The 63350-nt window shown below is 46.2% G+C and overlaps 2 protein-coding genes across 2 annotated transcripts; both read right to left on the reverse strand.

The window, feature by feature from the left end:
- Positions 1 to 21850: 21850 nt before the first annotated feature.
- On the reverse strand, positions 21851 to 24207 carry IER5 (immediate early response 5). The gene has a single exon (XM_082613241.1). The coding sequence runs from the start codon at positions 23972 to 23974 to the stop codon at positions 22997 to 22999; it is 978 nt and encodes a 325-aa protein (XP_082469367.1). The 5' UTR covers positions 23975 to 24207; the 3' UTR covers positions 21851 to 22996.
- Positions 24158 to 60743, reverse strand: LOC309799306 (major histocompatibility complex class I-related gene protein; the record flags this gene model as incomplete). The annotated part of the gene is given in 10 exon segments (XM_082612261.1): positions 24158 to 24431; positions 50828 to 50912; positions 51530 to 51698; positions 51700 to 51773; positions 51776 to 51805; positions 53325 to 53556; positions 53560 to 53601; positions 54285 to 54340; positions 54343 to 54540; positions 60689 to 60743. Coding segments are annotated over 10 exon segments (1215 nt in total).
- Positions 60744 to 63350: the final 2607 nt, after the last annotated feature.

Below are 63350 nucleotides of genomic sequence, written 5' to 3' on the forward strand. Positions count from 1 at the left end.
GCAGACTTCCGGTTTCCCAAACTGACTCCCATCACCTATGGTAGGGCCAGAAATGAGTCTTCATTGCTTTGGGACTCAAGCTCTTTTGGAGGGAAAACATGGGATGGGGGGCAGAGAGGAAGGATGAAAAAGACTGGGATTCTTCTCTGCAGCAGAAGGATGTCATCCGGGAGAGGGTGAGGGGGTCGATAGGAAGGCAAATGGGGAACAGAAAGAGAACTTGCGAAGTCACTACCCCGCACATGGGGCCTCCCGCTGGGGCCGGAGGAGCATCTCAGACGCACCACCTCTGGCCCTGTGAGCGACACGCTAGGCCCCTCCCTGCCTCCACACCCTGGTCTCTTCCCACCTTGCACCTGTCAGGAATGTTGCAAGACTCCATTGACCAATGTTTACAGAATGCTCCAGAGAAGAATGATCCCGTTGCCAAATGCCTGAGTCATCCGGTCTCATCACCCTTTGCTCCAACTGGAGCAGGGATCACGCTTAGCCACATTTCTTCACAAAGAGGCCTTTTTACAAACACAGGCAGGAGGACAAGAAAGGGACCTGTAGTGAGTGCCTAATATATGCAGGGACTGAAAGAGACACTCTCGCATATATTACATTATCCAATATTACAAACCTTGGGTGACATCACGACACTCATTTTTCAGCTGAGGCAACAGAAGCAGAGAGGTTAAGTGGTTTGACCCAAAGACAAAGTAAGTAGCAGAGCCAGGAGCGGAACCTGTCTTCACCTGGGTTCCCCAAAAGCAGAGCCTGATTATACGTGAGTAGTATATTTGAAAATGTGATCCAAGGAGGCAGAAACAGGGCAGGAGAGAGAGCCAATACAGACAGCACACTGTGAAGCCCTCCATAAGGGTCAACTGGTTGACCAGTCCTATGGGACCATCTAAGGACACTTTGAAATGTATCTCAAAATCATCCACCAGTGTAGAGAACAGACTTATGGTTGCCAGAGGGAAAGGGGGGAGGGATAAATTGGGAGATTGGGATTGATATATACACACTACTATACATAAACTAGGTAACTAATAAGGACCTACTGTATAGCACAGGGAACTCTACTCAATACTCTGTAATGACCTATATGGGAAAAGAATCTAAAAAAGAGTGGAGATATATATATATATATATATCTGTATACCTGATTCACTTTGCTGTACACCTGAAACTAACACAACATTGTAAATCAGCTATACGCCAACAAAAATTGTTAAAAAAAAAATCATCCACCGGAAGAAAGGGGGAACTCATTTATCCACTGGTTATGGTTCCCCACTGGCCAAGAGTTGTCCCACAGAGTATTAATTCCCGTGTATTTCTGAGCTGCATATGCACAAGGCTGGGAATTCTGCACAGAACTGGCCACAGCAGCAAAGGCTGGAATAAGGTCCCAGGCACTGAAGGCTTGAAGTGGTGCCTAAGGGCAGTGCTCTAGTCCACCGCACATCCCACCACACCACCCTAGATACACTGAGTAACTTACACGTGATCTCCAGGGTGCTCAGGGGAAGAGCCAAAATGTGAATCACAGTCTCTGACTCCAACCCATTCATTCAACAAATATTTATCTCAGGCTTACTGTGTGCTAGACACAGGGGCTTAACAGTGAACAAGGAAAGCAAGATCCTTGCTCTTATGGAGCTTAAATTCTAGTGGGGGAAGGGAGGGGGCACAGGGGACACAGGCAATTAGCCACTGAACAAATACCCAAGTGCTGACTGTATATCAGACACTGTGTTGAGCACTGGGAAACCCCAGAAGAAATTGTTTTCTTGTCACTGAGACACAGGAGCCAAGCACCACAATCTAATATGGTAACTGCTATGATTAGGGTTAGGGTTATGCACACCCTCTGGAGCACACAGAAGGGGCATCTTACTCCAGACTGAGAAGGGGTGGGGGGCATCAGGAAAGGCTCTCTGGAAAAAGATTGAGATGCACGTTCTCTGGAAGGCCAGGCATCTCTGGAGTTGGGGAAGGGAAGGGTGTGCTCCAGGGGGAGGGAACAGCATGGGCAAAGACAGAGAGGAATGAGAGGATGCCATGCTCTGCAAATAATTCAGTGTGACTAGATGGTGCTATATATGCAGGATAGTGTCAAAAGATGAGGCAGAAAAGATAGGCAGGGGGTGAACCACAAAGACCTGAGTATCTAATACTGAAGCATTTGGATTTAATTCTGAAAGTGAAGGCAAAGTTCTTTTAGTCCTCTAAGCCCAATTAGCTCTTGAACATCTCAGCCAGAAAGGGAGATAAAACCAATCAGTCAACACAGAAATAGACCCCAGTGATCTTGGAGCACCCGAGGATGGCTGATCTGCATTGCCTGGGTTACATGTCAACAACTCAGCTCTCAACACCTGAAGAGGCATGGTGGCAGAGGGCTCTCTCGTGGTCACTCTGTCCGGTGCACCAGCCTCAAGGTCAGTTCCTCTGGGGCTGAAGGGTCCATCCTCCCATCTCTTTCAGCTGCCAGCTCAGCCCCTCCCCTCCTCAGCCTTGCCCATTGCAGGCAGAAATCCAAGGTCTGCCGTCCAGAGGTCTGTGACAGTGAGGACTTGGAGCTCAGGCATGGTGCCTCTGGCCCTCCTTTGGTTTGCATGAAATACTTACCAGGGCTTTCCAGCAGAACCCCACCACCAAAGGCTAAAACCAGAAAAGCAACCAGCATCTGGCTGCCTCCTTTGCAGAGGCCCATCATATCCATCATCTGGGCAGGAGAAGAGCTTCCTGCAGCCCACAACGGCATCCAGCAATTTCCCTGCACAGTCCTTGTCAAACTGAGCCCCTGGTTTCCGTTCATTCTTCAAAGCAAAGAACACTGTGATGATCTGCATGCAGACAAGAGCAAAACTCCGAGTAGCACCCTTCCTGTTCTCAAATTCAGAGCAGAATGAAATTCCATGCCAGCATCCTCCTATCCAGAGAGGTTCTGAGATGACCTGGGCCACAGTCGAGGGTCCACCTGGAGTTCAGAGGTGGTTGAACACCTTGAGCCTGCAGCCAGGACCTGGGGTCAGCTTCAGAGTCCTTCCACTCACAGGGATGGAGTAAAAACCTCAAAAACAGCTCCTAACCCTAGTGCTGGTATTTGGGATTTTTTTTTTTTTTTTCTCCCTTGACTTGTCCCTACCACCAGCAAAATTCCCTGGTCCTAGATCACATTCCTGCAAGCTCCTGGTCCGTGCTCGGTGGCCCTCCCGTGCTTGCCAGTCTGCTCTTTACAGCAGATGGTGATCCAGGGCGACATCATTCCCACAGAGGCAGCCCTGGCATTTCAGTGAGAACTGAAGCTTGTGCTTCAAAGTAGACCAATATTCCAACAGAAGCTGCAGGCTAGTAGGAGTCGTGGTTAAGGGCATGAGACTGCCCCCTTCCCCCAGGAAAGGCCCTTGTAATCACACACCCAGGTGCTTCTGGAGCTATAAGACATGACCCCCTAAAGGACATTCTGGGCATAAGATTCTGAGAGTATCCAGGGCAGTGGTGGAGGGAGGCTACTTAGGACACACACAAATGTAAACCAACAAAGCAGAGGTTTCCATCCCCAAGGACTCTAATTAAACTGACTCCCAGTTGCTCCCCTGAATAGAAAAGCAAATCAGAATCTTTGCGAGGGACGCTTCCCTTTCCCCAGACATTCACCATCTTGCAGTGATCCCCTCCACCGCCACCCCACCACTCTCCCTGGCTTACAGGTACCTGGACTCCTCCTGAGGAGGCTGCCTAGGGAGAGGGAGGATGGGGTGCTGAGCACCGGCCAGGGAAGGAGTTCTTGGGGCTTAGCAGGACTCCTCTTGCCAAGGAAGGGAAAAGAGAGATGGACCCCAGAGCTGATTTCAGGCTGCCCAAGTGCTGGGATATCATCGTCTTTCTCAGCAGCCATAGCAAGCCCCCACCTGCTCCATCCCCAGGCTCCTAGTAGGAGCCAACAAAACAGATGTCTTCATAAATCCAGGCCCTCTCACTGACACATCTCATCTTTTAAAAAGACCGAGAGAGATGAAACCTCCCAGTCTCTTCTTGGATCTCAGTGACAGATTTTTCTGATTCACCTCATTACCTCCTCCTACGGGGGCCCATTCGTTTCCACCTCATTTTCCTCCCAGTTCTCATTCCTGTCCCCATCCCAGCATATCCTGATTGGGGGGCAGGGGGTGTTGTCTATCTTCACCCAGCTTTCACCCTTCCAGACATGGCCTCACTCCCTTGGCACTTCTCTCTGGATTAAGATGGGTTCTCTTTTCTGCCCCTCTCCTCCAGATTAAAAGCCCTGGAAATCTTTCAATCCAGCATCTCAGGAAGAAACAAATCACAAGGCAATGGTGTAAGAGGATGCTGTCCTCTGGGCTTTGATTAAAAAGTAATGGGGGGGCTTCCCTGGTGGCGCAGCGGTTGAGAGTCCGCCTGCCGATGCAGGGGACACGGGTTCGTGCCCCGGTCCGGGAAGATCCCACATGCCGCGGAGCGGCTGGGCCCGTGAGCCGTGGCCGCCGAGCCTGCGCGTCCGGAGCCTGTGCACTGCAACGGGAGAGGCCGCAACAGTGAGAGGTCCGCGTACCGCAAAAAAAAAAAAAAAAAAAAAAAAAAAGAAGTAAAGGGGGACAGGACCTCTCACTCTGGCCTGGAACCCTTCCTGCCTCAGTTTGCTCTGAGTGTTAGTGGCCTTTGCAAAGATCTTAAACCCCACCATTCACATCACTGAATCTCCCTCGGCATCTAGCAGAGCAGCAGCACAAAGTACACACTCAATAAATAATCGATGAATGGAATCCCTATAAAGTTCGAGTCATTCATTGAACGCTGCCTAGGATCATTAATCTATTTCAAAATGGCAGGCTCTTGGAGTTAGAAGGGACCCATAGGGGTCATCCGTTGACCCTCCACCCAGCACAGGAATATGTACTGCAGGATTTCTGACAGGTGGACATCTAGCCTAGACTCCTTGACCATCTCCATGACCATGAATACCTAAGGCAGCCCAGCGCCTGTCATACTTGAGATCTCTAGTTATGAGAAAAATCTTTTCTACTATTTACCAGACATCTCCCCTCCCCACTGCTGAGTCCCACACCCCTCCACACATGAACTGTTTGCAGAGCTTGTGTTTTCTGCAAGAGTAAGTTCCCTGAGGGAGTACCCAGGGCAGATTGGCTTGCAGATTGGTTTGCTAATTGAAGGCGGTAGCAAATTCTCTCTAGAGCACGGTAAGTAAGACAGAAGAAAAGGAAGCCAAGACCCATGGCTCTGCCCATACGTGTGCCAACTCCATAGAGCCAGGCCGCCACCCCTCTTCATAGCTTCCTCCACCAAGGAGACAGCAACTTAAAACCAGAAGAAACACAAACGGATCCTAGGTTGTTGGGCTCTGTTCCTGACCCTCAGCCCCAACCCAGGCCATCGAAATGTTATTGATAACACTTTCCCCTCAGAAGGATATGCTTAACAGAGAGAGCAAGGATGGGCTTTCTCAGACTGAGAAGAACAAAACCCTACTCCCTCTGCCTTCTGCTCAGGACAGGACACTGTTAAGTAATCCAGAAGATGGGAAGAAAACAGCAGGATAATTTTGGATTAGGTTTCAGACAAGCTCTTCCAAAACAGAAACCAATTGTTTTCACTCTGAGGCTTTCAAAGAACAAGATGCCCGTAGAGCCAAAAAACTGGCTGGCAGTTTTCTAGGCATCTGGATGTTAAGTGAATGGAGATGCAAAGATACACTATGCAAATAATAGTCACATGACAAACCTCTTTTAGTTTATAACTGTTACTGGACCATGGGCCTAAAATGGACCAAGGCTCTTCCTTACCTGTGTTCCTGGGGCCTGCAATTTGGGCCTTGGCCAGATACAGAGAGGAGGGGATATTAGGGGGCAATACTGATGAATATTTATTCCCTGAAAGGCTGAGTTATAAAGTTAGTGGGTGAAAGGGACCAAGTAGGGGTCATAACAATGGTTGAGATAAGGCAGAGTTAAGTGGCAGACCTTTATAAACTATAAAGCCCCAGGTATAGTAAATGTGAAGTATTACAGACTATAAGAGCAGATTCACAGGTAGAAGATCCTCAGAAAATGTTAGATACATTTTTCTCACCTGAGGCATAGCTCTAACCCGGGACTTTTTATGGGACAAAAAGCAAAATAAAAGCTGACTTTGTTGGACAGAAAAGAAACAAAAGGAGATGGATACACAAAAAATGTAAGTGCTTAGAATCTGCAGCATACATTGAACTCTGCCCACCTCCCTTTAATATGTTCCCCAAAGCTTCTGATGGTCCCCTTCAGGTTCAGGCAGGCAGTCCCAGCTAGGGTTCTGGGAGATGGCAGCAGAACCTTGATTCTGGGATGACCTTGGGCTTGACTTTGCAGAGCTAAAAAGGAAAGGAGTTAAAACAATGCAAAGCCCTCCCACCGGATTCCACCTTCTTCTGTTGGCCAGTTCCTTCCTTCCCTCCTTTTTCCTTCCCTTCCTGCAGGAGCTACTCTGCCCCACCTTCCTTCCTGGGGAGGAGGACCTGCCCTTTCCTCTTCTAGGGCTGGTGCCAAAAGGATGAACAATGCTATGTTGAGGGGGGCGGGGGCGTGGACGGGGTGAAGGGAGTCTAGAGGTGGGAAGAGGCAGTTGATGTATGACCTGAAGCAAAGAGTGACCAAGCAGAGACGTTTACCCCTCAAGTTGCATTTCAAGGGTCTTTGGCCAGTTCCCAGAAGGTTTCTTTACTTAAGCTTACAATCAAAGAGACAGGTAATTGCAGCGGCAGCAGTAGAACTCCCACACTCCCACCAGAGCGTCACACATGGTACCCAAGCAATGCGATTTCAGGTCGCAGAAAAAAGGGTGGTGTCAGCGAGATACAAAGGGGGCTCAATCTAGGTAGCCATTTGCAATCTCCCTTCCGCTGTCCACAGTCCTCTTGAGAGAAAGAGGCAGAAAGGAAACTGGGAAAGAAGCAGAGATGTCAAGAGGGTTTCTGGAAGTCTTGAAAAGGCTGAGGACAGAAAGTAGGCTGTGTTAGGTAGGGGAGCCAGCGGACAACAGAAAAGGTAAGACAGAGCAGTCGCCCTCATAACAAAAGCATTAAGTTCGCAAAGGAGATGACAGAGTGCGGGAGGGGCAAGGTCAAATGGAGTCTTTTTTAAGGCAAAGCTCTGGAGTGAGGGCCAAACTTGAGCTGGCGAGCACAAAAGAGAAGGCACTCCAGGAGGCAGCTGTGAGGGGTGGGACGAGTGAGGGATGAAGACGAGAGTGGGAGGAAATCAAAGGGTCCATCGAGTGAAGGGGGGCGCCAAAGAAATTCTCCTGGGAGGGTCCCGCTTTGTCTGGCAAGGGCGGCGGCGGGGTCAACACGTGCAGCCGGGAGCGCCGGGGCCGGGCTCCCCGCCGAGGAGCGCCGGGGAGGAGGCGCGACGCGTGAGGGGCGGGCCCCGCGCTACAGAAGAGGCGCATTGTCAAGTCCCAGGCCGCAGCAGATTGCCGCTGTCCTGCAATACCCTCGCACCCTGGCACCGCGCCACTGGCACCACCCGCGGGTTGGAAATAGCTGCGCCGTTCCCATGGCGACCAGGCAGCGACTCCCGCCCTCGCCGCCCGCCCCAAGCCCGCCCCGCCCCGTCCCGCCCGCTGCGCAGGTCCGCCGGCCAGCGACCAGGCAGACTCCCTCCCACCTGGGCGCCCCTCCCGTAACCTTGGCAACAGCGGCGGCGGCGCACGGTGGGAGGGAAGGGGGGAGGGAGGGGAGGAGGGGGAGGGGAGCGGAGGGGGAGGGGAGCGGAGGGAGGAGGGAGGAGGGGGAGGGGAGGGGAGCGGGGGGAGGGGAGGGGAGGGAGGGGAGCGGAGGGAGGGGGAGGGAGGGGAGGGAGGGGGAGGGAGGGAGCGGAGGGAGGGGGAGGGAGGGAGCGGAGGGAGGGGGAGGGAGGGAGCGGAGGGAGGGGGCGGGGCGCAACGCCTAACGCCGCTAGGCCGGCCCCTTCTCTTCTGCTTGCGGCGCCGCGCGCTAGGCCCGGGCTCCCGCAGACGCGCCGTCTCCGGCCCAGGCCCCGGCCCAGGCCCGGCCAGCTCTCGGGCGGGGCCGCCGAGGGGCCCGGCCTCAGGCGCCACGGGAGCCGGCGCAGGAAACCTCCTCTCCCCGCCGCCTGCCCTCCTGGAAAGGGGGGAGCAGGGGAGGAAGCTCCGCGGCGACTGAGCCTGCGGGAGCACCGCGCTGACCGCGTTGTCTCCTCGGAGCCTCCTCCGGCCCCGCCTGACCTCCCGCCCCTCGAAATCCTCCCCGAATCTCCCCACTCTTCCTCCGGCAATGGGTGGAGGCTTTGGCGGAGGGTCTCCGGCCTGCGCAACCCCGTGGAAGGGGGGCCGGAAAAATAAAGCTCTCTCCAGCCCGACGGCCAGGGGGCCGGGAAAAACCGGGAAGTGTGGGCCGAGGGGGCACTGGGCTGGAGGGGGAGTCGCCCTCGGGCGCCGGGGTCGTGCGTTCCAGGGAGCCCCTCCCCAAGTGTACTGCACCCTGTGAAAGTCCTTGTAGCTCCTCGGTGGGATTGACGCCCCCACCCCTCCCCTCCCAGAGGAAGATTTCCACCGTGCGTGACCCTCGCGCTTTGGTTTGCTGGTGTGGTGTGCAGGGAGTGTTGGGGATCCCCAAAAGAGTGTCTCAGCTTCCAGGGTGATTGGGTCAGAACTGAGACTTTGACCGACCAAATGGGGGGAGGGAGGGGTGTAGGAAAGAAAGGGGCAGACCAGAGAGTTTCACTTCCACCATCCCTCTTCAGGGGCAGAGTCTACCCCTGATTTCTTGGAAGGTGAGTTCCTGCAGGGCAGAGCCCCTGGCATATAAAAGGTTCTGAACTAAATTAAAATTCAGGGTCCCTTGAAATTTGGCGCCAAATCAAAGGAACCCAATAAAATAATTAAAACTCTGCATTTGTAAAGTCTTTTCCTCTAAGAATGTTACCTCATTCCAAACATATTTTTTACTTCAAGTTGGATAAAATTCCAAAGCAGAAGAAAGGATTCATATGGGGCAAATAAGTTTCCAGCTATCCATGGTCAGAGCGGAGGAGCATAAAGAGTTAGCTTCGCTGATTCTTAAAGCCCTGTGATTTCTTTGAAGTGGTATGGTGGAGTTACTTTGGTATGATCGAAAGAGTTAGGGGATGTACAGTCGGAGGACCTAGGCATGAGACTTGCTGGGCCATTTAGGCCTAAATTTCCTCGTCTGAGAAATGATTACTGTGACAATGAGATAATATGAAGTATTCTTCGTAAGCCATAGGATATGCCACATAAATGCTTTAGTTACTGGGACTGGTATACAAGTCATGATTCATATACTGTAGCTGCAAAATACTTTCCCAAGACCTTACTGGTTATTTCTCCAGATATACTAGTAAGACACAGACAACCTCTTTCCAGTCACCTCTGAATCAGGGAAGAAATTCAGTTGTTTTTCCAGGGCCACTCCTGTATCCTTGGCTCAGTTTGGCATCAAAACGCCTGATGACTTCCTTTTTACACCTTAGGCTATAAGATAGCTTCAACTACTACACACTCCAAGCGTAGGCACCAAAACCCAAGCCCAGAAGACAAAGGAGTTATAAAAGAATAAATGTTGACCCAGGACCAGAAAGACAATCTGTTGTCCAGAGAACAAGACAAGAGGGTGCATGGGCTCAGAGAGGTGCCAGATGTGCAAGGAGGGGTGGGGATGGGGGCAGGACTGAAGGGCTCTATGTGCTGTTGAATCTCCTTTAATATTACTATGGACTGAATTGCGCTCCCAGCCCCTGCATTCATATGTTGAAGCCCTAACTCCCAATGTGCATCTGGAGATAGGGTCTTTAGGAGGTAATTAAAATTGAGTTCATAAGGATTGTAGCCTTATATGAAGAAGGAAAAGAGAGATCTCCCCATCACCATCACCAGAGTGTGTATATAATGAGAAGGCAGCTGTCTGCAAGCCAGGAAGAGAGCCCTCACTGGAACCCAACCATGCTGGCACACTGATCTCAGACTTCCATCCTCCAAAACTATGAGAAAATAAATTTCTGTTGTTTAATCCACCCAGTCCGCAGCATTTTGTTATGGCAGCATGAGCAGACTAAGACAAATATGTCTTTGCTTGGAGCTGAACACCCTTCCTACCACCTCTGCCACCTGGCATTTTGTTCAGCACTTCCACAGTTGTCTCATTTTTAATTCCTAACTGTGTGAGTTGGAATTGGCAGGATTTATTTTTAAATGAAAGAGCTAAAACTCAGAATGATTAAGTGACTTGCTGAAAGTCACACAGATTGTGAATGGGCCAAACCAACACTTGAGTCTCCCCAGACAACATCTAGTCAACTAATGCTCAGAACCCATGTGCTAGGTTCTGATCTGGATTATGGGACTAAAAAGATGAATGTGATTTAGAGATGGGAAGGGCACAGTCTGGTCAGGAAGAGGAACATGTAAACAAATCATTACAGCAAGGAAAAGTGTCTACAAGGATAATTGGCCCAGCAGGTTTTGGGGGAAAGTGTTGCAGGCAGAGGAATCCTGGGAAAACATGGCTTTTCAGGGAGTCACAAGTACAGCTTAGAGCAGAGTATAGTGGAGGGAAGGAAGAGGCAGAGATGCTCCACAGGCCATTGAAGATACTGTTCTTCTTCCTCCTGCCCAAGGACTCTGATTGCCTCCCCAGGGCCCTGGCCAAAAGAGAGAACTGAACTTGAACAGAGATCAAGGCAGTCCTTAAGGGACCTAATATCCCTAAGGAGATGCAGCAGTCAACTCTTCAATTAGGTTCATATTGACATTCTATAGTAAATTATCTTTGTTTGATTGTTTGAGCTGGGGAGTCTCCTAAGGGTTAGTTTATTACAGCCCTAACCACTTGTAAATAAGTGATAATGTGCTTTAATTAAGAGAAGATATGAAGTGCATACCTATGCCTTTTACTAGCAAGTGTCAATGTTTATATAGAATGGCTGGTTTCCAGAGGCACAGAGTCTTACTTAAACTAATACAGGATCATCCCTCACAATAGAAATGCAGAAAAGGACTGTAGTTAATGATGGGACTAACATCTGTCTGCTCTGTTTTGGGAGCATTAGTCCAAGTTCTTACCAGTTGGATACGAGGATTCACTTACCTTCTACTGTTTTCTTTACAAGTTGCATACTTGTGTTTATCACAAGTATGACTTGTGATATCTGACTTTCAGGGACTTATTAAATCGCAGCACACAAATGCCCTCTCTGGGGGAGAGACTGTAGGTTGGGGAAGAAATGAACCCAGAAGGGCTATATGCACTCCCAGCCCCTCTCCCAGAAACTGGGTTCCGCAGGTCTGCCCACCTCCCCAGGGTGCTCATTCCGCACACCAGGCCAACAGCCAATTTAAGGGCTGGTTCTGGGATTTCAACATCTCTCTGCCTGGGACGAAATGAAGACTATCACCTCTGCCTCACTGGAGATCTCATTAGAACTTGAACTCTGGTCTTTGTTCTTTCCCAGCGGGTTCAGTACAGTGGAGAAGGTGAGGGGAGAAGGGGGGTCGGTAATACCACAACTCCCAGAGCATCAAGGGTCCAACGGGCCTCTGAGATCTGGATGTGAGTTAGCAAGCAATTACCTACAAGACAGCCTGGTAACCAGAGAAGCGGCCGAAAGAATTTGATTCTACTCGCTCTGTGAGAGGATGTCTGCCTTCCCTCAAGCACCCCACCCCTCCCCAGCTTCTCAAGGCTAATTTCACCACCCTCTGCCTACTTTCCAAGTGATAGTCCACCCTCAGTGGAAGCAAGGTCCCAGGGCTCAGAGGCAGAGGGCTCTGTTCCGGCTACATTCTTCTTGGTTTGGCCATTGTCAACATCACTGCTCTTTGTCTATATTGGGAAAAGGGGGAAGAATCAGAGTGTGCTGCTACCGTCTCTACTCCGATACCTCTCCAGCCTTCAAACCCTTTGGGGGAAGAGAATTTAGGAAGAAAGAGGTGACTCAGAATTTTCGTCTCAGAAACCAGAGTGGGAGCCCAGCTGGGCTGCAGGAAGTGTGGGGTCTGAGTGAAAGAAACCTCACATTCCTTTCTCTGTTTGGCTGTGAGCTTCCCCCTGCCTACTGCTGCTGGGCTAGTCCCCCCCACCCTTTTTTTTTTCACTTTCTCTGGTTCAGCTGATATCAGTTCAGATCCTGGTACTGAAAGGCCTCTACATAGATAAGATTAAGGTCCCGCACTTATCTTCAAAGAATTTATGAGAAGGAAAGAATTTCAGGAGGTTGAAAAAAACATGTACCTAAATATCAGTACAAGGCAATAATAGGTGCCTAGGAGAAGGGCCACTGCAGCTAATAGTCCCGTCATTTCTCACCTGAATTATTGAACGGCCCTGTAACTGGTCCTGCCTCACCCTGCCTCCAGGCTTTCCTCTTCTTCCACTCCCCATCTAGTCTCCACACTATAGCCGGTGATGGATCTAAACGCAAATCCGATTGGGTCCCACCCCTACTGAAAAGCTGTCCTTGTTGGCTCCCCCACCTCTTCCAAGATGAAACCAAAGCTCCTAACATGTCACCCTAGCCTTTTGTAGTCTGACCTCTTGTAATCCACGAAGCCATTCCCACTCCACACTCACACTCCAACAGGAATGAAGCATTTGTGATGTCCAGATACTACCGGCCCTCTGGCCTCAGGGTCTTTGCACAGGCAGATCTATCTGCCTGGAATGCTTTTCCTCTTACTCGCCACTTGGCTAACTCCAATTTGCCTTTGGGGACTCAGCACTGAAATAACTTCCACCTCCCAGGAACCCTTCCCTGATACTCTGAGTTAGCACCCCTCATCAATATCCCCTTAACACCACAGTATGAAGTCTGAATTATAATGAGTGTTCCATCCCTCTCCCCTGTAAACATCAAGTTCCTCACTCATCTTTGTACCTAGAGCTCGGCACAGAGTAGACACTAAATGACAGTTGGATGAAAGGCTGCCCAGCAGGCAGAGGAGCTCATAGAGAATATGGGAAGTCATTAGAGGCTTTTGAGTCAGAAGCTGATAATATCCGAAAACTGTATTGTAAGCTGAGTAATCCATTAGTTATTCAGTAGTGCTGGGGGGAGGGAGGTTGAGGGAGAGGGGAGAACGACTGAAGTAGTTAGGGCTGGAAGTCGAGAATGACGAAGGCTACAGTGGGGACTGGAAAGGGGATGGAAATGAGCTTCACGGTGGAGGTAGGGCTAGAAGCTTGAGCAAGACGTTTGGATGTGTTTAAGAGGGGGAGGCGGGATGAGGTGAGGCCAAGGTCTGCAGCCCTGGTGCCAGAGTTCCCGAATAGAGGAAGCAGACCAAAGTCATGAGAAGGCACTGGATGCAGGTAGCAGTGGGAAGAGGGCTGCCTGGGAATCTGATAGAGGAGATGATCTGTTTGGTTTTAGAAATAGCTTCAGCTAATTAGAACAGAAAGCAAACCGACTGGAGGACTTTTGAGCTCTGCGTTGCTTTTGTCTCTTGGTGGTCTAGGCATGGAAAGCCTAACAAGCTAGGGCCTTATCTTGTCCTTTTTTTTTTTTTTTTGGCGGGGGGGGGGCATGCTGCACAGCTTGTGGGATCTTAGTTCCCTAACCTGGGATTGAACCCTGGGCCCTCAGCAGTGATAACGCGGAGTCCTAACCACTGGACTGCCAGGGAATTACATTTTTTTTTTCTTTTTGTCGTTTCAAAAATTGTGATGAAGGCTCAGGAATGGTGTTGCTCGGTAAATCTCTCCTCCAGCTTCAGAACAAAATGATCCCACACCAAGTGGAGCTATTAATTCTTTTGCATTTCCCCCATGTTCCAGAGGACTTTGCTGGGGGATAATGCTGTTTCTCCATCTGGAGGGCACTATGTTTTATCAAATACACTGTTCTCAGTTCATTACCTTTTTTCTCCTTCTCACATTCTTCCTGTTTTCTGACTCTGAGTTTATTTTAGTCTTGTGTTTTTCTTGAAATCATCACAGACATCTGTCGCTCCTGCCTTCACCATCCGTCCACCCCTCTCTCCTCTCCCACTCCTACTCTTGTCTCCTTAACCTCTCATCAGTTGCTTTAAGAGACCTAAAACTGCTCAGCTTCCCTCCCTCTTCTCAGCATCCAGGGCCTCTTTGTTGGGCATGTCTCAACCTGGTCTCAGTCTCAGACTAACCCTCCATAACACCGAGAATGACAGATGAGGTCAGACTTGCTTGGGAGGGAAGGAAAGGCGAATTTCTTACCCAGGAAACCAAGCTCATTCATAACTGGCTTTCCAAATGAGAACAGACTACGTGTGTGTGTGTGTGCGTGTGTGTGTGCGTGTGTGTGTGTTTTCTGCTGACAAAACCCCCAATCCTGCTTTCCTCAGAGCACATGGCTGCATTCTGATGTTTTAAACTCCTAAAATATAAAGAGGGCGAAGCATTAGAAATATACATCTTTAGATTAGTAGCTGGCAAGTGCTAGGGTTTGGGGGAGTGATCCTTTATCCTCCGGGATCCTCTTGCACTCTGTTACCTTGCCATCTGGTAGGCTGGGGTTGAAGCTGCAAGAGTCTTCTTGGGCTGAGAATGAGGAAGAAAATGCAGGCGACTGATACTAACAAGGTCCCTGGAGTGATTTATTAGCATCTCCAGTCTCCTTTTATTTGACAGGAGAAGGAAAAGAAAGTTGTTTATTCCTTCTGATAAGAGACACTTACTTAGTGGTTTATATATTCAAACCCCGTTCACCTCAACAGGCCCTTTCAATTGACGCCATATCCTCTCTAGCTATCATCCTGGTGCTCTTTTGCCTCTTACGTCAAATTTCTTGGGTACAAAGCTACAGCCGGAGCCTCCACATGCTTCCTCCCACTCCCTTTATGATCAAGTTTTCTCTCCCATCTTCTACCTGAATCTCTCTCAAAATTCACCAATGACCATGTTTAGTTCAATGTTCCTGTTTTCCGTGACTTTTATGTTGCCCATCTCCCTGTGTAGAAGTCTGATCTCCACCCACCCTTCCACAAACTGTGATTCTGCTGACAAAGCCTTCTTCCTACTCCAGCCCCTAACTTCATGCTTCCCCTTCACTAGGTCCTTAGCTTCTGCCCCTCTCTCTTGCCTGCAGAGTTTCTTTATGCTGTCAGCTTTAAGGATCATCCCTAAACTCAGCCTTGCTCCCCCTGGAGAGCAGCATATGAAAAGGCGCAGAAGCCTGCAGCTAGTCCCACGTGGCAGGAGGCAGTGTATGAGGAAAGGAATGGCCAGAGGGAGCCAGGCTTGAGTGACCTCAAGGTGAGAAGGTCAAGCTAGACACCACCTGACCCCCTGCCACCACCACCCCCATCAGAGGAAATAACTGCTTTTTACTTAATGTGCATGCAGATCACCTGGGGATCTTGTCAAATGCAGATTCAGTAGGTCTGGGGTGGGGCCTGAGATTTTGCATTTCTTGGTAGACTCCCAAATGACCCATGCTGCTGGTCCAAGGACCATACTTTGAGGGGCCAGGGGCTAGATCACACTTACCTATGGTCAGATTTTCTGGGGGGTTTCTGTGTTGTTTTTGCATCTCATCTGGAATGTAACCCAACTTGAGGGCCAGGATCCTGTTGTTTGCATCTTTGTATTCCCTACTGATGAGTTCCTTCTGGGTGTTCCTGTAAATACTTAATTGATGGAACCCAGAGCTGAGTTGTTTATATCTTCGGGCTTTGCTTTACAAACACTAATTTATCTTCAGATCACAATCGTGAGGCAAGTGGATACTTTTTTTTTTTTTTTTACTACAGATAGAAACCAAGAAAGATGAATGACTCTCCAAGTAGTGAGTCACATTTTCAGATTCTGGCCTACAAGTCCCTGGCTCAGAGGGATCCCAGTCCAGGGTGAATTCCAACACGGCCTCTGCTTGGGTTCTCACCTGCCCAGGCAAGATGTCCCACTCACTCTCTGGACCTTGTTTCCTCTTTCCTGACTGATCCGTAGGAGACCCTCCCCTCTCTGTCTCCCCCTCTCACAGGGGAGCTCAGGAGCCTTAAGGAGCGGCAAACTCCATGTTAGGAGGCCAGATACCTCATGCTGAGGTGACTAAAAGGTTAAGAAGCAGACAGCTGCGCCGGCCCACGCGCTGGAATCGTCCACACACTGCATCTTTACAGCTGTTCTCAGCAGTGCAGACTAGGAGCGCCTTTTAAAAGACATTTTGAAGAGGGAGTGAGTGAAGTGAGGGGAGAAAACCACAGAAATCACAGAGTAATAACGACCTCAGCGTAGCGTCCCATGTACTCTAAGTTCAGCTTCTGAAACTGAATCTTTGGGTTCAGGGATTTCTCCCATGGCCATAAAAATAAAAGCAACTCCAGTCTGTAAAGTAGGTCACGCAGTTAGAGAGAGAGAGAGAGAGAAAGAGAGAGAAGGCTCGTGCTGATAAATGCAGATGTCAAGGTACTTTCACCCTTTTCCAAACCAAAAATAAAAACTTGGAAATTGTCTGAAGAAAACAGGAGGCTGTGGTGCAGCTTGAGAAAAGTCAGGGGGAAGAAAGTGGGAGGGCCCTGGAGAACGTGACTCCCCGGCGATTCCCCCCCATCCATGACTGTTCCCACCCCACAGTCTCTCTTCACGATCTCCAGCTCACTTGCTGCCCATCACCTCTGTTGCATGATTCCAACGGGTTGTAACTATTTCCCACTCCCACTTCTGTTAACTCACTGTAGAAAGTTTCTATTAATCAATCAAAGCCTAGAGAGGAAAGAAGCACTTTGGGACTTCTCCATTAGAGGAGGCCTGGGGATCCATTTTCTGTTCTAGAAAGCAGCACTGGGAGTTCCGGCAAAGGCAAGGGGGATCTGTGTAGCCCACATGTGGGCTACGCTGATTTTGCCTCTCCTTTCCCCCATCTGGTCCAAGCCAAGCCGGTTTTCAGTGGCTGCTCCTGTTTCTAAGATGGATACTCCATACCCACCCCCTGCTATTATGCTGGAATCTGGGGTCTGGTGAGGCACCAGGATTGGACCACCAGCAATCACAGCTGTGGCTTGATCCCTGGGGGGCAGAGTCTCTGGAAACTGCAAGTCTCAAGGTCAAGAAATCCAACTCTGCTCCTGCTTAGCTGGTGGTAGCATTCCCAATCCCAGCTCTTCCCTTCCCCAGGCAAACAATAAATGTGAGTGTCCTCGGAAGAGGATGGAGGGAGGGGAATCTTAGAAAGACCCAGCAGAGACAGAAAGACAAAACAACTACAGCAGTGAAGAAAGTATCTGTGCCACAAAGGGCAGGATGATGCTGTGACTGGCTAGAAGGAAAGAGCCATGCACTTGTGGATCAATTTGAAGAAAGACTCTTAATGGGTGGTGTCCTGGATTCAGGAAAGGCATCAAGTGTGGGGAGTAGCCTAAGGAAATCCTGCCCTCAGAGACAACTTCAGTGCTTTGAGCAGAGGGAACAGAATGGTTTTCTTTTCCCTCAGAGAAAGCAAGTTGCCAGCAGCTGCCCTGCCCCAAGACTTGAGAGGTCAAATGAGTTGAAGAACAACCAGGTGGAAGCACATAGCTTTGGCACAGCTCTAAGTTCTAGAAACACTGAAAGGAGTCTTGCCTTGGCATCTAGGGGAATGATTGGGCTGGAGCAGCCTGACAGAAGCCCAGTCCTGAAAGCCCAGGGAGAAAGCAGAGGGCTGGAATCAGGGCTGACTTGGTGCCTAGAAGGGGCGAAAAGGGGACGCTGCATCTCACCTTCATCCTGTAAGTTAGGGATGTGGCTTATCACACAGAGACTTCGTGTGACCAGGTCCCAGAAAACTTGATTATATAAAATAAGTAGATCTACCAACAAATATCAACAGGCCTATTTTATACCAGTCTCCTAAGAGAATTGCTACTGTAGAGGCTCGGTGGTGATGACCGGGACCAGCCCTTCTTTCTGCAGCTCCCCAAAGCTGACAGCCAAGACTCCTTCTCACCTGCCCCGACGCGGGCAGCACCCAGCAGTGGAGACTGGTGCTGATCAGCAGAGTGGGGAGAGGGAGAGGCCCTGTCAGGAATCCAGTCCCTGGAGGCTTCTCCCTCCCTGCTTGTAGAATTCCAAAGGTCTGAGATAAACCCCAGGATACAGTCCAGCAACATCCCAATCGGGCTATATTCCTCTGGGAGAGAGCAACAGCTAGACAGAGATTTTATTTTTAAAACCCTCATTCCCACTTGGGGCAGGGGATGGTGGTAGGCATTGGGGAAAACCGTGCTTGGATCATGAAGGGAGCATTCTGCTAGATGTGCGTATCCTTTTACACTTTTTGTTCTTACATTTTCTCTTCTCTAGTGTACCCTCAAGAATTGTTACTGAAAAACTCCTAAGGCCGTGAGTTAAGATCACAATGATTCCTAACATCAACTCTGCTTCTACTCTATTTTTCCTCCCAAGGCTTTCCACTGGGTAGAATTTTAAATGTGAACAATGGTTCAAAGGCTGAGAGACAAACTGCTCATTACTGGAAAGAGTGCCAGGAATCCTGGGAAGCAGACCTCACTCCCCACCAGAGTTCTGTACCTAATCGGAAAGGCTTCTTTCATAGTCACGGGAGGGTTAGATCAGTGTTTCTTTTCATTCTCGTCTTCTTTCAGGAACTGCTGGGATAAAAGCAAGACTAGGAGAATAAAAAATTCACAAATAGGACAAGAATAAAATATTTAGGGCAAGAGATCAGAAGTTCTTTGGTTATTCAGTGAACTGAACTAACTCTACTTTAAAAAAGTATAAGGAAGTAAACGTCCATCAGACTGCATGTCACAGTGGGTATTAGCCTTTCGACCTCATCTCACAGGCTCTAAGCTGAGTTGTTATGCCTAGCAAGTTGAAGAGGCTCAGACCAATCCAGTGATAAAATAGAGTTTTGTCATCATGAAGTCTGTTCCCGATATTTACTCTATCTTTATTCTGAGATGCATTCTACCAAAGTTGTTAGATGGCCCGTTCCCTTCCACTTCTCATCCCAAAATCTAATCAGTGGTGAATGGTAGGAACGCAAGAGTTATTATTCCTCCGGTAGGTGCCTTAAAGCAAAGCCAGTCACTCTGAAGGGGCAGTTCAAGCTTTCCAGCTTTCTATCATTAGCTCCTTTCCCCAAATACAATCAGTGGTTTCTGAGAAGGAAGACAGGCTTAAAGAGACACAGTTGAGAAGTATTGTACTAAGACTTACCACCTTTATTCACTATTGATGTGATCTTCCTGTAGTACTTGTCAAAAAGCACTTTAAACATCTGGAAAAAAATTTCTTCCCGGACCAGACCTAAGGTTAAATTGATCAAAAAACTCCCTCCCAGAGTTGTCAAGAAGTGGTTAGGTACTAAAACTATGGTTCGTTTCTAGTCACACTGAATCTGATAACCCCATCCTGGCACCAGGAAGGCTCTTTTCCAGGACCTATCAATTAACGGGCTTAAGAAACATTCAATGCTCAAGTAATTCAGGCTAAAAATAACTCTGTGGGCTATTTTTTTCTTTACTCATCCACAGAAAGCATTTGTGTGTCAACAAGATCTTTGTTCCTTGAGTGTTTTCACTCCAGCTTACTCCTCCCTGAAAATAGAGTTGTTTGAGACAATCAGGAAAGTCACAGGGTTGGTGTGAGACATAGAGAACAGCAAAACTATTCTAAGCTTTGTGGACTGCCAAGTGTCCAGAGAAAAACAAGAATACAAGAACCCAGAATTCACAGATAGGATTAATTTAAAGACAGACTCTCCTTTCCCCTCCTTTCTTACAAATATACACAGTTCTTTGACCATAATAGACCTGAGTTATACATAGAACTTCTACATTAACAACTAACAATTGTAATGCTTACTATACTATGTATGAGGTACTTTTCTAAAAACTTTAGGGGCATTAACATTAATTTTCACAACTCTGTGAGGTAGGCACAATTATCTCAATTTCATATCCGAAAAAACTGAGGCACAGAGAGATGAAGTTAAGTTGTCCAGGGTCCCTCAGCTAATAAGGGGCAGAGCCAAGATACGAACCCAGGAAGTCTGGCTCCAGGTCCCAGCTCTAAGCATGACACATACTGCTTCTACAATAAAACAGATAATGGGGCTTCCCTGGTGGCGCAGTGGTTGAGAGTCCGCCTGCCGATGCAGGGGACACGGGTTCGTGCCCCAATCCGGGAGGCTCCCACATGCCGCAGAGCGGCTGGGCCCGTGAGCCATGGCCGCTGAGCCTGCGTGTCCGGAGCCTGTGCTCCGCGACGGGAGAGGCCATAACAGTGAGAGGCCTGCGTACCGCAAAAAAAAAAAAAAAAACCACAAAAAAACAAAAAACAAAAAAACAGATAATGATCTTTACTGATTTCCTTCAAAGCTGTATTTCCCTATCAAAAATGTCCATTTACCTTCTCTAAATTAAGCAGACACATGGTCCCATGGTTCATCTAAATGTGAAAACAAGGATCAATGGGGATTTTCATCTCAACCAAAACACATCAACTTAAACACACCGAATGTTACCCTCTTTCAAATGTAAAAATGCACTGAGACAGCTGTTCAAGCATAATCATTACTTTCTAGCAACAGGAAATGTTTGCAGCATTAAGGCCCTGGACAACTTCAGTTTAAGCAGCCAGCACTCAACAGATCTCTTGTGGCTATAACAGAACTTAACTAATCTCTGAAAGAAAAACAAACTAATTTTAACAAGACCCTGATTAGGGAATGTTTAATTCTATGAATATATTATTTATGGTGATGAAGCATAAAGTAGAAAGTTCCTTAGGCTTAATGAATCACTAATAAATTTGCAAAAATATCAAAACACGGGCCTACTTGGCTATGACATCAGGACTTTAGGGAGGGCAAGGCACCATTCATATGCTCCTTCTGCCCAAAGGAAATTACCCTTTCTTAAAGCTTTGTCTAATGTTTCCTCAATTTCTCCCATCTCATAAACACCCAATTTATTCATAAGATGTTTTAGAACAATTCCATCTTTTAAAGTGCTATCAACCGTGTTTTAAGACACCATTCTCTGATTTGCTTCTGAAATAGACTATTGAAATGCCTTTCAAATACTGAACATTTTGCCTTAGACAAAAAGCTCTTGAATGCAGTAATTGTATTAAAAGAAAAATCAATAGATGAGTTGGCTGTCATCAAAGTGTTTACCATGGCCCAAACACTGATGTCACCATTTGGGTGACAAAAGCCAATCAAGAGGTTTTGCTAAATAAATTTGTCTCGCCCTCCTTGGCCTACTGTCCTTATCTAGTTTGACACAAGCCACTTCCTTTCACTGATGCATTTACTTTCTACAGATATAATTAAAAAAAAATTTTTTTAAAAGCACTGAAAATTCCATCCTGACATCCACTGGAATGCAGAGGTAGACCTGATCCAGCTGGGCATGTCAGTCTCATCAGCTTCCTTCATATGTCAGGTTTTTTTCAGTAACAAAGTTGAAAGATGACCCATGTTACCTAACAGGAAACTAAAAATTTTAGTGAAAAACACTTCCATGGATGAGAAGGGCTTCAGAAGTTGGCACTTAAGTTATTTAATATTAGACACTGTAAGACTGGGCTGTAAAAAAATCAAATTGCCTAGACTTTAGAAAAGGCAATTGCAGTGGCAGGTTTCAAGAAACTGGCATACCACTGATATTAGCATCTAAGGGCACTCCTCTTGATGTGGAGAACGCGTAAACGTGTCTCTCTAGATACTTAGTGAAGCCAGCAAACAATGTCCCCAGTCTGTGAACAACTGATATTAAGAACCACACCTTCAATTTTCCACGCGGACCATAGTTCCCCTCCTCCCACTTTCCTCCCTCCCAACCCAGACAGGTGATTACAGACAAGGAGGCGGTGAAGTTGCTTCAAAATATTTAATACGTGTTAGACACGTAAACTTACATTTTTATACAAAAATCAAAACGAAGGAGAAAATACTGTACAAAAACCTTGTCAGCTCCCCCAACCTTTATACAACAAAGACTGGAGTCACTATCTACAAACCCATAAGGTCTCTCCACTTAGGGCTGCTGTCTGTAAACTTTGTTTCCTTAAACAGTTTTTTTTTTTTTTCTGTACGCGGGCCTCTCACTGCTGTGGCCTCTCCCGTTGCGGAGCACAGGCTCCGGACGCGCAGGCTCAGCGGCCATGGCTCACGGGCTCAGCCGCTCCGCGGCACGTGGGATCCTCCCAGACCGGGGCACGAACTCGTGCCCCCTGCATCGGCAGGCGGACTCTCAACCACTGTGCCACCAGGGAAGCCCCCTTAAACAGTTTTTAAAAGCACTGTGTAGTAGGTCTGATCTAGAGCTTTTAAAAAATAAATCTTTTCTCTATAAACTCCGTATTTCCAAGCTTGAACTCTGCCGTGAAGTTCATCAAGCTTTTTCCCTGTGGGGAAGACAAGGGCCGCTAACGCTCCCCTTTCCCAGAGTGATCACAGGGTATAAACGTTTCTTCAGGGAGAGAGAAAGGTGGGGAGGGAGAGAAATACCACAAGCCCCTAGTCCAGACGAAATCCCTCTAGTCTGAGGAAATCCTGTGAGGAAACGCCGCTCCTGGCCCCGGTGCGGTTCTAGCTTCACGCGAGGGGCCTGTGTAAAGTCCCTTCCTCCCCCGACAGCGAACGGGGAACTCCCCGGCCCCGGCCTTTCTCGCCGCTTCCTTGTCGGCGCTGCCGGCGGCGGAAAGTCCCCGTCTGCCCCCAACCTCCCAAGCCCAGGGGAAGGGGCGATGCACTCCAGACAGACAAAACAGTCTTAATTCAACGAGACAAACTGACAGACACAAACACAAAAGTCCACGATCGTGCTCCTCCGACACGCCTCGCACTGCCCAGTCCCAAGAGGAGACCCGAGAGGCTCCGCACAGCCGGCCGCCAAGCCCGAGGGCAGGGGCGGCACCCGGTCTCCTCCTCGCGCTCGGCGCCGACTGCGCCGGAGAGGCCCAGCCCTCACGTCGGGACGCCCGCTGCTCAATCTCCTTCCCGCTCGGGGACCTGAGGGCTCAGAAGGCCACGATGGCAGTGCTCCAAGGGTTGATGTCTCTCAGCACCGGCTTATCGCAGCAGTTCTGCCCGGGCTCGGCGGCTTCCGGACCGCTCTCCTCTCCCTCCGCTTCCTCCCGGCCGCCCCCGGGGCTTTTCCGTAAGAGTCCCGAGAAGCTGGAACCGAAGATGCTAATGAGGTTAGCCACGTTACCGGTCTCCATCTCCTCCTCCTCCTGCGCGGCCGTCGCCGCCGCCCCGCCCGGCTGTTCTTCAGAGTTCCGGCGGGGTTTCTTGAGCGGGGTCGAGCCGGGCGCCGGGCAGTCCGCGGGGCCGCCGCCCACCCCCTCCGCGCCGCGCTTCCTGGGGCAGACGGGGGGCGGCACGGGGGACTCGGGCCCGGCGGGGCGCGGCGCGCGGCAGCCGTCAACGCGGGGAGATGCGCTCATTTTGTCCTCGTCCCCCGGGGGCCAGCCGCAGGGGCGGCGCGCTGCCCCAGGCCCCTGGGGGAAGACGTCTGAGCCTCCGGCGGGAACCCCGGCTCCTCCAACCGCCGTCTCTCGCGGTTCCTCCACGCGGCGCCAGGCAGCTTCCGCCGCCTCCGCCTCTCCGCTCTGAAGAGTGTCCCCGGCGCCCGTCACCGAGGCCGCGGGCTCCGCGTCACCCGCCCGTGGCACTTCTGGGACGGCAGGGAGCTCCAGCTGGGGCTCGGGCTCCGGCCAGGCGGCACAGGCGGCCGGCGGAGGTGGCTCCCCCCAGCCCGCGGGTGGCCCGGCCACCGAATCCCCAGGCTGCTGCGGTAGCGCCGGGGCCCCCGGGTGACCGGTCAGGTAGAGGCCGGGGCACGGGTCGCTCAGGTAGACCTGGCGGGCGCTGCGGAGCACCAACGAGACCAGGAGGTTCTTGTGCAGCTTGATGCCGCCGCGCTGGACCCGCGAGTTGTAGATCTTGCCCAGGGAGATGCTGACGATGCGGTGAGCCTCCAATTTGAACTCCATCCTGCCTCGCCTTCCCAGGGCTGGCGCGGAGGTGAGGGAGTGAGCCCCGACCCACCTTCCGAAACTGAGACGGGAACGATAGGCGTCAACGAGTCCGCCCCGGGGGTGGAACCTGGATTTCTGAAGACTCCAAATAGAAACGGCTCCGGCGACGCGCTCGCTGGCTCTTGCGCCCTCCCCACCTCAGCTTAGCAGCCAGGTTGGGGTCGGGTCGCTAACTGAGGGCAGTCCGGCCTCTGGGCGCCTTATAAAGGCCTCCCGACAGCCAATAGCGAAAGGCCGCCAACCGTTCCGGGGCCCATCGGCGCGCCCTCGTGCGCCTCGCACGACCAATCGGAGACCGAGGAGGGGCGCCAGGGCCATTCGAACGTTGGTCCCGCGGAGCAGGCTCTTAAAGGGGGCGACGCGCGCTACCGCTGACCGGCGGGTCGGGGCTAGTGCTCCGAGCGGCGGGGGGCTGGATGGCCACGGTGTTGTTTGTACTTAAACTTGCTGGCCTGTGCGCTACTTGCCGGAACCAAAGCGAACTAAACCATTCGAACTTTCACCCGAGTATGGTGGTGGACTTTGCTCTGCAATAAAGTCCTGATCCTTCCCTGATCAACACTCCTCCCTCCCCCGCTACCGTTTTCAAGGCGTCACACACCCGTAAGCTCCGGGGCAACCTGATAGAAATGGAGATGATGGCAAAACGTGGCACAGGATACCGTTGGATAACAAGTAGTGTTACTACAAGATATTTAGCAGATATTAATTTTGGATAAATCCCTTGCTTTCTAGAGTCACATACACTCGTTAGCACCTGTCAATTTTAACACCGAAGAAAGAAAAAGGGAGTTCTAACAGTTCCAAAGTTTCTGACTGCTTATCAAGGCTTTGTGTCTACGTACAAAGTTTTTGGTTCTCCACTAAAGCTAGCATCTATCACTTTGTTCTCTAGATTCTAGAACCAACACAGTTGTCACATCAGTTACAATGAAAGGTGGTACACGTTCTCCACAATGATTTTTCTTCAGCACGAGGACTGACCAGTCCATCCTTGGAAAAATCTAACAAGTTCTAAAAATACAAATAGAGAAGTCCTGTATTCCCATCATGATGTCATAATTTTATTTTGTGTCAAGGTAAAAATATAGGGGAAGAGTGTTGCGGAATTTTCTGATCATTCAACAACTTAGTCTATTTACTGATCCTTACAGCACAGGGTTGTCCAGGGTCCTAGACTGGGTTCCTGGAGAGTCAGTTTGAGTTAGTCCAACCTAAGCTCCACCACAAACCTGCCTGATGACTCTGGTAAATAACCTTAGGATGCTTTAATTTATCCAACTCTAAAAAGGAGAAATCACATACACATCTGCTCTATTATGCAGCATCTTCTGATAAATGACAACTCTCAGCCACAATCTGAGTTATAAAACTAAACCCAGGGGCTTCCCTGGTGGCGCAGTGGTTGGGAGTCCGCCTGCTGATGCAGGGGACACGGGTTCGTGCCCTGGTCCGGGAGGGCCCCACGTGCCACGGAGCGGCGGGGGCCGCAAGCCATGGCCGTTGAGCCTGCGCGTCCGGAGCCTGTGCTCCGCAACGGGAGAGACCGCACCAGTGAGAAGCCCGCGTATCGAAAAAAAAGAAAAAAAAAAAAAAACTAAACACAGTTTTCTTGGAGTCCACGTGGAACACTGGCCTGATCTTGTATCAGGGTTTGGCCAAGTAGTGTATTTAGTTAGGAAAACTATTAGTGAAAGGTGGGCTTGATTATGGCTAATTCATAATCAGGAGGCCCCCAAAGGATGTGATGGCTCAGTAATTATCTATTCCCACAACTTAATGACAACAGACACCAGTTCATGAGACCCAGAATTTCTCCCCTCTAGGAATTTTCAGCTCGCGTAAAGAAGGAGATAAAATAACAACACAAGTAATTACAAAGGCAAGCCATGTGTTTTGAGTAATAACATGAGAAATTTTTTCTTCTGTTTTCTCTTTCTTTGAGAGCTGGCCGTCACTATAAAACATTAAGAGCTCAGGCTCTGAAGACAAGCTTCCTGAGCTGGAATCCCAGCTCTACTTTTTACTTGCTGTGTGACCTTTGGAAAATTACTTCACTTGTCTTGGACTTTTTTATCTGAAAATAGAGATGATAATAATAGTGTCTACCTCTTAGAGTTTTTGTGAGCAGAAAACAAGGTAACACATTCAAAGCTCTTAGAACAGCCTGACATATAATAAACTAGCAATGGATACCAGCTATTAGAACACATCACTCCTCACATGACTTGGGGTGGAAAAAGAGGCTGGGGAAGGAAGGAACATAGATGGGAGAAAGTAGTTGTATTTGAGGTGGGTGTTGAAAAACCCTGAGGTGGGCTCCACAAGTTCCAACCAGCAGGAGCAACAGAGTCCATTGTAGGGAACACCTCATTTGGCAGAGATGCCAGGCACCTATAGTAAGTGGAAAAGACTGGAAATAGAAGCTGGGGTTACATGGTAGTGGGTTGTGGATGCCTCAGTGAGGAGATGGGGCTACCTACGGGGAGCTACTAAAAGTTGTTGAGTAAGAGAACCTCAGAATGCATTCTAGAATGGTCAGTACACTTAATTACCACTTAATTATAAAGGGGACCACTTAATTATAAAGCTCTTGCGGGAGTTTAGGCAAAGAGTAATAAAGGTCTGAACCAGGTAGAGGTAGCAAGAATGAAAAAGCCTAGAGACAAAAGGAACTTTAGTGATGATATGGGATGCCTTCACCCACCCAAACAGGTCACTGATAGAGCAAGCCTCGGGGGAAGCCTTCCAGACCCACCTGAGCTGGACATTGCTCCATCCTCCACAGTGGAAGCAGACTCCTTCATCACTGTCTTCATTACTTTCTCCTGTCATGCCCAGGGCCCCTCTGAAACTGTGCTCTCATCAGAGGCAGGAGCCCATCTCATATTTGTAGCCAGGAGATAGTGAAAATATTTAACAACTGTAGGATACAGGCACTGACCATCAGGACAGAGTCCTGGAGGCCCTTACAGTGCTGGGGGTTATGGGCAGGCTCCTACAGGAGGGGCTGCGTGGCCTGGAAGGGGGGCACTCAAGAGATTCTGCCAACTGGCATGGAAGAATTTCAAGGTTTTAACACTTGGGATGGCCATACCAGGTGCATACTGAGTGATTATGCACTTGAACTAATGAATTCCTAATAATGATATTGCCTACCAGGCACTGAGCTAATCACATAGAGGCATTATGTATCATCCTTATAAAGTTCTGAATGTCCATGTCATTATCTCCATCTACAGGTGACGAAACTAGGACTCTGAAAGTTTAAGTAATTTACAGCTGTAGGTGGAGAGGGTGGGCTTCAACTCCGAACCTATTTAACTCTAAAGCTCGAGTGTGGGCTTCTGGGGCTAGATTACCTTGTTCCTCTTCTTACCTGTTGTGTGACCTTTGGAAAGTTATTTCACATCTAGGTGAAATAAGAAAATTATGTTTTGTAACACGGGCAAGTTATTTCATCTTTCTGTGCCCCAGTCACCTATTGTGTAAAATGGGAATTATAAGAATACCTACAGGGCTTCCCTGGTGGCGCAGTGGTTGAGAGTCCGCCTGCCGATGCAGGGGGACACGGGTTCGTGCCCCGGTCCGGGAAGATCCCACATGCCGTGGAGCGGCTGGACCCGTGAGCCATGGCCGCTGAGCCTGCGCGTCTGGAGCCTGTGCTCCGCCACGGGAGAGGCCACAGCAGTGAGAGGCCCGTGTACCGCAAAAAAAAAAAAAAAAAAAAAAAGAAAACCTACAGTGTTTAGTACAGTTCCTACAGCCATTAAAACATTTATTTATCGTGGTTGTTATTATTATACCAGTGCCTAGCTCAGTACTAAGCATGGAGTAGGTGTACTGTTAGCACTTGTTGGATTCTGAATGCTTTTTCTCCTGTACCAAGTAATAGATGGTCAATAAATGTTTGCTGACTTGAAATTGAGCCTGATTGCTCTTATTATCAGGAGTTCCTCTAATCCTAAGAACAAAACAGAACCTTGAGAACTCATCTCTGGAGGACCTGGGCTCTCATGATTAGCAAGCTTCACCTCCACCTATCAGAAAAAAAAGGGGAAGTATGGAACGTACTCTTCTAAGCTTTAGAAAGCAGAGTTAGAAATTGCTGTCATCAATCTTTAGGATTCTCTCCGTTAAAAAAAAAGTTGGTAGCACGATGAGACACACTGAGGGTATCAGAAGGACAGAGGAAGCAACTGCTCTGGAAGAACTGGCCAGAGGATGTCTATCAAGTCTGTCTTGCCCTTCCACCCCCCATCTTCTCCACTGGGGCACGAGCAGATTAGCGCGCTGAGTGCTGGCCACAGCTGTCCCCACTCAGGCACTGTCTAGGCTCTGGCCCGAGGATTTCTTTTAACACAGCGCCTGTCTGCCCACTGCTGTTGACTTTCTCGTTTGCATGATGAATTGAAGACTAGGTATTACTATCAGATGATTACAGAGCTTATATTGCCTTAAATGGAGTCTAGTCTGTGTAAGAACAATGCAAACCCACTATGGATAATGCAAACAATAGCTCTGTGAGAAGTAACCATGGGTGAGAAGTGGGTGAGTGAAATAACGTTATGTCCTACCTTTCAATGTTAGGACATTTGGAAATTCTTTTTGGTCAAAGTTGCTTATGTAAGTGAATAATCATTTGTATGGCATCCTGAGTTCTTCAGGAGGAAGGCTCCACAGAAATATATTATAAGCACTTTTTTGTAAATAATACTCCTCTTGCTCTTCTGAGAACAGGCAAATCCACTTTTCAACTTTTTCTCTCTCGTTATTCTGGCATATTTTACATTTTATTTTCTCTTGGCAGCTTGACAACTATAGAATTTCTTTATCGTCAAAGAGCATTCAGGGCTTCCCTTGTGGTGCAGTGGTTAAGAATCCACCTACCAGTGCAAGGGACACAGGTTCGAGCCCTGGTCTGGGAAGATCCCACATGCTGTGGAGCAACTAAGCCCGCGAGCCACAACTCCTGAGCCCACGTGCCATGACTACTGAAGCCCGTGCACCTAGAGCCCGTGCTCCACAACAAGAGAAGCCACCATAGTGAGAAGCCGGCACAGAAGCCCCCGCTCACCGCAACTAGAGAAAGCCTGCGCGCAGCAACGAAAGCAGCCAAAAATAAAAAAATAAAATAAATTAAAAAAAAACACAGCGTTCAACCAGGGGTGGGCACCAAAACCTGCCTGTCTTTTTTTTTCTCCTCCCCGTTTCCCTTCCAAAACTGTTACAGCCCCACCCTCTGTCTTGTTCTAAATTTTGTATGTTGGTTCAGAGAAACTTAGGATGTTTTTATGATCATCTTTGTCATACCTCATCTCCTTTAATACTCCGAAGAAAAACAAATTCCCTCAATAAGTAGAGCATTCAAACTCATTAAAATGAGCATGGTACCCTCTCAAGCCACAGAATGAAAAAACACCACTGTAGAAGACCCTAGACCTGCACTGTTCAATACTGTAGCCCCTAGGCCAATGTGGCTAGTGCAACGGTTGAACTGAATTTTACATTTTATTTCATTCAAATCTAAAAACTGAAACAACATAAAATCCTTTTACTGAAACCCCACTTGATTGTGTCATATTTTTGAGGTTTGAATGGTTAGCATCCAAACTGATGCTGTAGCTGTAAAACACATAGCAGATTTCAAAGACTTAGTATCAAAAAGAGAATGTAAAATATCTCATTAATGTTTTTAAGAATGGTTACATGTTGAAATGATAAAATTTTGAATATATTGGGTTAAATAAAATTATTAAAATTAATTTAACCTGTTTCTTTTTACATATGTGGCTCTAATTATATTTCTATTGGACAACACTGCCCTAGGGATAATAAAGGGATAGGGAGGTGTGGACATATAAATATGTATGAGCATATTGTGAGTAATTAACAAATGTCCTTGATTGGTGAAGAGGGAGAGCAAAGGAAAGATAAAGTGAAAGGGAAGTGAAACATGAAACACTTAGATGGTTGTAGAGGTGAGGAGAAAATCAAAGAAAAAATGTAAAAAAACAGAGCTAATTGGCCAGAAGAAAGTTCTTTCTAGAACTGAGAAGTAGCCACAAAGTTAGAGAAGCCCAATTCTATGTATCTGAATGTGATAACACATAAGTTATCACAATATTATTTTAAACTCCAAAATACAAACATGCACACAAATGTCGGAGAGAAAGCCTACTCACTTGGACAGCCTCATTCTCAGGCGTTCTTAGGGTGCATTGATTCTTTTCAATTCTGAAGTCCACCTGGAATTGCAGGACCATTTGTTTTCAGTGTGCCATTTTCCTGTACAAAAACCTTCAGTGGTTCCCCATGACCTTTATGGCAAAAATCCAACCCTCTGGCCTGGTCTTCAGAGTACTACATACATTGTTAAAGACAAACAGCCTGGAATGGGGGAACAGAGCCTGGCTTCTTACCAGCTGTGCATGGGCAGATTTGCAGGTGGTCCTTGTTTTGTAAAATTGGGCAGTTGGACTAAATCAGTGGTCCTCAGAAGATGGCTGCATATTAGAATCACCTGGGGAGCCTTAACTATCGAGTCTCCCAGACCTCACCCCAGATGACTCAAATCAGAATCTCTGGGGTGAGACCCAGGCAATGGGTGTTTTAAAGCTCTGTAGGTGATTACAATGTGCAGCCACGTTTCAGAACCAGTGGCCTAGCTGATTGTTTTAGGATCATTTCAGGTACAGAATTCTATGATTCAATGAATCTAGGCAAGTCTTTCAAACCTTTCTACTACCCTGAGCAACATAAATGCCCCCACCTCTTCCTCAGCTGGGCAGGTCTAATCAAAAGTATACGTCTCATCTGCTGCTTCCTCAACAGAATGCACTCTCCCCTCCTGCCCAAACGCTGTACCACAATTTCCTCCAATTTCCATGGCCACTGGTATTTACAATGTGTTCACTTGGGCACACACACTCTCATAACCTGACATTCATTTGTTACTTAAAACCACAATACCACTTGTTATCTTATGATACCCTTATGTTTTTGTTTTGTATTTTATTTACTCACATGTTAGTTATTTAACTTTGATGTGGACGTATTTATTTCCCAATAACAATATAAAGTGCTGAGAGATGCTCCATTATACTTTTTTGCATCTTGTTTCCACTACACGCAGAACCCTGAGTATCGCTATGTACATATCAAGGGATCAATAACTATTTGATAAACCAATTAATAGGTTCCCAAAATTTGAGGCTAACATGTTCGAACACAGCCAACTAGAAGGGGGAGAAAAGAGTACTTGACCAATTATTCTAGTGGCAACAACCAAACTATCACCTCAAATGCATTTTATCTTACCCTGGCTCATAATTATTCATGACCCTAAGCTCTACCATTTCCCTATAAAAGCTGTTTTTCACATCAAATAAGGGGGTTTTGTTTGTGATAGACGGTTTGCTTTTGTTGCCATGCTATTTACAAATAGGTGATACTATTACTGAGAGAGTAGTTGCTTGCCTACTCTGTTCTAACTAAACATTACTGGTTATGATGTATTGAAAACCCTACTGGCTATCAGCACCTCATTTAGGGGCAAGCTATATCTCTTTCAGCCAATAAGAAAGTCTTGCCTCATCTCCCCACTCCCCTTCTAATTGCTGTAGCTAATGGAACAAATTCTAATTCATCAGTCAAGTCCATTTTAGATCAACACAGCTGATCTAAATTTCAACATGAATGCTCATTCAGTTTGAAAACCCCAAATCACTAACCCATCTCATGCTCTTTTTTTTTTTTTTGAGGTACGCGGGCCTCTCACTGTTGTGGCTTCTCCCGTTGCGGAGCACAGGCTGTAGACGCGCAGGCTCAGCGGCCATGGCTCACGGGCCCAGCCGCTCCGCGGCATGTGGGATCTTCCCGGACCGGGGCACGAACCCGTGTCCCCTGCATCGGCAGGCGGACTCTCAACCACTGTGCCACCAGGGAAGCCCTCATGCTCATTTTGACGAAGCAAATTCTGAGTAAGTATTTATACAGACACCTCCTCCAGTGTAAAAGGAAGTTTCAGATCTGCTGTCTAACCAGGAGCTAGTGTGTGGATTAGCAGATTTATGTTTATAAGGCAGTCTGAGCTCTTTTGAGGAAAAATGATTGTAAAATAGGCAGCACTCTCATATCCATCCCCTGAACCATTATCACTTATAATTTTCTCTGAGTGCAGCTCCTTTCTTACTGAGATAATTCCTTTTGGCATTCCCGGAAATTACCCAAAAGATCATTGTGAAAAAAACAAGTGTTCTTTAAAAGTCAAGTAAGTCTAGACATCATTCCTTAGGAGAATTGGTCAAGGAAGAAAAAATAGTTATAAAATGTTTTTGTGGCATTGCCCTTTTAAGAAGCGTAACATTTTGGTTCCCAGTCTTTTCGTCCCCTTTCCTAGTAGGCTGATGCAATGCTTAGGAAGTTTCAGAGTCACGTGGGGGACCCTGCCTGAGGTCAGAGTCCTGAGGAGTCCTTTCTCAGTGTGGGTCATTTTCTGTTTGATTTTGAATTTGTCCACGCTGTGATGGAGTAAGTGCGTGTCACCGTGGGTGTTCTGATTAGTGTGCCTGGGTAGAATTGTTTTCCTGTGTGTCAGTGGGTGCTGACCGGGGGCGGGGGATCTGCTTAGTCATTTTGGCCGCAGTGGTTTGAATGAATGCTGTGGTCCCACTGGATGGCAGAACCCCTGATGTCTCTTTTGTTGTGATGGGATTTATGTTTGTTTGGGGTTTTTTTGCTTGTTTGTTTGTTTGGGTTTTTTTGTTTGTTTGTTTTGAGGCTTGTAAATGATTTTAAAACTACTTTGGTTCTTGGGCCAATATTATGTTTATGTGTTTCCAGTTGGCTAGAAGAATTAGTTTTTTTTAAAACATTAGTTTGTGTGTTTGTGCTTGAGGATGAAAGGAAGCCAGTTATCACCCCCCTCCCCCCCCCCCGCCTCCGGCCCTACCCGCACCCACCCCTCCCCCCGCTTTGGGAGAGTAAAATAGAACGAAGGAAAGGGTATGGCTTTGTTCTTTTTTTTTTTTCTTCCATGAGATCTAACTAGACTGGAAGGGTTTGACAAACAATTAACAATCCTTCCCACTCAGCTGCTGTTACCCAAAATAGCATCTCCTTGGCTGCCAGGGTAGATGGGAGCCTTCAGGGGAGGAAGACACAAAGGTGCCCTCTTTAGGAAGCCTGAATCTCTGTGAGATCTTGAAGGCAGAGGGGGAAACCCAGGGGATTAAATTAGCAGGCAGCCCAGGCTCCACCTGGAAGGGAAATAGATAATAGGCTTTAAAGACAGGAAACAGCTTGTGCTCCAAAATAATAATTTTCGAAAGCAACACATGATGGATGCTGGGAAGGTTTTCTCCCCACCGCACACCCCCAGTTCATAATTTTGAAACAAAATCTCCGTTTAAGATGCGACTCAGTGAGTCAAGTCTTCTGGTATTCCTGTAATTCTGCTCCCACCTCGCCCCCGTGTTGGGAAAGACCGTTCCAGCCAGGTTTTTTCTAAACCTGACTCTCAGTTACAGAAATTGTTCAACAGCAGGTCTGGAGAGATCTGATTAGGGCTGGTGTTGCTGTTTTTTTCTTTTTTCTTCTCTGCCTTGTCCTCTTTCTTTTTTCTCTTTTCCTTTTTCTCCTCTCTCAGCCTGCCATTTTTACCTCTTCCTCTTGCTTTTTTTCTGAAAGACGGCATCTCACACTCCCACATGTCAATTTGTTCTGCCAGCCAGGGCTCTCTGGGGTCCTGAAATGTCTCCTGTCATGAGAGGGGATGTGGATGGGAAGAGAAAGCACACGATGCATTAAGCAAAGGGAACAGACCAGCGACCTGACTTCGAGAAGGTCGGGAGCCTCAAAGCAAAGGAGGGAGGTGGAGAAACAGAAGGACCAAATATGTCCCCAAAGGATTAAAAGATTATACATATCAAATTGGATTCTAGGTTTTGCTGTTTTTAAATTTCCTTGAAAATATACCCAAAGGGAATTAAAGCAGCTATCAAAAACAGAAACCTGTTCCATGAATTAACTCACAATGAACCTCAGCTGCTAGAAACCATGGGCTTGGTTCCTTTTGCATTGAGTACATGCTTCCAGTCTAACAATAACATTCTGGCTCATGGTCTGATCATACAAGCATGTCCCTCTGGACTGAGACTTCCCTGAGGGCAGCAGACAGGTGTACCTCCTTAGTGCCTAGCACAGCACTTGGTCCAAAGGAGACAACAGAATGTTGGAAATGTTGGGGTGAGTGGATGGATGGGTGGATGGATGGGAGAATACATAGTAGAGGAAGACACTTAGAATACTCATAAATTATCTCTTTTTCTCCTGATATTTTAGAAAAGGGAATATACAATTGGCAAACTCTTCTAACAGATAAACAAAATAGAGAAGTGATATGATTAACTTTGATGTTCCAACAAGAGTTGTTCCTCATATATCCTCTTCAGCACCTAGCACTTACATGGCATGCACAGGGTTACGCTCAGCACATGTTTGTTGAATTAATGATTTAGAAAGGAGAAAAACAGTTATCCTCCCTTGAGGGAAAGGCTTCCCGGAAAGAGAATGGAGGAGCAGTATATAGCGCCACAAATGTAAAGTGTTTTACGACATTATATTTCCCGACTTTGACTTTGTGAAACATCTTAAAAAAGAAAATACCTCATGAAGAGAACGGATATTTTGGAGACCAGGGAAGGGCTTTCAGAGTAAAGAGAGTAATGGGGGTGTGTATGTGCTGTACTATTTCCAAAGGACCCTCCCACAAAGTCATCTGTGGCTGACTCAAATGTTAGACGTTAGGATCCAGAGATGCTTTCATTCTTTTTATTTTGGCAAGGACTCTGCATGGTAGAGGGATGTTAATTAGAGAGTAAGGTTGGTGGCAGAATAGCAGTCAGAATACTTGCAGCCCCGAGAGCATGACCTCTGCCCTGACCCAAATTGGGGTGGGAGAAAGGCTGTGTGAATCCAGGAAGGACCGCTATGATGCTAAACAAGTACATGATTATGCTGATATATAGCCAATATTTGGTAAAACAACAAGGTAACTCAACCTGGGATTTATCACTCATCTAGCTTTAGGTCATTCATTTTCAATTCCTCTCCCACTCCCAAGTCCTGCAAAAAACAACAAAAAGCATAGGAGAGCTGAGATTTACATAGGCCAGGAGCTTTACCAAGCTCTGAACACAGAATATGCCTGGGAGGTTTTAGAAAGGGCAGTTAATTGGTTGGCTCCTAAAAGTGTTAACCCTGAGCAAAGCTGTGTTACTACCTCATTAGCACATTAATTCTACTGACTATTCTCTGCAGTCCTGTATCACTTAATATCCTGGGCATTTCTGGAGGTGGTTTTACAATATCAAGTTGTATTGACTAGAATTTCAAACTAAGACTATCGGCTCGAAAGCCCTCGTTTATGAACACTAGATTAAGAAAAGATAAGGGAGTAAGTATGTGCCTGAAATACTGAGCCTGGTTCTTTCTTCTCTGCTCAGAAAACCTGTGGTTGGCCTGGGCATCGTCATGGTTCCTGGCCTCTCCTGTGAGCACACAGTAAGCAGTGAGCAGCGTTGCAACCCACCAGCTGTGCGGGAAATGGTCCCCGGGACCAGTGAAGGATTTGACGTCCCTGCCTCCATATCCACACACCCACCACCACTCTCCCTATGGAGCAGTGTGGGCACACTTAAGATATCACATTCGCCCCAGAGTCTTCTCCAGTCCTTCAGGTTGAAGTTCATTCCCGCATGGATTTTTCATGTCACTTATTTTTTGCATGTATTTTCTAGAATTTTCCACATACATATGTTTCTTTCTACTTGATTATAAAATGGTTCAAGATAGGGACCTTTTTTCAACCTCTGTCTCTCCAGTAGAAACCAGCCTACTGTCTTGTATCTAATAGGTACCCCATAAACATCTGTTGTTTTGAATTTTTGAGAGAGAGCAGGGGATAGTGGAGAGAACACTGGATGAGGAATTAGATTCTCCCGGGGTTCTGCCACTAGCCAGTCAGGTGACCCTGAGCAAGCTGTGGGACTTCACGGTTCACAAGATCCTAATCTGTGAAATGATGAGGTTCATCTAAGGTCCCTTCAAGCTCCAACATACTAGAAAAAGAGGAACGAAAAAGACTTTGCATAGCCCAATTTTATTTGCCACGTTAGTGGCAGTGGAGAAATATTTTAAGGAAAAAGGAGCTGAGATGTTTCCTAAGTGTTTCCAGGGTTTATTAAAATCTCTGCAGTTTGGGCTCTAAACCAACAAAATATAAGAGGACAGAAACAGCCATCACAACATTCTAGTTAACTCTAGAAAAAAAAAACTATTTGATGTCATTTATCCAATGAAGATGCTCTGTCCACTTGTACTGGGCCCCAGACTGGGCCCTGGGAACACCTGGATGAGTTTGGCCCCATCCAAACCCAACATCACAGAATATACTTTCTTTGTTGAAATCTCCTTCCTTGGCTTCTGGTATGTCACCGTGTAGCATTCTGAGCTGATCAAAAAAGTCGTTAGGGATAAAGTAAACAGAGGATGTGTTTAATGTATTCTTTTTATTTGTTCATTCAACATCTATTTTTTGGACACTACTATGTGCCAGCTACTGTTCTGGGTGCTAGAGATACCTCAGTGAACAACACAGACATATGCGGTGCCCTAGCACGCTTCGGGGGCAGATGCTGCTTCATTAAGGGTTGGATGTTAGCTGGAGCTCTTCCACTCACTCCCACCTTTCTGTATCTTATCCTCTTCTGCAACTAGCAGAAGAAAAAGTAGCTCAAGCCTCTTTCTCTGACACCGTGAGCCTTGGTCCTCAGTGCTCCCCTTGCCCCCCCTGCCCTTCATCGCAGAAGAATTACCTTTGCCCTCTTGGATCCCACCTTTGTCCTTGCACGTAGTCCTGTTGTAGGACTGATCGCGATGAACTTCTATTGTATTCTTACCTGTCTCTCTCCCCTACAAGGAGGTGAGCTGCATCACACCTAACCACACATGTGGATCAATTCCATGAGGAACTGCCCCTAAGGAACTATGCAGTTAACTGAAGTTCAATCATTAGGTTGACCAGTACAGTCATAACGGAAAGCATTAGTCACACCCCTTAGGTCACTAAGAGCCCCAGAAAACAGATGATGTACCAGACTCAAGGTACAGCTGTGAACAAGTAGAAAACAGCCGCTGCAAGGGAACCAGCTTGATAACCCGACAATCCGAATGGCTGAGGTATAATCAGTCTTAAGAGGTAGCCCTCCTGCCTCTGCAAAAAGAGGCTTAACATCCAAATCATCTTGAGCTGCTCACCACCAAGTGACGAGCATTTTTGGTCACATAGGTCGCTGATGCTTACCTTACCTTAGATGGGGACACCTTCAAATTGTAAAAGATGGTAGCAGGATCCCAGCACCAAATACCTTACGCTTTTTCTTCTACAGGGTTTTAAAACAGTGGAAATGCTCCCAACACTCCCCAAACAAATTATTTTAATATTACAATATGAAATTACCAAACTCTAATAAGACAGCCTTTTCAGATTATTCCATTGTTAATGGGTCCCCTTAAATATCTTAGCTTACAATCTGGTTGCAAATGAAATGGGATTTTTCTAAAAAGGAGTTTGGGGGTAGCTGTGATAACAGGCACAGATCACTTTAACAAGCTAGAGCTATCAGACTGTTCTATTATTTGGCCAATCTCTACGTGGAACTAGTCTCATATAAGCCAGATAATTACAAGTATCATAAAAGAAATGAGTTACTGCATTGTCCTTCAGTTAAAAGAAATATTTTATTTGTAAATAATTAGAGATTCACAGGAAAGTGCAAAGATAGTGCAGAGAGGTCCCAGGTACCCTTCACCAAGTTTCTTCCATGGTTACAGTTTACATAATTATGGTACAATATCAAAACCAAGAAACTGACACTCATACAATATGTGCCTATAGTTCTATGCAATTTTTTTTAGTCCACTAATATATATATAGATATGCTTTTAAATTTTATTTTATTTACTTTTTTTTTTTTTTTTTTTGTACGCGGGCCTCTCACTGCTGTGGCCTCTCCCGTTGTGGAGCACAAGCTCCGGACACGCAGGCTCAGCGGCCATGGCTCACGGGCCCAGCCGCTCCGCGGCATGTGGGATCTTCCCGGACCGGGGCACGAACTCGTGTCCCCTGCATCAGCAGGCGGATTCTCAACCACTGCGCCACCAGGGAAGCCCTATTTTATTTACTTTTTATATGGCAGGTTTTTATTAGTTACCTATTTTATACATATTAGTGTATATATGTCAATCCCAATCTCCCAATTCATCCCACCACCACCCCCACCCCGCCGCTGCTTCCCCCCTTGGTGTCCATACGTTAGTTCTCTACATCTGTGTCTCTATTTCTGCCCTGCAAACCGGTTCGTCTGTACCATTTTTCTAAATTCCACATATACGCGTTAATATACGATATTTGTTTTTCTCTTTCTGACTTCACTCTGTATGGCGGTCTCTAGGTTCATCCACGTCTTTACAAATGACCCAATTTTGTTCCTTTTTATGGCTGAGTCATATTCCATTGTATATATGTACCACATCTTCTTTAACCATTTGGCTGTCAGTGGGCATTTAGCTTGCTTCCATGACCCGGCTATTGTAAATAGTGCTGCAGTGAACATTAGGGTGCATGTGTCTTTTTGAATTATGGTTTTCTCAGGGTATATGCCCAGTAGTGGGATTGCTGGGTCATATGGTAGTTCTATTTGTAGTTTTTTAAGGAACCTCCATACTGTTCTCCATAGTGGCTGTATCAATTTACATTCCCACCAACAGTACAAGAGGGTTCCCTTTTCTCCACACCCTCTCCAGCATTTGTTGTTTGTAGATTTTCTGATGACGCCCATTCTAACCAGTGTGAGGTGATACCTTATTGTAGTTTTGATTTGCATTTCTCTAATAATTAGTGCTGTTGAGCAGATTTTCATGTGCCTCCTGGCCACCTGTATGTCTTCTTTGGAGAGATGTCTATTTAGGTCTTCTGTCCATTTTTTGATTGGTTTTTTTTTTTCAATATTGAGCTGCATGAGTCCTATGTCATTTTATCACATGTGTAGATTTGTGTGACCACCACTGCAATCAGGACACAGGTCTATCATCTCTCACATGCTATCCCTTTATAATCACACCCAGCCTTTTCTCCGCAACCATCCCTAACCTTGGCAACTACTAATCTGTTTTCCATCTCTCAAAATTTTGTCATTTTGAGAGTGTTATAGAAATGGAATTATGTAGTATGTGACCTTTTGAAATTGGCTTTTTTTCAACCAGCCTAATGACCTTGAGATTCATCCAAATTGTTGCATGTGTAAATAGTTTATTCTCTTTTATTGCTGAGTAATATTCCATAGCATGGGGGTACCATTGTTTTATGGAGGGACATTTTGGTTGTTTTCCATTTCTAGCTATTACAAATAAAGCTGCTATGAGCAATGTGTACAGATTTTTATGTAGACATAAGTTGTCGTTTCTCTGGAGTAAATTATCAGAAGTATAATTCCTGGATAACTATATACTTAGTTTTTAAAGAAATGGCCAAACTATTTTCCAGAATGCTTTTAGCATTCTGTGTTCCTGCAAACAATGGATGAGTGATCTAGTTTCTCTGCATCCTTGCTAGCATTTGGTGTTGTCACTACTTTTTATTTTAGCTGTTCTTATAGGTATGTAGTGATATCTGTGGTCTTAATTTGCATTTCCCTAATGACTAGTGACATTATGTTATAAAGATTTGAAGTTTGTAATTAGTTTTAGATTTTCCTTTGGCAAATCATTTTACTCTCTCCAAGCCTCAATTTTCTCATCTGTAAAATAAGAGAATTCAACTATATAACCCCTAAATGACCTCCCAGTTCGAAAATTCTGTGTATCACTGGATCTACCTTGGGTGAGTTTGTTTCCAAGGTGAGGAGCTTTTTAAATTTTCCCTTTGTGCCTCAGCTATTGCCATCTGACAACAATTGCCAAAGAATGAATCCTATCCATGGGCTTCACTGACATTTCCATGAAATGTGTGACAGCTCCCTATGTGTTTCATTTGGCCCTATTCAGCATTTAAGCCACATCATCAAAGCCTGAGCAAAAAGATCCAGCCTTTCACAATTTATAAGGGACTTTATTCATTTCTGATTCATTGTAAACTTTGTTTTTATTCATTTGTTCCCAAGGTTCACTATGGAACATAGTTTAGTGTAGATGATACCTTATAATTTCCATCAGGCATCGACTGAGTGCCTACTGTGTGCAGATAGGGTGATGTACTGGAAAGAGCACAGCTGTATATGGAGAAGGACTTGGGTTTGAATCATGCCTCTGCCATTTATGAACTGTGACCGTGTCAAGAAATAGAACTTATCTGAACTTCAGCGAAATGGGAACGCCTGCTGCTGAAGTTATGAGGAATTAGAGATAATACATGTGAAGTGCCCAGTTCATAGTAAGCACTCCATAAATGGTAGCTATGATTATGCAGGACATGGGGAGTAGTCCCTGGAGAAAACCTAGAGGAAGAGACACAGCACATGGCATGCCCTGCGCCGTTGTGCTTTCACACACTCATATCTCCTTTAACTCACACGTCAGCACTGGGAAACAGGTACTTACCTGTTTTTATAAAACGGAGGCTAAGAAGTTAAATAACTTAAGATCACCCTGATACCAAGCGAAGGAGGTAGAATTCACATTGTGTCCCTAAGCGGTGTCCAGGCTAGCCAGACAGATAAGCTGTGTGGAAACAGATAAATTTCAGCACAGAGTAGCCGGTGTGCATTGTGCGGCAGAGCCAAGGAGCATTGAGGGGTTGAGAGATGGAGTTAATTCTGAGGACTGGCCGGCTGGGGAAGAGGCAGAAGAAACGAGAGGATTAGAGCTTACTCTGTCACACTGGACATCTCTGAGTTCCTAGATGTCACCATCACAGCTGCCTGTTGGCCCTGGAAGCCCAGCCCAGCTGCTGCGGGGAGGGAGGCAGCCTGGGTGTTTCCAGTCCTCCCCTTTCTCCCTCCTCTCCTTCATTAATGCAATATTTATATGCAGGCTTTCCTGTGTCCATTAGACTCTAAAGTTTTATCCAACTTATGTTGTTCAGCATTATCACACAAGGTCACTGTCAGAATTGTATTTCCTCTATTAACATGAAGCCCAGGGTCTATTTTACAGAAATACATTCCAGATTACCTTCCCTAGAATCATTCTGTATTATGTGAGCTTGACTTGCTTACAAGCACAGGTCTGGGCCATCTCTGTACTTGCTAATTTTCAAAAGGTCATTGGGCACTATTGCCTGTATAGTCTGGCTTGTGGTAGGTATTACAGAAATTCATTTAGCCAATATGCACATGTACTGAGTGCCTGCTATGTGCCAGGCACTGGAGTCTCAGGCCTCATGGAACATACGTTCTGTGAATGGCTGATTAACTAATGAAAGGCATAAGAATTTAACTTGAATACCACTGTCTGTGGCAGATTATTAGTGAGAAACTGGAGTAAATAAACTCTGTGGCTTTAATGAAAGTGTAGTGTCTACAGTGCCACACAGAGAAACAACTAATTCGTGTGGCAGAGGCCAATCCTTGAAAATGTCATCATTGGGCCTGTAAACATGTCATCTTGTAGACTGATTGCAGGTCTGTGAAGCTGGGCAATTTACAAATCTTTGAAATTTGATCGCAGTTTCAGTTGCAAAGGCCTAAATTGGGTTAGAGCAGCTTGCCTCTCGTCCTCAACCCTCCTTGATCCTCAGGGATCAATGACTAATTCCGTTTTTTTAAAGTCAGGTGGCAGGCAGCCCAAGTTCTCAGCCTCTGAGGGTTACATCTGGTTTGGCAACTTCCTGTGGTACATCATACAGGGCCCATGTATCTGTAGCTGTCATGTAATATGCAGAGTATATGCATTGGGATCTTTTAAGTACATCAAAGGGTTGTATTTCAGCAGATGATGGGACCCCAAATGTTTTCCTTTTTATTATTCCAGATTTTCCTGGAATTGTCACCTTTTAGAGCTTATGTCTTTTCCGGGTATTCCCAGAATTCTCTATTTAGGCTACTGTCGTATTGCTTTAAAAAAATAGAGAGATTTTACTCAGTTCAGCTAACAAATTCACCTTAGAATCCACACTGATTCTTCAAAAAGGGAAAAAAGCAAAGACTGCTTTAGCTTGGGGTTAACTATCTCATTTTTCCCTTGGTTTCACTTCCTTTTCCATTCTAGTGGCTTCCCATTTCATTCTGGAGCCTCCTGTTCCCTGAATTTCTTTTCCATTTAAGAAGCTATTTTCTCAGAAAACAAATATCGTATATTAATGCATATATGTGGAATCTAGAAAAATGGTACAGATGAATCAGTTTGCAAGCCATAAATAAAGACACAGTTGTAGAGAACTACTGTGTGGCTACCAAGGGGGGAAAGCAGCAGGGGTGGGGTGATGGTAGTGGGATGAATTGGGAGATTGGGATTGACATATATACACTAATATGTATAAAATAGATAACTAATAAGAACCTGCTGTATAAAAAAATTAAATTTAATTTTAAAAAGAAGCTATTTTCTCAGAAGTTGTTTTTCTCCTTAGTTGTTGCCACTCTCTGGCCCCTGCTTTGCTTCTTCGCAGGTCTGGCTGCTGCCATGGCACTTGCCTCAGCCCTGGCCTCGGCTTGCCAGGGCTCCAGGCCAACCCAGCCTTTCAGCTGCCCCTCAGCTGCTCACTCCAACTGTCCAGCTCCAACCGACACAGAACCTTCTGGTCCCAAACATTCTCTCACACCCAACCCACACCAAGGAACAAATGCAGAAGCTTCTGCTGGGTTCAGCTAACACTGAATGGGAGGAAGGGGGAAAGGAGAACAAATACATGATCAATTCTCCTTAGAACAAGCACTTTCCTATACTTTATAGGTCATGGGTAAGAACTGATAGAATTTGTATTTCAAGAACTTTCTCTCTCTCTCTCTCTCTCTCTCTCTCTCTCTCTCTCTCTCTCCCCGCCCCCCCCCTCTCATTTTTGGCTGTGCCACGTGGCTTATGGGATCTTATTTCCCTGACCAGGGATCAAACCCGGGCCTTCTGCAGTGGAAGTACCGAGTTCTAACCACTGGACCGCCAGGGAATTCCCAAGAACTTTCATTAACTAAATACCCAAGTGATGATAGAAAAGAAAATTCAGATTATACAACAGCTCTACTGGCCTTAAGAATAAAAAGATATATATTAAGTATCAGATATTTGGGCCCCCAAGATGGTTGAGAACTCATTTCTCAGTGCCTCTTCTCAAAGCCTTCCAGAAAAAGGTGCCTCATGTAAGAACCTCTGAAATCTGTCCTTGTCCCTAATATGTGTGTCAGGGAGGAGCGGTGTGGTTAGAATATTTGGGATCCCTAAGCTCACAGACAAGGCAATAACAAGGTGAAGTATTAAATAAAGAATGTTAATGCTGATGAAACCTTTGAAGAATTCAGATGAATCCTTGGAGTGTTCATCCTGGACCCCTCGAATGTCATACAATCCTGAGTGGGATATTTCTCCTCTATGACTTCAGCTGTAAGATGACACTGTTCTTTTGCACCAGTACATGAGGACTAGCTAATTAAAATACTGTACTGGTTCATTCAAGAAGTATTTACTGAGTTCCTACTACATACAAGGCATTGTGCAAACAGACTGTCTAATATGACATAGAAATTTAAAAATAGATCGCCATAAATAAATTCGATGATAGGATTATGTAAAACCTTTCAGATAATTTTAGCTGTTTGTATCCACATACAGGGCTTCTAATTCTACCATTTCGAATGACTTGACCTGTATTTTTCCATCATTACCCCTCTCTTCCAAACTAATTCATTCATCTTAGTCTGCAGCCAATTTCCATCCATTTTCTAATGGTAGGACCAGAGCTGTCATATAAAGTTGTGCTCTGTACAAGGACACCCCACCAAGGGGGCAGACAGGGTAGAAATCAACTCTATGTTCTGCTGGCTAAGCCCTGCGACCCGGCCTTAGTCAGTGTCCACCCAGAGGAAGGGAACAATTTTCTAATTTGCACAAATGTCCCTTATGGGTTAGCTGTGGTCCTAACCCACAGAAATAGAATAAATGGGCAGAGTTTAGTGTTGTAATCAAACAAGATTTACAACAAAGATACATTTAATGGCAGATATGGTGTCTATCTAGCTACATGGTAAGTCACTCATGTATGTGGCGGTATTTGGTGTTCTTTTTACTCAGCCAAGCCAACTATGGGGAAGCAAGAGAGAAGGAGAAGGACACCTCAGTGAAAGCTTGGGGAGTTCCTCTGGAGTCACAGTTTGGGTTTCTTCCTCAGCAGGGGGTGCCCACAGTCCGAGTGTTTCCAGAAATCTTATGTCCAGGGGTCTGAATGCATATTTAACCTACTGAAAGACACAAGCATCCCCCCTCTGGCAAAATGGGACCTTCTTATGAGAATCAAAGACAGCAGGCATCAGCAGCCTCAGGCTCTAGAGGAGAAGCTGTTGGGCAAGTAGATCAATGAGCAACTACCTTCACCAGCAGGGATAAAAGTTGGAGGTCGAGAATACCTTTCCTTGTCCTGCAGAGGTTGGGAGATGAGCCTTATAAATGGAAGAAAACCAAGTGGTGTGATTTAAAGAAAGGATTGCTGTCCCCCAAATTCTCCCAGAACCATCGAAAATTCTGCCAGATTCATTTGACCTAACTCTTCTCATGGAGAGTTAAGGTAAGGTGGACTGATTACTAGTCAATCTCACTATAGGGAGAATTCATTTAAGTAGTTTGATTTCCTAAGTGCTAGCTGATTCACTGGAGCAAAAGGAGCTCTTGCTGGATGGAGGGGAGCCTGCAGAGGTTTGGTACAGGTGTGCTATCGGTTGAATTGTGTACACCCCCAATTCAAGTCCTAACCCCAGTACATAGGAATGTGACCTTATTTGTAAATAGAGTAGTTGCAGATGTAGTTAGTTAAGATGAGGTCCTACTAGAGTAGCATGGATCCCCTAATCCAGTATGACTGGTGTCCTTATAAAAAGGGAAACTGGACACAGAGACACACACACAGGAGAACACCATCTGAAGACTGGAGTTATACAGCCACGAACCAAGGAACTACCAGAAGCTAGGAGAGAAGCCTGGGACAGATATTTCCCTAGAGCCTTCAGAGGGAGCACAGCTCTGCCAACACCTTGATTTTGGACTTCTGGTCTCCAGAACAGTGAGACGAAAACTTTTTGTTGCTCTAGAAGACACCCAGTTTGCGGTATGTTGTTACAGCAGCCCTAGGACACTAATACAAGGTGGAATGGGGAGCAGATGGTAGGGCATGGCACTTGTGATAGGTTCTATCTTTCCAAAAATGGCCACAACAATACCTCCCACCCACATGTTCTTCTCACAACATGACTTTGACAATCTTCCCATTGAGTGTTGGGATCTCTATACCCGCCCCTTGAACCTGAACAGGATTTTGTGATTTCTTTGACTACTTAGAGTAGGGCAAAGGTGACATTATGTGACTTCCAAGGCTAGGTCAGAGGAATGCTATGCACTTCTGCCCTGATCTCTTGGGATACTTGCTCTGAGGGAAGCTGGCTGCCATGTAAGCGGTTTTGCTGCCCTGAGGCCACCATGCTGTGAGGAAGCCCAATCTAACCCACACAAAGAGACCACATGGAGAGCCCCCAAGTCTCCACACAGAGAGAGATGCCTGACCACCCCCCACCCCCAGCTCCTCCAGTACTGCACTGTTTTAATTCCAGCCACTATTTGACTTGAAACCCCAAGCCAGAACTGCCTAACCAAGCCCTACCCAAATCCCCAACCCACAGAAACTACGAAAGATAATAAAGTGATTGTTGTTGTTTTAAACCACCAGGGTTTGAGATTTGTTACACAGCCTGCAGGGTTTGGGACAACCAGAAGATAAAAGAACTTTGGAGAGAGGGAGCCCAGAGTGAAAGAGAGATGTAGAGATGTTACAGTGAGATCCAAGGCTAAAAGCTGGCAAATGTCCAAAGGAAGAGAGGTGGTGAAGACATTTCAGGAAGGGCAGTGGAGACTCTTCCTGTGAGAACGGCAGTGCAGTCAAGTGGAAAACACCTGGGCTGGGACACAAGCGACCCTGAACCCCTCCAGCGCTGCTTCCCACTCTGCCTGGAGAATGTTCTGTGAATGAATAGTATGTGAAAGAACAGCTAACCCTGGAAAGGGGGAGCTAAAGAGCAACAATTGTCCCACACCGCCACCCCACCCCATGCACCAGTTGTGGGACTACCACACACAGCTCTGCCTGTGATTAGCTGTTCTCACGTAGACTCTGCTGCTGGAAGATGTACTGACCAGCTGAGACAAATATCTGACCCACTTGGCAATTGTGTTTCTCACAGTAAATGAATACATTGGCACTCCAGTTTATGCACCCGTGGGATGCTTGACCTGCACATGTTAAGGCAAAGACCCCAGACATGGGCAATCAAAATAAGGTGTGGCCTCTCAGAGGGACCCTGCCAGAAAATGATCAACTGGCTTCCCTAGTGGACGACTATTCCTCATGGCCACACCTGCGAGAACAATCTCCTCTTAGGTCAAAAGTAAACAGAAGGGCTTCCCTGGTGGCACAGTGGTTAAGAATCTGCCTGCCAGTTCAGGGGACACGGGTTCGAGCCCTGGTCCGGGAAGATCCCACATGCCGCAGAGCAACTAAGCCTGTGCACCGCAACTACTGAGCCCGTGAGCCACAACTACTGAGCCCATGTGCCACAACTACTGAAGCCCGCACACCTAGAGCCTGTGCTCCACAACATGAGAAGCCACCACAGTGAGAAGCCCGTGCACCACAATGAAGAGTAGCTGCTGTTCGCGGCAACAAAGACCCAACGCAGTCAAAAATAAATAAATAAATTTATTTTTAAAAAAAAAAGTAGAAGAGGAAAAACCAAGTACATCGTTCCTCAGAAATAAGGAATGGCCCAGAAGAACTTGAAAACAGTGGAAGAGGCAGAGAAGGCCAGCCCTCCGATGGGACAGCTCACTCCTACAACAGAGGAGCCTGGTCCAAGAAAACTTTGCCTGACTTTCACCCTGCTCTTCAAACTGCTTTTCTTCCCTCCCTGTTACACTGCCATTTAAATATACTATATTTTGGTCTGTATGTGCTTCAAAAGAAAATAGACAATAGAGTTTTAAAAAAATATGATGAAGAAGAGAGTGGAACAGATTTCTCATCCAGTGTTCTTAATCCAAATATTAAGACAATCCAAAGTCAAACCATGATTGTGGTGATAGCACAGTCCTTTGTTTTTAATGTTTAGATTTTACATTATCACATATTTCATAGTTTCCAATTACCGAGCATCTGTAATCAACTAACACAAGTTAACGAAGCAATAAGTCTAAAATTATTAAGACATAGGGCTTCCCTGGTGGCGCAGTGGTTGAGAGTCCGCCTGCCGATGCAGGGGACACGGGTTCGTGCCCCGGTCCGGGAAGCTCCCACATGCCGCAGAGCGGCTGGGCCCGTGAGCCATGGCCGCCGAGCCTGCGCGTCCGGAGCCTGTGCTCCACAACGGGAGAGGCCACAGCAGTGAGAGGCCCGCGTACCGCAAAAAAATAAATAAATAAATAAATAAAATAAAATTATTAAGAAATAATGTAATCTTGAGCCACTTGTAAAATGAAGGTGCAAAATTTTAGGTATTATTGAAAAATCATCCCTTTATATTATTTTATATGATAACTCTCTTTATATTATAAAATCCCCAAGGGAGAAACAGAGACGCTGCAATTGCACTATAGAAGGTCTCACCACCACATCCTTGCCCTTGCTTCTGCCTCCCCCTCTTCAACCATGTGGACACTTTTATTACATGTTAAGTGTAGGGCAAGACCCTGGGAGCACAAGAAGGCTTTGACCATTCACGTCTTTGATGAGAGTACCAGGCAGTTGGAGAAGACATTTATATCGTTACAGCATCTGAATCACTGTAAGTGTCCATCCAAAAATATTTTAAGTCCCAACTATTCTAATTGTAAGAAGAAACCATTCCAGAAATAAAGCTGCTCTCTTCACAGTGCAACACTGCTTAAAAGATGGTATGGCAATTGCCCATGGCAGCGCTCAAAGCAAAATAAACAAACACAGTTGTGCTCTTATGCAACTCAGCGGGCACCAGTAAAGAGACACGGGGTGGGACCTTCAACCATGGAAGGAGGTGGGGACAGTGGAGCAAGGAATAGCCCTAGCATGCTGAGAGTGTCTGTACCTGTGGCTGTGATGATTAAAGCCAGAGGGCAAATGCATTGGTCAAGGGAAAGCAAAGGTCAAGTCTGACATACATGTTCAAAGTCAGTTGTCCAAGTTGGGGCCACTGAAGCGAGTATCAGAGCTGACATGTGCGGTCAGACAGAGTCAGTGAAGTGGGACAGATGAATGTATAACTGATGGTCAACCCAAGGACCGGTGGCTACACAGGACAGGACAAGAGGTAAATGACGGTGAGGATTTTAGGCGGTTGGGAAGAGTAAGGAGGATCAAGGGGATGTTAATTCTCACGGTGGGGCTTTTATTTATTCCCAGGGCAGATGTATGGAGAAAAAGCCCATGTATAAAGGTGAGTTGGGCCCATCTACAATAAGCCAGTAGAGGAAGGACAGAAATTAGAACTGGATGCTCTTCTGAGACACACTATCATTTTTACGTTAAAAGATAGCAACTGTGTTCAAGTCTCTGTATTTCTACTAAAGCTGATAATGTCCGATACTTATTTTTCTTACTTTCTTACAAAAGACAGAATGAGATCACCTCCACAGAGCTGACCAGGTATATTTCCAAGATGCCAAGCTACCAGGCAGAGCTGCCTGGCAAAAGAACAGGGCACTTTTGCTTTCTCTCAGACCATGGAAGGTGTAAAATGATCCCACCAGAGCACAGGCCATTGTAGAGACTGGCTGACTGCTCTCATGGGGTGGTCCAACCTGTCTGTAGGGTCACAGTCATGGCACCCACCGCTCTTGCCTAGTCAACACTCTCATGAAAGAAGAGAAAGGCCTTTTGTGACGTAGTGAGGTGACGTTCACTGGTGGAATTCAAGTGGAGGCTAGATGCTCAAGGCAAAGGCATTGGAGAAGACATTTCCGGCCCTGGATTGAAGTTTTCTCCCAGCCCTGAGATTCTCTCATCTACCCGCAAACCATTGTTGACAAATGGGACATAAGGAAGTGTTGTGCCATGAGAGCAGCCACGTTTAGAGGAAATGTAATGAAGGAGTCCATCAAAAGAGCCTGATAGCTGACAGTCTTTTTGGAGCCAAAGAACAAATAACATTTTGTGGCTCCTATCTGTCTGCCATAAATAATTAATCCTATAATGTCCATGTCTGTTGTGGGTGTGGTCAAGAGCTTTGAGCGCTGGACTTGAGTCCATATGGGACAGAGGAGACCATGGTTCCTAGAGGAAAGACAGCTGGAAAATAGCCATCTCCCCTCAGTGATCTGGTGTAGGAAGGTAGACAACTCCATTTTGCTCTGAAAGGAAAAGTTTTTAGTCAGATATGTGCATTTTTCCTTACAGCTCAGAAATAAATTATGCAATGTTCAGCAAAGACTGAGAAGCTGGCATTGACATTTTTAGCGTACTTGGTCAAGATTCTCTTAGTACTTGACAAATTTTAACTCAAATTCACAAACTCCGCAAGATAAAAAGCAGGAATTCACGGTGCGTATCATTCTTGAGAGAGGTGTGTCACTGTATAAAAAGAAAAAAAAATTTTTTTTTGCTTCAGCAGCTATCACTTGCTGGATTGGGATTAGTGCTATGCTTTGTAAAGAAAACATAATGGCCCATTAACTCTGAGTTAATTTTCTAGTAGAGGGTTGGTTTTACTTTGAACTAATAACATGCTTTGCATGGTATCACCTGAATCGAGGTTTAAGTCTGTGGCTATGAAACAAAGCCAAATTCCTGGCCCACACTGGCTTCAAACCCATTATCCAGGACTCATCAATATTATGCTGTGATCAACTTGAGCACCTAGTGAGGCCAGAGGTGGGGAATGACCTTACAAAACTAGACTGTAAGCTCTCTAACAGGGATCATGTCTGTCTTTTGCATTGCTATATCCCAGCATTTAATACAGTGCTTAGAACACACTAGGCATTTAAGACATGTTTACTGAATGAATGAAGTTTTTTCCCCAAGGTACTAAGAGCCTATATCTCTCCCATTTCTCCTTCCCCTTTTTCTTACCCTGAATTCCATTTTCCAAAGGTATCTCTTCCACGTTTCATGGATTAAAAGATGAATTTAGAAGAAAAGTGACTTCCATATGATTGAAGCAGAATAATGTTTGTCAAAATGGGAAAACTTACTGAAGTTTTGAAACCAAGGACAAAGTTCCCTCAAAAGTTGATAATAATTAATAATAACAATATCACTTGGAAAAAGACAAACCAATGTCACCGTATCTTCTCTGACCCAACTTCTAGGAGGACTGTCCACCTGGACAGCAACTGTACTACTTTGTTGATGTCAGGCACCACCTATGAAACAGACCACTCTCCTTACAAGCATCATCCATGGTGTGTGTTCCCTATGTGGTGAGAGGGGTGTTCTAGGTCCTGTGATTGCAAAGTGAGGCCCAACCCATTTCTAAATGGAGCTTAGACTAGCAGGTGCAGAAAATAAAACTCAATGGAGCTGTGGAGAGACAGTCTGTCAACTCGTAGGATCCTTCCACAGGCCTCTCACCTCAGGGCTTCCTTTGCCAGGCTACGACACCAACTCCAGACAGGGCGATGGCGAGGACAATGAACCCAACAGCTTTCATCGCCTGAAGCATGGTTTCTGATTCTGAAAGCAAGCAAATGAGGGAAAATCCACAAGTGCTCCTCCTCTTCTATGTTAATGTTTGGGAACTTTTGTACCTGCAACCATCAGGAAGCCCAAAACTATTTTTCGTACTGTCACTTCTTACTTCACAGCTCCGTGGAGAATAGTCTAAAACAGAGGAACAGCAGTTCCCAAAGTATGGTCCGAATGCCCCAAGCGTCCTCAAGACCCAATCAAGGTGTCTATGAGATCTAATTCATGATCTTCCCCCCCCCCAACACTTTTTTTAAATCTCCATCTCTCACATGGGCACGGTGGAGTTTTCTAGAGGCCACATGATATGAAATGACATCATCACTCTGATAGCAAATGGAATATGTGCTTGTGTTTTCTAGTGTTTAATTTTTAAAAAAATTTTTAGTTTGTAATACAGTAAATAGAAACAGATATAACCTAAATAAACAAAAGCTCTTTGGGTTACTCAATAATTTTTTTAAGAGTATAAAGGAGGCTTGAGACTGAAAAGTGAGAGAACCTCTGATTTAACAGACCCATTCTAAAGCACGCAGTGATCCATGCTTCCTGCTCACTGCCTTTTCTTAGTCTCACTCCCCAGACAGCCACAACCCCATCTCTACCCTGGGAACCCTGAAGAACCACGTGGACACTGCCGTGCTCCACATGACAGGAGTAAAGGTCGCTGCTCTGAGGATCCAGCTCAACTGACACCCATGTCTGATAGGTCCCATCCCCACTGGGAAGAAGGTCTCCATAGTCCATTTCTTGGACAATTTCTTCCCCATTTTTTCATCCAGATCATGGAAATTTCTGGGAGGTAAAAGCCGTGAGCTCTGCAGTAAAGAGTTGCAATCCCTGGAAAATTTCTTTGCGATTTACTCTGACCAGTGGGGCCTCTAGGAAGAAGTTCAAGTTAAACAGAAGTATCTTATGTACTGAGTACACAATATTAGAACTCAGCAACTGCATTTCCCAATTAATTTTCTTCTTTGCAGGAAACATCTAAAACCAAGAATGACCCAGAACCCTGGTTTGCCAACAACAACAAATTCTTTGTGCTAAAGCCAGTTTGAGTAGTTTTCTGTTACCTGCAACCATTAAAATTAAGATGGTTGGGGCTTATCTGGTGGTGCAGTGGTTAAGAATCCTCCTGCCAATGCAGGGGACACAGGTTCGAGCCCTGATCCAGGAAGATCCTACATGCCATAGAGCAACTAAGCCCATGAGCCATAACTACTGAGCCTGTGGTCTAGAGCCCACGAGCCACAACTACTGAGCCCACGTGCCACAACTACTGAAGCCCGTGTGCCTAGAGCCTGTGCTCCACAACGAAGAGTAGTCCCTGCTCGCCACAACTGGAGAAAGCCCACGTGCAGCAACGAAGACCCAATGCAGCCAAAATTAAACAAACAAATAAATTAATTAATTTTAAAAAATTAAGATGGTTATTCAGCTAGTGAGTGAGACAACTGAAACAAACTCGTCACCTGCCTCCAAAACCGATGCACTTGGACAGAGAGTCCATATTCGTACCTGTGGCCCAGATGCCTCCCTGAGGGGCCGCCATAGCTCTTGAAAGCTCCGCCATTAAAAATCACTCCTGTGGGAAAAGGCACATTTTGTCTGGGAGTTTCCCACAGCATGATGCAGACGTAATTCATTTTGAATAATGAAATCGTACATGAAAAGTCCTGTGTTAACTAAAAGTTGACCAACTGAATCATATCTTCTTCTTTTTTTTTTTTTTTTTTTTGTGGTATGTGGGCCTCTCACTGTTGTGGTTTCTCCCATTGTGGAGCACAGGCTCTGGACGCGCAGGCCCAGCAGCCAGGGCTCACGGTCCCAGCCGCTCTGCAGCATGTGAGATCTTCCCGGACTTGGGCACAAACCCGTGTCCCCTGCATCGGCAGGCGGACTCTCAACCACTGCGCCACCAGGGAAGCCCATTACCTGGATCATATCTTTGATGTATAAGAGGAGCTTTACTGAAAGGAATATTATCCTAACTCCTTTAGTAAAGCAAAGACCCTGTTTATCTTCTTGGTAATTTCAGACTTTCGCTCATCTTGGTGTTGTGTGAGCCCTTGGTTACTACACAACTTGAAGAATTGCATCCCCTCCCAAAGTATTTCCCAACTTATCATTGACAGGAGGTGGAAGGATTTGTCTCACTGGATCCCCCCCACAAAAGGAAGTGTCCCTGGAGGTACTCCACTCTGTCAAGACAAGAACTGCTGCATGTTGTCAAAATGCTGATAAAAAGTAATTAGGGAAAGTTTTCATGGAGAGTTACAGAACATGATAGTAACAAAATGGATTTCAGAATAGGGTCGCTATAACTTAGATGAGAGGAAGTTACGTATAAAACCATGGGTTCTGAGGATATGAGGACAAGGTGTTCTCCCTCCTCTTTACCTGTCCTTTGTAGGGTACCTTTCCCATACTCCAGAAATCTCTTTAACCAGGCAATACATTCTTCTTCCAGCCAATTCTTTTGATATCGTAGCTCGTGCTGACTGGCCTCCCATGCCCGCTTGGTGATGTGAGCCACATTATTCAGAGCCATCCAGGAGAGTGTATCTTTACTGAAGATACTGAAATCCTGTCCGTCATATGCATGTTGGAGAAACCCCGTGGTGTTTCCATCCTACAGTAACTCACAGCCAATCATTCTCTGGTAAGTGTGGAAACCCTGGAATAGACATGCAGGCAGGAAGGGAGGGGTTGACATGGGGATGCGGAGGTGGGTGCCCAGGTGACGTGACAGGGGGCATGACTGGAAACATCTTCTACCACAGAATACATCACTGCACAGGCCTGCCATGGCATCACTGAGTCGCCAGGAGTTTCCTGTGATGTAAGCCCATTTATCTACAGATATCTGCGGAGTATCTACTGCATACAAAATGAGTATGATAATTCCCTCCTTGGGAGTTATCCTATATGGGGAACAACTAACTGATAAAGTTTTTAGTGCAGTGGAGAAGGGAGAGATATGCAGGAGCCAGAAATATCCCTGGGAAAGTTAATATATTTAGTAAGTCATTGCGCATAAACAAGCACCTCACTAAGCCTGGCCACCAGGAGATGAGACGTGTGCTGGCCAAATTTAGGAGGAGAAAGGAGAAGATACAGGTCAGCAGCCTAAATGCGAATGGGATAGGGATATGGGGGTCAAGGGCTCCTGGGGGAGAAACAGACACTTTGAAAGATGCACAGGACAGAGGGCAGGCACTGAACCCCGTCAACCAGATTGTCCAAGTTTTGCCAAAAGAATGCAACTCAGCAACTGCTCACATTCACTGTCAGCCCAGGGACCTCTACCGGGTTGGGGGTTAGAGATGGACAGCATTCGTCTCTGCTGCCTTCACCACCTGAGTGATTGCAGTGATGCTGCTGCTGCTTCAGTTCCACCTTGAACGTCTGCTGCCGTCCCGCAGCAGCTGCGTGGACCTCTCCCGGTGATCAGGCGCCAGGTTCTCCGCCATCCACAGGGCCTGTGGCTCCTGCCAAGAGACACTGTCATACATGGTGATGGGATGAGAATCCACATGCCCAGCTGAAATAAATTCAGGCATCCCATAGCCAGGATCTGAGACGCCCAGGTGAAAATATCTCAGAGAGTGAGTCCCTGGAGAGGGGCAAAGAAGGCAGATATTTAGAGTCACGGCTGATCTAGATCCATAAACTGCTGAATTCCATTTAATCCCCCTGTTCGTCCTCCATGTTCAGTTGCACCCATTCTTCTTGGGACCCAGCTGATACTTCCTCTTATGGAATCACAGAACCCCAGGAACTGGGATCTGGAAAGGACTTTAGAGCTTTAACCAAGACTTGGAGCCTGGTTTTTCAGGTTTGGAAACCTTAGGATGAACTTTTACAGGTAACTCAACTTGTAAGTGAAGTAGAGTGTTCTGGTCTGTGGGAGAAGGGCCCAGGGCCACTCACTGGGCCCCTGGGGGAGAGCTGTCCGAGGGACACTGAGGGTTTGAAAACCCTGATAACCCAACCCCCATGTTTCACCAACAGAGGCTCCAGGTGGATAAATGCGGGCCCCCATCTCACTGCTGTGCTTGCACATGTGTGTACACACACACACACATGCACACACACACCAGGTTAGTCTGCTTGACTGACCCACAGTGAGAACCCACATAAGGACTCAGGCCTCCTGAGGAAAATTTTTAAAAAGCATAATGCTTTTCCTATTATACCAACCCAACTCTATCAACAATTTTCCTATGCCTTCTTTACTTTTTCTTCTGGCCAAACATCACTATAAGAACTGTAATAATCACTAAGCGTCAAAAGTAGGCTAAAATGAAATGTTTGACGTTGCCGCTCCTGCACTGAACGTCTCTCAGCTCAGCAAAGAAGCTCCTAGGCTGATAGAGACAGGGCAGTTTTGAGGTAGTGGGATGGGTGTTGTGATGGGGTCAGTGCGGGGCATGGGGCCTCAGGGAAGACTTTCCAGAGAAGGTATGTCTTAGGGGAGATCCTGGGACAGGTAGGAGGTGAGCAGGCAACGAGGCTGGGAAGGGACATAGGAGAGAGGACAGTGGCAGTAGAGTAGAAGCCATGTGTGCAGACAGGGGATAGGAGAGAGTGGCCCGCTGTGGGAACCAATGGCCTAGGACGCTGGAGGACAGTGAGCGTCACAGAGGAGAGGAGAGATGACGCCCAAGAGGTAAGCAGAGCCAAGGCTGAGAAGGCCAAGGGCCCCCATGCCCTGCCAAAGAGCTGGAGGGGCGAAGGCATGCAGCATGGTGGCTTTCTTCCCCTGCTCTGCTCGCTGTTGTCTGGAAATGCCCACTTCTGAGCCTTTTATCTTGTTACTTCCTGCCATCCTGACCCATCTACATCCTCCCCAGTCATCAAAACCCATCTCCAAAGACACTCCCAGGACCAGCACTGACATTTGCATGGCTGAGTCAAGAGGACAAAGGAGGCCCACATTCCAGAGACCCAATATTTTAAAGGAATAAATCAAGCTAACAAACTGTTAAATACGTTCTATCCTACCTTAACAAATATCCCTTCATATGACCTCAAAGTGCCACAGAAGAGGTACCAATGGGGTGTTCCAGCAGCTAGGAGAGAGTTCCTGCTCTCACACAAAGGGATCCACAAGGAGGAGGCAGAAAACCTGCTATGAAGTTAGGCCTTCCGCGAGCCATGGAGGGCAGCAAAATCTGAATCATAACCCTCAGAACTGCACTTACTTCTTGAGCACATGCCGCCATGTGTTAGTTACCATGCTAAGCCTCTGATAAACATGAGTTACATTTATTCCTCACTGCAACCTTTTGAGTCTTAAAGGTCTTAAAATTCCCATTTCACAGGTAGACAATGGGTGCAGAGAGTTGAAGAAAATTGCCCAAGATCATCCTTAGAATCCATAAGTGGAGGACCCAGGAATTACACTGTGACCTCTCAGGCTAGAAGCCCCTTTGCCTTAGACTGCCCAGCTGATCCAAAGCAGAGGCACTTCCCCATCCCAGGCTCTGTTTCAGGCTCCTCGCCCAGATCACCATTGCTCTCTCCCGCCCTCTTGTGTCCAGGATGACTCACTGTCCTGGATTTCCCAGTCCCTGGGGACCCCTGCTCCAGACCTTCCTACAATTGGTTGTGGGTCCCAATTGGATATCCAGTTCAACAAAGTCCCAATTATCTGTTGGCCCTCCCAAGTAGCCCGATGCCTTAATACAGTCAAAATGATTATGATTCCTGGGAACTACTCTCTGGAATTTCAGGCATCGTGGGAATGAGGGGGAGAAGTAGAGGGTGATATTTTTAGTTAAGAGGGCCTTTGGACACTTCTCAAACTATGCAGTGATATAGGTAGTTCTATACGCATCAAGAACTGCCAGTCCCTCTCCTAACAACTCCTCTCACTACAGGAAGTCATCGGGGGCCCGGAAGTGCTGAATGTGACAGTTTGACTCTTTAGCTACTCTTCTGAGGCTACCCTTTGGAGGTTACCAATGTCTCTTTTAAGTTTTACCCTTTTCTGAACTTCCAGTAGGCACAGTCCTAGCTGCTAGGGATACGGCAATGAACACATCAAATCCCAGCCCTGAGCTCCTTTCTAGAAGGAAGACCTGCAGTAGGTGAAGATATAATACAGGATCAGCTGCTGATAAGAGTTGTGAAGAGAAATATAGCAGGGAACAGACATAAACACACACACACAAATAATAATAAAGAAAAAGGGAAAAAAAGAAAATGAAAAGAAAAAATGTTTAAAAAGAGAAAAACAAATTTAAAAAAGAAAAAGGAAAAAAAGCAAGGAAAGGAGGTAGAGTGTGAAGAGGGCTGACCTTTTAGGTAGAGGGGCCAGGAAAGGCCTTCTGAGCAGGTGGCATCTGAGCAGAGATGTGAATGAAGTGAGGAAGTGAGTCATAGGAGAAGAACCTTTCAGATGGAACAACAAGCCGGAGTCCTCAAGGAAGTTGCCTGTTCCATGTATTTGAGGAATAGCAAGGAGATCACTGTGGGCCGTGTAGAGCTTTGGAGAATGAATGAATGTGCCCTGGTGGGTTTTTTTTTTTTCCCAGTACTCTCTGTATACAATGATGACCATATGTTCTCCTATTTCCCAGAAGAATTACATTTTTATGAATTTTATTCTTTTTAAATGATTCATTGAAGTTGTAACAAAATGTGATTTGGTACTTACACTCTTGAAGGGTTTTCCATAATAAATATAAATTTGGCTGTCAGAAAGAATGTCCTCTGTCATCTGTCTCAATTTGGGTTTCATAAAGCAAGTGTTTAAAGAGCCACTTGCTTGATCTTTAACCTAGGCCCCTTCCTTCGAGTCCTTGGCAATCCTTCTGGGGTAACAGGATGACTGAGGTCAATGCGTTTTAGTGAGAACAGACAAATATTGCAACTAGTCAGAAGAAAATCTACAAATTAGTTGAATTTCTCAGATTTAGATAGATTCAATGTCAACCAAGAAGGCCTTAAGGGAGTAAGACAGTATCTTGGAGAAATTTCTACTGCATGTGCCTTGGCAACAGCTCCAAGGAAACAGATTGAAGTCTAATAATGTCTATAGCAAATGCCCATATTTTCTCATGCTAACTCTTGGAACTCAAGGTCATTTCTAAGCAGATAATTTGCAAATCTGTCTTTTAACACTAGCCCAGTTGACAGTTCAGGGGACTTATCCATCATTACTCCTTGTCTGTGAAGGACTTCATCATTCATGAAGCAGATTGATATAGCAGATTGAAATATCCATAGAGTTATGAGTAGTATCAAGAGACTGACCTTGGCTTTTTCAGGATGAAACACACAAACCACATATGCCTCTGCAAGAGAGATCCCATGCATGCCCCCGTCCTGATGACACCCACCCATGTCACCAGCTCACAGTCTCCCACAGGCTGAAATGAAGAACAAGAGGAGCTGTAAAGCATGAAACATCTTTCTTTTTCATACAAATTCTGCAACTAGAATAAACCACAGTTGTGAATTTAGTCATTATTGCTGACCAAGTTTTCTATGGCACACGGTCAGATCACTTCAATTTCTTAGGGACATCACCTTGGAACATAAATTCCAGGAGGCATTTATTAAGTGCCTATTGGTCACTAGGGAGTACGAGGAAAATAAAGAAGAGAAAAATGAGAAGATCTCTCTCCCTGCCTTTAAGGAGAGCCTTGAAGGAAAGATTTTGGTAAATAGAAAGTTATAAAGCTGTGAGCAGGAGCTATGGAAGTACAAAGGAAAGCACAGTCTACTGCAGGCCATGGAGTCAATGAAATCAACACACTGGAAGTGATGTTGGAGTGATCTTGTCATTGAGCTGTGACCCCCATACACTCTGGTATCTCCTCCCTGCGTTTCCATGTCTAGAAGCTCCTATCAGGGCTAGCATTAGGCCCAAATATCAAGTAGACCAAGACCTTTTTCATAACCCCATTTCCCTTCCCTGTCATCATCCCTCAATGCTCAGGAAACTCAGTCAGGATCCTGGCAGGTAACAACCTTCATTCCAGATGAGTCACATGAAGAAACTTTAATGAAGGGACTTCACGCAGGGGTATGAGCAAAGTTACAGGAACAGATGAGGGATGATAGGGCACCCATAAGCTAACAACTATAGGAAGCCATTACCACCCTTAGGGCTGTAGAGATTGGAGGAGCAAATAGTGCTCCTGAGGCCTAATGGGAGCTAGAACCATGAAGAAAGGGCTGTTCAGAGAAAACTATATTGCAGAGGGACACAGCTACCACCAGAAACATTAAACAAAGTGGGGAAAGAGGAAGAAGGAAATATCCCAACCTCTCTCTCCTCTGTGACTGCTCTCCTTTCAGCATCTCCCATTGGGTGAACCCAAACAGAAATCAGCCTGCAAGAGAGACTGGGTGATGCCGTCTGTAGCAGTCAGCCTCCCAGGGCACAAGACAGGCCAGAGAAGGATGGAGTGGAAGGAGTCAAAAGGAGAATAGCCAGCACAAAGCAACCTTCCCTACCCTTTATATATGACTGGTTCTATTTCTCATTCCACCTATTATCGAAGTGCCAAGCGTCCACATCCAGAGGTGCTGTGATATTGTGGGAAAGCCCTGGACTGTAGACTAAAAGACCTGCATGTACTTCAGACTCTGCTCATTATGTGAGCTGAGCCCACCTCTCTAGGCCTGGGTCTCCTCATCTGGAAATGGGGATATTTTCTTAGCCTGCCACAAGGGTCAGTTAGACCATCCCATGAAAGATTATGTTTAGGGGATATTGTGGTCATATTATTGGAGAGTTCTTTGAGGATTAAATACAGGTAATATATAGGCTTTTTACATTCTAGAAATATCACTCCTTTCCTCTTTTTATCCTCTGTCTCTTACCCTCACCCTCAATCTTTCCCATTTCTGACTTGAATGGTAGGACTTTTTCTGGATTAAGTTTCTATAGAAACAGGACCTTTGTCTGTCTTGTTCGTGGTCATGTCCCCAAAAGTGCTGTCACACAGTAGGTCATCAACCAACATTTGTATAATGAACACACAGATGATTTGAAAGAGCTCCTTCCTGTCATGCTCATGAATCACTGCCTATGGTGGTGGCCCAGACTGAGATGGAGACATTGCCTGGCAGCCACCTGGGAGTGCTGGCCCCTAGCTGGGAAAGCAGTTGCTTAGGGCAGAGAAGCCTGGCGCTTCCAGCCCACAGGTCTTTTGGTGTATTGCGGGCAACAGAAAGCAACTGCTTCCCTAGTAACATAGGCTCCCTAAACAATGAAAAACTCCTTCTACTCAGTTGATATCTCTTACACCTAGTAAACAAGTCCAGAACCATGGTTTTATCTTTCTGGGATCTTGTGTTACAGGTTGGGCTTGTGGTGAAGAGACAAAACAAGTAAACCTGAACAATGGATCTGCTCTACTGTTCAATGGCCCTGAAACTCTGACCACATCCTCATGAGACTTACCAAGCTAGTAGAGAGGAAAAACAAAAGTAAAAGAAAAGACATGAGCAGAAAAGAAAAGGAGCAATGCTCAGAAGGGAAGTAGGAAGTGAGGAAGTTACCCAGAGGGTCTTTCCAGAATGGCTTCCAACCCCTCAGAAGGCAGGTGACATCAAAATCCTACACACATGAACTGGAAAACTGTACAGCTAGTCCAACCCTCTGACAAGTCCTGGGTTTAATAAACACTATTTTCTGCCCCTGGCTTCTTAATCATTTCACCAGAAGTTTTAGGAAGACAAGCTCTTTCCCTGAGGCTGCCTCGGCTGAGGAGTTCAGGGCAAAGAGAACTTGGGGTACTCATGAGCATCACTGTGCATCACTGCTAATACAATGATGAGAGGTAACAGGAGCACCATCAGCCCCTCTGAAATCCTTCTCTTTCCGATTCTTTTAACCAAAACACTGACGGGTCCCTGCTGATCTTTCAAGAACTTATACTCTACTGGCTCTTGAGTGATTCAGCAACTGAGTGACACCTAGGATCCTCTCCCAGTAAAAACAGGGGAAATAGTTAGTGTCATCAGTTGCTAGGTAGAATAGAGAGAGAGAAAACAAAAGTACTGCCTGCCTTCCGCAGTGGCCTTTAACCTGTTGGTCTCAGACACTGCTTGCTTTTTGCTGTTCCTGTCTTGACCCTGTTCCCAACTTTCGAATATTTATGGAACACAGTTATGGGAAAGACACAAGGAACACAAAGATTAATCATATCTGGTCCCCCAGGAGGCTCAAAAGAAAAAGAAGTCTTTGCTTATTCCCTGGAGCTTAGATTTCTCCCAAAGTCCATGACAAAGATTCACACAAAGTTCCCAGGACTTGCTCTGGCTTCCTATAATGCTTCAGTCCTTATGTCTGATATAATATGTATCATGTAGACTGTCCTGACATTTTTAGCTTAGGCCTATCTTCCCTGCTGCTCTAGCACCCAGCCCAATAGCTCAAAAAATGCTCGTTGAATAAAGGAGAATAGAGAGGTAGAAAAAAGCCTAAAAGAAGATTCTGAGGGGCAGCTGGCTTGGCTTGCTTGATTAGCAAACCTCAGCACCAAGCCACGGCTGCATTGTCATCACGAGAGCACGGACGAGTTGGGAAACAGAAGTTTAAGCTTGTTCAGGGAGTTGGAGGACAGGCCCAGACAAAAAAGAAGAAACAGAGGTGAGTGGGAGAGATGAGTGGAGGCAAGGCCACCAGGCAGGCTGGCTTGAGCTCCAGCTCAGGGACCAGGGCTCGCATCCCGGCTACTGGACCTTGCGCAGAATCCCAAATTGTGCTGAGGCTCAGTTTCCTCAACTTTAAAAACAAATCCTGGCATATATTTCACAAGGCTTGTTGAAGAATTAGATGAGGCTCTGTTTACAATGTACCAGATAGGTAGGAGAACATACTGGTTTCCTTCTGCAGCAGGCTGAATAATGTCCCCACCCTCACCCCAAAGATATCCACATCCTAATCTCCAGAACATGTGAATATCTTACCTTACATGGCAAAAGGGACTTAGCAGATAAGATTAAATTAAAAATCGTGAGATGGGGAGATTATCCAGGCTTATCTGGTGGGTCCAATCACAAGGATCTTATAAGAGGGAGGCAAACAGTCTCTAGAACTGGAAACAGAAGGAACAGATTCTCCCCTAGAGCCTCCAGAAGGAATGCAACCCTGCCATCACTTTATTTATTTAGTTTAACATCTTTATTGGAGTATAATTGCTTTACAATAATGTGTTAGTTTCTGCTTTATAACAAATTGAATCAGCTATACATATACATATATCCCCATATCCCCTCCCTCTTGCATCTCCCTCCCACCCCGCCTTTCTCACCTCTCTAGGTGGTCACAAAGCACCGAGCTGACCTCTCTGTGCTATCCTGCCATCACATTAATTTTAGCCCATGAGACCCACTTTTGGACTTCTGACCCCCAGAATTATAAGAGAATAAATTTATGTTGTTTTAGGGCACTTAGTTTGTAGTAATTTGTTATAGCAGAAACAGGAAACTATACGTCTTCCATTTCCCAAAAGAAAAAAGGAAGACAATAATGAAATTAATATTTGACGGCTTCTCAGCATCTCCTAGCACCTTCTCTTCTCAGACCTTTGTATTTCTTTCTTCCTTTCTTTCCTCCTTCACTTCTTTGTTCTTCCCTTAACTCTTCACTTAAGAAATGTAGGGCACCCTTGTGCCAGAGACCCAGAGACCCCAATAGTCCCAGAGATCTCTCACTAGCACTGGAGTTCCATGGCAGTGTATTTATTTGTTCCTTTGAATTTCTGTTCGTATCTTGTTCCAAAACTGCATACTGTACTGCAGTCTGCAGCATTTACATTAAAAAGTGGGCATGATGACCACACTTTTTAAAGTCATATTATCTTAAGTGCAAATTAGCAAAAACCATCCAGAAGGGAATTCCCTGGCAGTCCAGTGGTTAGGACTCAGCCCTTTCACTCCTGAGGGCCCCGGTTCAATCCCTGGTTGGGGAAGTATGATCTCACAAGCTGGGCTGAGTGGTCAAAAATAAATAAATAAAATAATAATAATAATAAATAAAAAACAAACAAAATCCAGAAAACTTCAAAATACACCAAAAAAATCAGAGTACTAAGATAAAAATCACTCCTCAGAGAAAGCCACTGTTAACATTTTAGTATATGTCTTTTCAGTGCTTTTGCTATGACTATATATGTATGTATACAAACATACTTTGGGGGGTTCATTTTACCAAAACAGGGTTTCACATCCTAACATTATTTGGTAATTTATTTTTCACTTAACAATTTCCCAATACCAACATGCATTTTTTATGGCATAGCTTTAATAGTCCTTAAGTTTTTAAATAAATAGATTTGATAACAGTCAAGATCTTAAAGGACAAGTGAAGACTGCCCGACTAAGCTGGGAAGCATTGAAGTGGGGAGCATCCTGTGCACTCTCCTTGGGAACTAGCTCTACCTCTGAGCAACTGTCTAT

Source organism: Mesoplodon mirus, assembly GCF_964341445.2.
Source record: "Mesoplodon mirus genome assembly, chromosome: 3".
NCBI classification, from domain to species: Eukaryota; Metazoa; Chordata; class Mammalia; order Artiodactyla; family Ziphiidae; genus Mesoplodon; species Mesoplodon mirus.

Bases quoted from the DNA above. Each gene is read 5' to 3' on its own strand.
- IER5 (XM_082613241.1), bottom strand. From the start codon at position 23,974: ATGGAGTTCAAATTGGAGGCTCACCGCATCGTCAGCATCTCCCTGGGC.